The sequence below is a fragment of the Erinaceus europaeus genome, chromosome 7 (genome assembly GCF_950295315.1).
Source record: "Erinaceus europaeus chromosome 7, mEriEur2.1, whole genome shotgun sequence".
Classification (NCBI taxonomy): Eukaryota; Metazoa; Chordata; class Mammalia; order Eulipotyphla; family Erinaceidae; genus Erinaceus; species Erinaceus europaeus.
Window position 1 is genome coordinate 9933354 of NC_080168.1, and position 72089 is coordinate 10005442.

The 72089-nt window shown below is 42.3% G+C and overlaps 1 protein-coding gene across 1 annotated transcript; it reads right to left on the bottom strand.

Annotated features, from left to right (window-relative positions):
- Positions 1-14385: 14385 nt before the first annotated feature.
- Positions 14386-39241, bottom strand: SLC19A3 (solute carrier family 19 member 3). The gene is made up of 7 exons (XM_007519310.3): positions 39104-39241; positions 37376-37599; positions 24417-24568; positions 21825-22650; positions 19265-19457; positions 15448-15589; positions 14386-15094 (listed from the first exon to the last, which is right to left on the bottom strand). Exons 3-7 carry the CDS (start codon positions 24564-24566, stop codon positions 14921-14923), a joined length of 1485 nt encoding a protein of 494 aa, XP_007519372.1. The 5' UTR covers positions 24567-24568; positions 37376-37599; positions 39104-39241; the 3' UTR covers positions 14386-14920.
- Between the last annotated feature and the right edge of the window lie 32848 nt (positions 39242-72089).

Consider the following 72089-nt stretch of genomic DNA (forward strand, 5'->3'; position numbering starts at 1 on the left):
GTTATCTCTGAATTCTCCTTTGAATCAATTTTGCTATTCTGAGGGGTTTTCTCCAGGATGATTTATAGAAATTATTCTTATATGCCCAAGCTATATGTAAATGAGAATTTTATATTTTCTTTTTGAAAATTATACTTTAATGATAGAAATCATAGGGCTGTCATTCTGATAAACAGTTGATGTGTTAAAAGATAGAGTACTGTAAAAAGATCATTTTCATTATTTGTAAAATTGAATTTTCTTTTTTTAATATTATTTATTTATTATTGGATAGAGTCAGAGAGAAATTGAGAGGACAGTGGGAGTCACACACACACACACACAGAGAGAGAGAGAGAACTGCAGCCCTGGTTCACCACTCATGGAGCATCATCCCCCATGTAGGTGAGTACCAAGGGCTTGAACCTATGGCCTTGTATACTGTAATGTGTGCACCATGGCCTGGTCCCTACTGTATTTTTTTTTAAAGATTTTATTTATTTATGAGAAAGATAGGAGGAGAGAGAAAGAACCAGATATCACTCTGGCACATGTGCTGCCAGGGATTGAACTTGGGACCTAACGCTTGAGAGTCCATAGCTTTACCACTGTGCTACCTCCCAGACCACGTTTTTTAAAAATTTTTTTTAAAGGAACACTGAATTTAGAGCTGTTAAGAACATCACGGTTCTCTCTTCATTTTTTTGTTTTCATTTATGTGTATATTTCATAATAATATAATTACTTAAAGAAAGTAATTACAACATTTCCTAACTTTCCTCTTACATTTCAATATTACTTTTTATGTTTTAAAACTTAAAATTTTTTAACACTATTTATTTTCCCTTTTGTTGCCCTTGTTGTTCTTTATTGTTGTTGTAGTTATTGTTGTTGTTACTGATGTCGCTGTTGTGGGATAGGACAGAGAGAAATGGAGAGAGGAGGGGAAGACAGAAAGGGGGAGAGAAAGACAGACACCTGCAGACCTGCTTCACCGCCTGTGAACCCTTGTGCTTCGTGCCACGTGCGCTTAACCTGCTGCGCTACTGCCTGACTCTCCAAAACTTTTTTTAACCTGAGAACTACTCAGCTCATATACTGAATTTTAGAGGCTGAAGAAAGTTCTATGTGCTTTGTAATCATCATAACAGCTGCCTCATTCTGTCTTGCAGGGCTCTCAGAAGTTCTCTTTCAGCATTTTAACGTGGATGGTCGAGAGAGACACAAATGACCCTGGATAACATTCTAAGAGAATAGAAAAACTGATTTTTAACATTGATAAATGTACCACAAAACAATGCCACCTCAAAATTAGATGTTTTACACTATTTTTCTCATACACACAGGTTTTCAAGCAATCCTGGTGTTTATAATTATCAACAATCATAGTACTGATGTCATATATGTAATCATAAGTATTTTCATCCAATTTTTTTTTCATAAAAGGAAAATTAAAGGAAGGGAATTGCTTCCCCCAGAGTGTTAAGTCAGAAGAAATAATTTGATAATTGGAAATCACAGGAGTTTTTGAAAGCTATTCCTGAAACTATAGGAAACACAGTTTGATAAATCATACAATTATGATAATAAATTAAATGGTCAATTAGTGATCTTTCAGCATTTTCTAGTTAAACTTCCTGTCTCTCTATCTGAAAAAGTTGACCTGAACGAAGCCTCTGTGATGGAGAAAAACAAGATTCAAATTTCTGGGATTTTATCCAGTATCAGGGTATTACCAGAAAAAAGAAAAAAGAAAAGCCAAAACAAACCAAAACAAACAAACAAAACCAAAAAGAAAAAAAAAAACACCTTTCTATCTGAATAATGTATTTAAAAAACACATTTATTTTGACAGACATCAGAGATCTACTCTGATGCTGGGGATGAAACCTGGAGTCTCATACTTGTAAGTCTGTTGCTCTATTGGCTGAGCCTCCTTCCCAGTCACCCAATAATCCATTTAGGTGAAAGAACAAAGATCCACTTCTGGAGCCCCAGCCCCTTGGTACATGAATTAGTCTCTGAAGTCCCCCCTTCCTGTCCCAAGCATTTAGAACACTCATTCCTATGCTGATTCTTTGAATGAATAGATTCAATAAATAAATTTTCTCTCCTTCTCTTTAATAATGTCTAAATTTACATTTGATTGGAAGTATACTAAAAAGGGAAAACAGAATGGACACTGGGGAAAAAATGGAGTCTAGAAGCTGTTGATTGTCAGGCCCTAGGCAGAATCAGGCAAGTCCACCTTTGGGCAGGAACTTCCCAGTTATCACCAGGATTGAAACTCAGCTAACTATATCATCTGGCTAGTTTGTCACTCAGTCTGTACATCATTGTACAGATCAGTCCTCGACTCACTTTTAGTTTAATTTGCATAACAGATCTGAATGTGAGCTGTAAAAGATGGTTAGGTCTTCTCTTCAAAGGAATATGAACAGAACAATTGTTTAGTACAAAAATATTTTTAATATAAATTTTTATCAATAACCACATGTGCCCACTAATTCTGTATTTGTTAAGTTCAGATAATATTTACTAGCAGTGCTTGCTAATCCTCCAGTAGAGACCTGCAGTCTCTCTCCCTTTCCTTATTTAGACAGTGGGGAGACTGTGAGCTCTGAAGCCCAGCCCAAGGGTGGAGAAGACAGTTGAGGCAGCTTGGAATGTTCCTACTCATGACCACAGAACGCAAGCTCAGACTTACAGGGATGCAGACGTTACATAGGCTCCTGTGCTGAATATGGGCCCCAGATGAAATTGATGGGATTTAAAGTCAACAATATTTATTTATACAATTTCCCCATATTTGGGAGCTATTCTCTTCACTGATGCAGCTTTCTAGTCCTTTTTCCAGCCATGACATCATCTCCCCAGACAATAACTTGGGTCCACCTGCATATCATATGTCAGACTCTGGCAAAAACTAGTAAAGTCATGGGCCCCTTCGAATAGACCTATTAGCTATTTCCAAAACGGATACCCCAAATCTTCATCTGCACTATCCCAGCCTTTAGGTTCATGATTAGTCAACAATTTGTTTGGCTTTATATATTAACTCTTCCTTCAGCCACCAGATTTCAGATGATACCATGATACCAACCTGACCTCCCTGGGCAGATGACCTCACCAATATGTCCTGGAGCCCCACTTTTCCAGAGCCCTGCCCCACTAGGGAAAGAGAGAGGCAGGCTGGGAGTATGGATCGACCTGTCAATGCCCATGTTCAGTGGGGAAGCAATTACAGAAGCCAGACCTTCCACCTTCTGCATCCCATAATGACCTTGGGTCCATACTCCCAGAGGGATAAATAATAGGAAAACTATCAGGGGAGGGAATGAGTTCTGGTGGGAATTGTATAGAGTTGCACCCCTCTTATCCTATGGTCTTATCAATGTTTCCATTTTATAAATAAAAATTTAAAAAAATGGGAGAAGGGACAAGGGGCACACTGTTGCCTGACTACCACTGTTGGCTGCATACCTTTTGGCAAAAGAATAAACACCTTGCTTTATCTCCTTATCTTTTGCCTTGACAAGTCGTTTTAATTGGACGTTGTTTACAACAGAGCCATCCCAGCTTCTTTGTGTGTATTTATGTCCTCTCACCCCAAACTCAAAACAAAGGCTTCCTTTGTCAGTTTTTTGAGTTGCAGTCCTAAAGCCTCAACTAAACACTAAAATTTGCTTGAACTCAAGTAGGCTTTGATTATTGAATGTTGTAATTTAACTTTAAAAGGTGCTGGTGGGGGCTGCTGCAGTGTGTGAAAGGATTCACAGTGGGGAGCTGGGAACTGGTTTAAACAATACAAGGTTTATTAGGATGAAACAGGTTAAAGGCAAGATAAGCAATTATCATCAAGGGTTAAGAGTAAGCTAGGTCCATAAAGTCTGAGTATAGTTATCAGAAGTTTAGTCCCATAAGATAAACAATTACCAACTCTGGTAATGGTTGCTCATGGCTGTAGAGGGGTCTAAAAGTTTACCGGCTAGCAGAGTCACACATGTTCAGTTCCCAGGAGAAGAAGCCATGGCAGATACTCTGCCGAGATGCATCTGATCAGGAGAAGTAGCAGCAGCCAAAGAGAGCAATGTGCTCAAAGTCCCCTGCTTTTATACACTCCCTTCTATGAAGCACCTCCTCAGGGTGACGTCATTTGTATGCTAATAGTCCCAAACTACTGTTGGGGTCACAACAATTTAACAAACTGGCTAAATGAATAGCCCCCAAAGAACCTAGAAAGATGAGGGGTAGAGGGTGGTGAGGAGACTCTTGTTCTCCCACAACGCCTTTGTGTTATGCTAAGGGAATACTCAGAGGCTTGGAGCTAGAACTGTGCTCCTTTGATTTTTAGGTTTGTCTAGTCCTGGACCATGTGAATTCTGGCCAGTGGTAGAATATAATCTTTCTTTCCCAGTTTTGGTTGGGAATATTGTATAAGTCCTTATTAGAAAAACAAACAAACAAACAAAGAAACAAACAGCAACAATAATAACAACAAAACCTGCAACATCAATGATTACAAAATAACTTTTGAAAACCATAAGTGATAAACTAGAAAATCGTAAAATTGATAAAACAAAGAGGAATGCTAAAGGCAGAGAACAGTAATGTTATTTCCTTAGGTGCTACTTCTGCAATGACCCTAGACCTCATATTGGTCTCTTAAATGTGAAAATTTCTTCTAATCCAGTATGCAATAAACACACATTCATTAATGTGGGAAAAGAATGTGTGTGTGTCCCATCCAAAAAGATCTGTGTACACATAAGCTCTTGGCAGCACAGTTTGTAATAGCCAAAACCTGGAAGCAACCCAGGTGTCCAACAACAGATGAGTGGCTGAGCAAGTTGTGGTATATATACACAATGGAATACTACTCAGCTGTAAAAAATGGCGACTTCACTGTTTTCAGCCGATCTTGGATGGACCTTGAAAAATTCATGTTAAGTGAAATAAATCAGAAACAGAAGGATGAATATGGGATGATCTCACTCTCAGGCCGAAGTTGAAAAACAAGATCAGAAGAGAAAACACAAGTAGATTCTGAACTGGAATTGGCGTATTGCACCAAAGTAAAGACTCTGGGGTGGGTGGATGGGGAGAATACAGATGCAAGAAGGATGACAGAGGACCTAGTGGGGGTTGTATTGTTATATGGAAAACTGGGAAATGTTAAGCATGTACAAACTATTGTCTTTACTGTCAAATGTAAAACATTAATTCCCCAATAAAGAAATTAAAAAAAAGAATGTGTGTGTGTGTGTGTGTGTGTGTGTGTGTGTGTGTGTGTGTAATATCATAGCAATTCTATTTGTACTGCAACCTGGGACTTCATATTTTTGCCTCTTTCTTTTGAAAATCAATGAGTTACTACTTTTATTTTCACCTAGCACATATTTTTTCATAATATCTTATACCTACAAATAGGGAATGGATATTACAACAAAATGATATTTTAGGATGGTATAAATAGGCATCCTGGTACATTTCCAGAGTATAGCAGAAGTTAGAAATGAAATGAGAATATAGGCCTTAGTACAGTTGAGAGAGAATTTCAAGTTATAAAAGAATATTTTCTACCTAGATGTGAAAGTGATGGTAGACAGTCCTATTCTGCTTTCAATCTTAGTTTCTGTTTTCTCTCAAAGTGTTGTCTTTTGACACTAAAACAACTGGGAATGCTTTTCTCACTTCCTTTCTGTGCTGGGATGACTTAATTTTTCTTGTAAGCAACACTATCAAAAGCCTGAGACCAAGGGTGACTATATTCCAGGTGTAAAGTCAGCATATGCTGTAATTATTAACAGAACACTCAGGGAGTAGGGAAAGCACAAACAGAATCATTAATCTTGATAGAACAAGGAAGCACATGATACACTTCTGGAGTTTTTAAAGTCAACTTTTCCCCCCAAAACCTATGCTAGTTGGTTATTAAACCAAAAACTTGTCTCAGTGCAGTTTAACAGGTTTACTTACTTACAAGGTGGGTGTGAGTCTGCCTCCATTGTCAAAATTCCATATACTGTATAAATTACTCTCAATAAATTCCTACTGAAGCCTCCTGGCTATGTCTGTTTCTTACTTTGGTCTCAAATAACCTCCTCAGTCTGGAGAATATTTCCACATTCACACATCCAACTTCTTTCTTTTTTGCACTGCTTCACCACTCTTGAAGCTTCTTCCCCCCTGGAGGTGGGGATGGGGGCTTGAACCAGAGTCCTTGTGCATTATGACATGTGTTCAACCAGGTGCTTCACTACCTCGATCCCTTTCTTATCAATTTCTTAGCTCCAGTAAGATACTAAAAGGAAACAAAATATTCCAATTGTAATTGTTAAATAAATACTAATTCTTGTAAATATATAAGACTTAAATTCTGACAGGAAGTTAGAGTTAATTCTAGGTAAAATAAAATGTGATTTCACCCACTTGAATAATTTATAAGGTGCTTCTGTAAAGTGATCTGCGACCAAAGAAGAAACTGAGACAATAATGCAGGGATGAGAATGTTTATCTACCCAGGGTAGATTACATGGCCAATATCTCTGACGTGAAGTCCTCGAGTCTATTTGGACATTTAAAACCATTTCTAATACAGTAGAAATCTAATTTTATTGAGGTCATATGATGCATTGTCAATGTCGGAGAGACTTTAAAAATACATAATTCACAGCAATACTCAGATATTGAATCAAGTGAAATACAGGAGGCATATCTCATACTGGAGGTGAACCTTATGATAGGCAACAATTCAGTAAAGTGCAGGGTTTACAGATCATGATTATTTTTCTGTATTGAACCCTTGCATGCCAAATACTTAAATGAATGTTATTATACTCTCATAGTTTAAGGTAGAAGAAGTGCTTCTGTTGATTCAAATTATATGCATATGGTTGGAATACTTGATGAGGGCATAACCAGATAAGCAGTATTGAGCGACTACAATCATTAGAGAATTAGAAAGTGAAGAAGCAGAAGGATTTCTTTCTTAATTTTCTAAAGACATATGAAGATGAAGAGTTTTCCCCACCATGTACAACATTACACTCTGCTAAGATGCAAAGTAGATGTTGGAGCTCCAGTACCCTGTGCTAGGTACTCACAGTTGTCTTACTCGTATAATAAAGGCCCTAGGTTACTGCTGTGTGCTTGGCTCATGCTGGGTCACTGCGGTGTCAGATAAGGAATATGTTTTTCAGATTTGTTACTTTATCATTGCTCAGCTTGATTATTAATCTAAGCCTACATAGCCTGACAGCAATGGTTCAACAACACCCATTTGCTTTCTGTGTTCTCCAGATGACCACATCCCTCCCCTGGTCCCCCACATCACAACCCCAAGTTCATTTGTCTATCCCAGAATTGATTTTGTCTTTACTTCCTGGGTGCAACTGTTCTTTAGGATTTTGAACAACCCATGAGATTTAGCGTTTCTGAGATGGTACATCCAGTTAAGTGCACATAGTACTACATGCAGGGACCCACTCAAGGATCCAGGTTCGAGCCCCCACTCCCCATCTGCAGGGGAGATGATTCACAAGTGGTGAAGTAGGTCTGCAGGTGTCTATCTTTCTCTCTCCCTATCTCCCACACACCCTCTCTGCCCTATCAATAAAATAATTAAAAAAATAGTTGCCAGAAGCAGTGGATTTGAAGTGCTAACACTGAGCCCCAGTGACTGGAGGAAATATATATATATATATTTTTTGCTTTGTATGTTAACTCTCTTTTCAGCCACCAGGTTCCAGATGCTAACATGATGCCAACCAAACTTCCCTGGACAGACAATCCCACCAATGTGTCCTAGAGCTCTGATTCCTCAGAACCCCACCCCATTAGGGAAAGAGAGAGACAGGCTGGGAGTATGGATCCACCTGTCAACACCCATGTTCAGCGGGGAAGCAATTACAGAAGCCAGACCTCCTGCCTTCAGCACCCCATAATGACCCTGGGTTCATGCTCCCAGAGGGATAAAAAAATAGGAAAGCTATCAGGGGAGGGGATGGGATATGGAGTTCTGGTGGTGGGAACTGTGTGGAGTTGTACCCCTCTTATCCTATGGTTTTGTCAGTGTTTACTTTTTATAAATAAAAACAATCACTTTTCAGTGAGCATTTTAGATTTATTTTTCATATGAAAGTGCAGGATCAACTGAAGCATGTAAGTGAAACTGGGCGTGAAGACTAGCCCTGAGCATTACAACGCAGATTCACTTTCTCCAGTTACGTACAGTGCGAGACACAGCAAAGACCTACAGGAGAACAGAAAAATAGAAGAGCGTATCCTTGCTTATTATGTAATTATCAAAGGCTTCCTGAACTTTAGTAGTATTCCAACAACATAGAATCTAAGGCGAGACATTTTGTGTGCACTGGCACTATGTTAAGTATCTTGCAAAATGCTATTCTGAAAGAAAATTCTGAATATATTATTGTGTTCAGATTGTATTTGGAAGCTATAAGGATGATATTTATTTATTTATTTTTAAATTTTTATTTATAAAAGGAAACACTGACAAAAATCATAGGCTAGACATGGACCTTCCATATGATCCAGTAATTCCTCTCCTGGGGTTATACCCCAAGGACTCCATAACACCCAACCAAAAAGAGGTGTGTACTCCTATGTTCATAGCAGCACAATTCATAATAGCTAAAACCTGGAAGCAACCCAGGTGCCCAACACCAGATGAGTGGCTGAGAAAGCTGTGGTATATATACACAATGGAATACTATGCAGCTATCAAGAACAATGAACCCACCTTCTCTGACCCATCTAGGACAGAGCTAGAAGGAATTATGTTAAGTGAACTAAGTCAGAAAGATAAAGATGAGTATGGGATGATCACACTCATCAACAGAAGTTGACTAAGAAGATCTGAAAGGGAAACTAAAAGCAGGACCTGACCAAATTGCAAGTAGGGCACCAAAGTAAAAACCCTGTGGTGAGGGGTAGACATGCAGCTTCTTGGGCCAGTGGGGGGTAGGAGTGGGCAGGAGGGATGGGTCACAGTCCTTTGGTGGTGGGAATGGTGTTTATGTACACTCCTAGCAAAATGTAGACATATAAATCACTAGTTAATTAATATGAGAGGGGGAAAATCAATTGTATATCTCAAAGTTTTCAAAACACAAACTGAATCTTCTTAATATATAGGCTGTGTATTTGATATGCGGACTCTCTCAAAAGCCTAGACCAAGTAGATCAGAAGCATCCAATAGCACAGCTATATACAAGATACTGGGTACTGTACAGCAAACCCTAACAAAAGGACTTTTCAAAGTTAACCCAGTTACCAAATAATGTGATGATAACATTAACTATCGATTGTCTTTTTGAACCCTAAGACAGCAGGAACCTCACATCTCCACTATAGAGCCCCTACTTTCCCCAGTCCTGGAACCCTTGGATAGGGCCCACTTTCCCGTATGCCTCTCCCAACCCATATCAAATAATATTGCATCCGCCGATCAACCTAACCAACGCAACGATTGCCACCTCAACATGCTTCACTTCAGACTGTGTCCAGAGACTTCACGTGTGGAATGACAACCCTTCAGCTTCATTACTTGGGTGAGACCTTTCCTTTCATAGTATACTCTAATTCCATCTCAGGTGGTTCACTTTCTAACAAAGTCCCAAAACCTAGATATACACCAGTTTCTGTGAGAGAGAGCATATATTCACACGTATCTATAAACTACTGAAAAATATATACCTGAAAGCAGAAGTACACTAGAGTTTGCAGTGAGTACCCCCCTAACACTTCCTCTCCACTATTCCAAGCTTTGGGTCCATGATTGCTCAATAATTTGTTTGGCTTCGTATGTTAACTCTCTTTTCAGTCACCAGGTTCCAGATGCCATCAGGATTGAAGACCCCACCAATATGTCCTGGAGCTCAGCTTCCCCAGAGACCCACCCTACTAGGGAAAGAGAGAGGCAGACTGGGAGTATGGACCGACCAGTCAACGCCCATGTTCAGCGGGGAAGCAATTACAGAAGCCAGACCTTCTACCTTCTGCAACCCACAATGACCCTGGGGGATGGAGAATGGGAAAGCTATCAGGGGAGGGGGTGGGATATGGAGATTGGGTGGTGGGAATTGTGTGGAGTTGTACCCCTCCTACCCTATGGTTTTGTTAATCCTTTCTTAAATAAAAAATAATAAAAGAAAAAAGAACAAAAAAAAATCATAGGATAAGAGGGGTAACACTCCACACAATTCCCACCACCAGAACTCTGTATCCCATCCCCTCCCCGGATAGCTTTCCTGTTATTTATCCCTCTGGGAGTATGGACCCAGCGTCATTATGGGGTGCAGAAGGTGGGATCCATCGCATATCAGATATCAGGCTCAGGAAAAAAAAAGAAAAAAAACTAGTATAGTCATGGGCTCTTGGAATATAACTAAAATAGGACTACTAACTATCTACCAAATAGAGACCCCCCAACTCTTCATATGAACTATTCCAGTCTTTAGCTTCATGGTTAGTCAACAATTTATTTGGCTTTATGTGTTAACTCTTCTTTCAGCCACCAGGTTCCAGATGCTACCAGGATGACAACTGGACTTCCCTGGGCAGATGACCCCACCAATGTGTCTTGGAGCCCCGCCTCCCCAGAACTCTGCCCCACTGGGGAAAGAGAGAGACAGGCTGGGAGTATGGGTCGACCTGTCAAAGCCCATGTTCAGCAGGGAAGCAATTACAGAAGGAAGATATTTATAATGCACATATTTCTATAGGGGAGGGGAAAGTAAAGAGGGAGAAAGATAGGACACTTACAGTGACGTGTCCCCCCCACACACACAGGTGGGGAGCCAGGGGTTCAAACCAGGGTCCTTGCACACAGTACTATGTGCCACAGCCTGGTCCTGTCCTTACTCTTTTTTTTTTTTTTTTGCCTCCATAGTTATTGCTGGGGCTCTATGACTGCTCCTGTGGTCATTCTATCTATCTATCTATCTATCTATCTATCTATCTATCTATCTATCTATCTATTTATAGGACAGAGAGAAATTTAGAGGAGGGGTGATAGGGAGAGAGACAGAAAAACACCTACAGACCTGCTTCACCTCTTTGAAGTACTCCTCACCTGTCCTGCAGGTGGGGAGCCAGGGGCTTGAACTGAGATCCTTGACTAGATCCTTACATTTCATAGTATGTGCACTTAACCTGGTTCACCACAGTCCACCCTTTGTCCTTATTCTTTAAAGTCAACTTCCCAAAGAATGTCTTGGAGTGCTTAGTGCTCCCTTATAGGTAGTACATACTTTTCTTTTTATTTTACTTTTCAGTTATTTTAATGAGAGAGATACAGATGAGAGAGAGAGAGAGAAAAGCAAGGACAGAACACTGTCCAGCCCTGGTGTATGGTGTGCTGGGGTTTGAATCTGGGACCTCAGAGCCTCAGGCATGAAAGTCTTTTTGCTTAACCATTATACTGTCTGTCCAGCACAGTACATGCTTTTTCAAATAATATGTCATGTATTGCATCCCTATTTGTGACTGTTCACTTATATCTCATATTTTGATCATTGACACTGTGTCATATATAGCACCAGATACTTAGCATAGAAAGATAGTAGCTATCTTACAGTACATCACCCCAATCAGTGATTTGAATATTAAAATTAGATTATTACTATAAGAAATACACAGAATTAGGGTTGTAACCCAGGACTGGAAATCAATAGGTGGATAGATTGATCACTGGAATGCTCCTGCTTAAGAATGATGAAATCAGCTTCACCTCATCTTGGAAGGAAGAGAAAGATGTCTATTGAGATGATCTCACTCATGAGCAGAATGTAAGAAACAGGAACAGGCAGGGAAACACAAAGTGAAATGTGGACTGGTGATGTGTAGTCCCAAAGTGAACAGCGCTGGGGAAAGATGGCAGCAAAGGGTTGGGGGAGGGGGACTTTCCTGGGACAAGGTGATGGACCTAATATGGGAGGGAGAGTGTTTTGCAGCCATCCTGGTGAGATAAGAAATTGTTCCCATGTGCCAACAAATGTACCATAAACCATTAGTCTCCCAATTAAAAAAAAATAAAGGGGGGATAGGATAGGATAGGATAGGATAGGATAGAATAGAATAGAATAGAATAGAATAGAATAGAATAGAATAGAAATTAGAGTAGAACACTCCTATTTGGGATTGATTAGACATTTTTTTTTGCCTCCAGGGTTATCACTGGGTCTCGGTGCCTACACTATGAATCCACTGCTCCTGGAGGTCGCTTTTCCCATTTTGTTGTCCTTGTTACCCTTGTTGTTGTTGTTATTGCTATTGTTGTTGCCAGACAGGACAGAGAGAAATGGAGAGAGGAAGGGAAGACAGAGAAGGGGAGAGAAAGATAGACACCTGCAGACTTGCTTCACCGCCTGTGAAGCGACTCCCCTGAAGGTGGAGAGCTGGGGCTTGAACCGGGATCCTTATGCCCCTTGAGCTTTGCGTCAGGTGCGCTTAACCCGCTGTGCTACTGCCCAGCCCCCAGGATTGATTAGATTTTATAAAACTAGGATTGTATTCTCAAACTCTTGGCTATCATAATTACAGTTTTAGGGTAGTTCTGGATAGAGCTAATTTGATTGATAACTCTCCTTAAGCTAATTTAAAAAATAACGTAGAAATTATTTTGACATTTATTGTTCCTATTTTGAAATTATATTGTTCTTCAGGAAAGCACCACATATAGTCTCAAAGATTGTTACGGGGGAGTGTAAATTTGATGTTTTTTTTAAGTTAGTTCTAGTGCTACCGAAAACTTTAGCACGTATCTTTCTATCTGTTGATCTATTAGAATTATACACTACTGATACACTTCCATGCCTGGGAACTGACTTGTATAAAAAGGCTGTTTCTCCAGGTTGAAGTCCCTGGTCTCCAGCTGCAGGCAGAAAGTTTTACAAGTGGTGAAGCAGAGCTGCAGGTGTCTCTCTGTCTCTCTCTCTTTCTCTCTCTCTCCCTCCCCCCTCTCAATTTCTGTCTCTAATAATAAATAAATAAAAATATATATTAAATTTTTTTTAAAAAGGCTGTTTCTCAGAAGAGTATAGAAACTCATCTAAATTTTCTTAAGTCCCAGGGGCAAGGAAATGTGGTACAGTGTACTCAGATATTTGCTTGCAATAATGTGAACTAGTTAAAAATGAGGAAAAGCTTTATGTAATAATGAAGAGCTCAGAAATATTAAGTGAAAACAAGTTAAGAGATAAAAAATAATACTTCTGAGAGTCAGGCAGTAGTGCAGTGGGTTAAGAGCATGTGGCATGAAGTGCAAGGACCGGCATAAGGCAGTGGGTTAAGAGCATGTGGCATGAAATGCAAGGACCAGCATAAGGATCCCAGTTTGAGCCACCAGCTCTTTACCTGCAGGGGAGTCGCTTCACAAGTGGTGAAGCAGGTCTGCAGGTGTCTATCTTTCTCTCCCCCTCTCTGTCTTCCCCTCCTCTGTCCATTTCTCTCTGTCCTATCCAACAACAACAACATCAATAACAAGAATAATAACTACAACAATTAAACAACAAGGGCAACAAAAAGGAATAAATAAATAAATACATAAGTAAAAATAATACTTCTAGTACAACCAGTTCAAATAGAAGGGAAGTAGTAATGGACATCTTTTTGCTTTGGATGAAAATATGAATGTTTTATCCACTTAGCGTATTGATTTTGGGGTTGAATTTTATCTTCAATCTAGTGACTAAATTTTTGGATTTGGAGAAAAATCAATTTGAAACACGAATCTGAAATCAGCATTTTCTATTCCTACCCAATGACTACTCAACACACTTACTACGGAAGTTTCAACAGACAAACCAGTGGAGACAAGCACAATTCATGGAAAAAATCAGGCTTTTATTATTATTATTGTTGTAAACATTATTTTATTCAGCACAATTTCTACCATTTAAAAATTGGGTTCCCCACTAGCCACATCAAAGTTTTCTTATTTACAAATACTTCTAGAAACCCCTGGAGATTTCTACTTATATATTTTTGTTCAGGCAGCCATCATAATGACCCAGCAAGCACTAAAATGTATACCTAGGGCCTTAGAAGGAGAAAGCTGACAATCTCTCCTACACCCAGTCGGACTGACATAATGTCATTCTCTGGACTCACAGAGGTGCCTGGGGACATTCCTGAAGTAGAGTTATGACAACAAAGTTGAGTAGAACACACAATGAAAAATTACAGTGAAATATTAAAGGATAGCTTCAAATAGTGACTTGTGAATACTACATTGGAGTTCTTAGAAATGGGATTGAACTTTGCACTTCTCTCAGAAATATAAACCACATAAAAGTGTACTTAATGGAGGAAAAAGAAAAGTGACAGTAATGTCTGTCATGCTGCCTGCTTTTTAAATTTTATTTTCCTACTATTATTAATTCTTACCAGAGCACTGCGCAGCCCTGGTGTATGGTGGTGTGGGGGATTAAACCTGGGACTTCCGAGCCTTAAGCATGAAAGTCTTTTTGCACCACCATTATGCTATCTACCCCTGGCCCGGCCTGCTTTTTTTTTTTTTTTTTTTTTTTTTTAAGTAATATAGTAAATATCTCAACCAAACAATGGAGCCAGTGCATTTGTAATCTTGCTCACAAATGGGAAGCATCAGTGCTATGATAAATGGAAAATTTCTCCTGGTGTGTTTTAGTGCATGTGATCAAAACCAGAATTTCCCAGTCTCTGCTATCCAGTGTTGTTCAACTGAGGTGAAGACTGTGCGGATTACATCCTATTCAGTGAGACACAAAGACGTCTGACCTAAAGCTGTGATTCTGGGGAGATTTTGAAAAGGCTCACTGGAGTCCAGACTCATAACATGGGTCAATTTCTGCCACTCAAAAACATTTAGCTAAGAGTCCTTGCTCAGCTTGTCAGAAGAGTGTTCGTTCAGGTACTGGAGTGGTTCACACAACACTAGAACTTTGTTCCCACAACGGCATCCCTCGGTTCCTCTTGTGGTTCATACGGGTTCTGACTCTCAGCAGAGTTTTGCACTTTCTTCTGGCACGTGGCTAAGTAGATAATATACATGCTTCTCATTAGGAAGATTCCAGCAACGATGGCAAAATAACTCCCATAAACTAAAAACTGGAGCAAAAACATGGAATGAATTAGATGCTCATAAAATCTGACCAGTTTTGTCACTGACATCACATGGTAACACCACTGACTACTAGCTTGGAATACGGGGTAAATGTGACCCAGAATGTTATTCTGATTCAGGATCTATTGCTCATGATCTGTTGTGATGCTGTCTCACAGCTTACTTGAAGTGCTCTCATATGAGAAAGAATTGCTCATTTTCCAATTTGTATTGTCAAGGAATTCAAGACATTTAATTATTGGTAATGATAAGGCTGAAAGGACCCAGGAGTCCACTTTATGATTCTGCATTCTGCCCAAGGGCAAAGAAGAAAAGCAGAAGTACTGAGCTTGCTTACCTGAGTGCTGACCGGCAGGTTGAGGCCTTTCTTTTCCACCACGACCACAGTTAAAATGGTCTGAACCACCAAGGCAATAAAGGTGTTGATTCCAAACACCAGGGCATAGCGTTCCACACTCAGGTTAACTGCAATCTGAAATCTACCAGTAGACATTGAATTGATCTTCACATGCCATAAATCAGACAAGAGATTAATAACCAAAATATACAAAGAGCTCAGCAAACTTAGCAACAAAAATGCAAATTACCCCATCCAAAAATGGGCAGAGGATATGGACAGAACATTCACTACAGAAGAGACCCAAAAGGCTAACAAACACATGAAAAACTGCTCCATGTTGCTTACTGTCAGTGAAATGCAAATAAAGACAAAATTGAGATACCACCTCACCCCTGTGAGAATGACATACATCAAAAAGGACAGCAGCAACAAATGCTGGAGAGGATGTGGGGACAGAGGAACCCTTCTGCACTGCTGGTGGGAATGTAAACCGGTTCAGCCTCTCTGGAGAGCAGTCTGGAGAAACCTCACAAGGCTAGACATGGACCTTCCATATGACCCAGTAATTCCTCTCCTGGGGATATACCCCAAGGACTGCATAACACCCAACCAAAAAGAAATGTGTACACCTATGTTCACAGCAGCACAATTCATAATAGCTAAAACCTGGAAGCAATCCAGGTACCCAACAATAGATGAGTGGCTGAGAAACTTGTGGGATATATACACAATGGAATACTATGCAGCTATCAAAAACAATGAACCCACCTTCTCTGACCCATCTTGGACAGAGCTAGAAGGAATTATGTTAAGTGAGCTAAGTCAGAAAGATAAAGATGTGTATGGGATGATCACACTCATGAACAGAAGTTGAGAAAGAAGAACAGAAAGGGAAACTCAAAGCAGGATTTGACTGAATTTGGAGTAGGGCACCAAAGCAAAAACCCTAGGTTGAGGGTGAAGGTAGATGTTCAGCTTCACGGGGTGTGGGGGGTTGAGTGGTGGGGGGTCACAGTCTTTTGGTGGTGGGAATGGTGTTTATGTACACTCCTATCAATTTGTAGTCATATAAATCTTTATTTAATTAATATGAGAGGGGAAAAATTGATTGAATGTCTCAAACCTTTTATATCACAGACTGAGTCTTTTTAATACATAGGCTGAGTCTTTGATATGTTGACTCTCTTAAAAGCTTAGACCAGGGAGAACAGAAGCAACTGGTGGCACAGCTATATACAAATAATATCAAAGGACATAAATTATGGTGATGTTGTGTATGATACAGCAAATCCTAACAAAGGGATATTTCAAAGTTAGCCCAATTGCCAAATACTGTGATTACAGCAATAACTATCTATTGTCTTCTTAAACCCTAAGACAGTAGGAACCTCCCGCTTCCTCTATAGAGCCTATGTTTCCCCCAGTTCTGGAACCTCTAGGGTGGGGCTCACTTTCCTGCATGCTTCTCTCAATTCATACCGAACGATATTATATCCACTAATCTCAACCTAATCTACGCAAGGAACACCACTTTAGCATGCTTCACTTCAGACTGTGTCCAGAGACGTCAGGCATGGAACATCAACCCTTCACCCTCATTACTTGGGTGAGACCTTTCCTTTCATAGCATTCTCAAATTCCATTCCAGGAGGCTCACTACCTAATAAAAATCCCACTCATCGGAAGAACATAAGAAACAAGAATAGAAAGGAGAAACACAAAGTAGAACTTGGACTGGTAGTGTATTGCACCACAGTAAAGGACTCTGGGGAAGGAGGGCAGAAGAAGTCGGAGGGGGGGAAAGCTCCAGGTCCCAGTACATAATGAAGACCAGTGAGAATGTTTTGCAACACCTATCTTGGCGAGGTGAGAAACTGTACTTATGTGCCAACAACAGTACTGTAAACCATTAACCTCTCAAAAAAAGGAGGAAAAATATTCTCATTAAAAAATCATTCAAGGGGCAGAAAGATATCTGACTGAGTAGGGCGCTTGCCTTGCCCTGCACGTGGTCCAGGTCCAAGTCCTGGCACCAAACAGAAGATGTTACGAATTGGTAGAAGCTCTGGTGCCATGGTGTCACTCTATTTCTCTGTCTCTCTGTTTGAATAGCGAAGTGTTTCAGAGTAGTGACATCAAGCATGAGCAAGGTCTGGATTTTGTAAAATAAACCACCCAAGCAAGTAAACAAATAAGCAAAAACCCCACTCAGGATAATCTAACAGAAAAGCAAACAGACAAACAAAAACTCACTCGTGATAGGATACACACACTTGATTTGTTAAACTTCACTCATTTTATTGAAAAGGAAATGAATTTGTCAACAAGTTTTATCTCCTTTTGTTTCACACTCTTTTTTAGGGTGCCCATATCGCTGTTTTGTTAACTGAAGTACATCTTTCACAAACTGAAAAGAATGAAAACTTGTCTACTTCTTTCATGATTTGAAATTCAAACACTTCCTGTTTCTTTTGGTTACCAGCAAACATACCTCTTATAACAATTTTTCTTTGCACTTGTATACAAACATTAAAGTTTTCAATAATAATAATAAAAAAGATTTTTGGCATGCACAGCTCTTTATTTTTAATTTTTTACTTATCCATTTGAGAGAATTTAAGAAAGAAGGAGGGATGGAGAGGAAGTGAGAAAAAGAAATACCTGCAGCTCTGCCTCACTGCCCATGAAACTTTCCCCTTACAAGTGGGGACAGGGGGCTTGAACCCAAGTCCTTGTTCATTATTATATGTGTGTGCTCAATCCGGTGTGCCACTACTTGGCTCTTAAAAATTTGTATATGATCCTCTACAGGACCTTACCCTTGATGTAGAATAACAGTAGTAGAAATTGTCCTACTCTCTGAAGGGAGGCTGTGTCAACAGACTTTGCCACTTGAGGAAGACTGTCCTGAAGTGAGTGCAGCCTAGAATGTTCCTAGCTATGACCACAGAAAGTGAGCCCAGACCGACAATGATGTAGAGGTTACAAAGGCTCCTGTGCCTATGAATAGACATGGGCCCTGGGTTAGATTAATGGGGTTTATAGTTAATGGTATTTATACACTTTTCCCATAATTAGGAGCTACTCTCTGCCCTGATCCAGCATTCTGGTCCTATTCCTAACTCTAACACAATCTTCCCAGACACTATTTTTAGCCCAACTGCATGTTAGCTGTTGAGCTCAGGCCAAAATTAGTAAAGTCACAGGCCCCTTGGAATAGACCTAAAATAGACTTCCTGGCTTCTTCCAACATGAAGACCCTAGATCTCATCTGCTCTACTCTTACCTTTAGGTTCCTGTTTATTAAACAATTTGTGCTGCTTTATATCTTAACTCTTTTTCAGCCACCAAGTTGCAGTTGCTACTGTGACACCAACCTGACTTCCCTGGGCAGATGTCCTCACCAATGTACTATGGGACTCCAACTCTCCAGAGCCCTGCCCCACCAGGGAAAGAGAAACAGGTTGGGAGTATGGATCCACCTGCCAATGCCTATGTCTACTAGAGAAGCAATTACAGAAGTCAGACCTCCCATCTTCTGTACCCCATAAAGATCTCTGGTCCATACTCCCAGAGAGATAAAGAACAGGGAAGCCTCCAATGGAGGGGATGGGATACAGAAGTGGTGGGGATTGTATGGGATTGTACCACCTTTATCCTAATTGAAAAGAAGGCTTAATAGTCTCTAATTTGATATGAATTGTCAACATTAATTAGTGCAAGTGATTAAAATCCCTCCGATTCGAAAAGAAAATACAGAAAAACACAAGAGTACAATTTATAGGAGGGAAAAGACAAAATTGGTAACACTTACACTGCTATGGTGATAAGGAGCATGTAGCTGGATTTGAAGATGAGGTAACCAGCATAGCACGCCCAGATGTTGCTGATGTAATGCATGAGAAACAGAGAGCCGGCACTGACCACTGAGAAGAATGCCAGAGCCAACTCCCCCAGGAGGTCCCAGTTGACTTTCACATAACCCACCGCCAAGGAGGCCATGGCTCCTGAAAATAAGACACCAGGAGAATCAGACAAGAGGACTCAGCCCATGGGAAATGTCAGCATCATGATTTAATCAAAAAAAAAGCTCGGGCTAGAGAGATAGCATAATGGTTATGCTTAAAGACTTCCATGTCGGGGCGGCGGTGGTGCAACTGGTGGAGCGCATGTTACAGTGTTCAAGGACCCAGGTTCAAGCCCCCGGTCCCCACTTGCAGGGGGAAAGCTTTGCGAATGGTGAAGCAGAGCTGCAGGTGTCTCTCTGTCTCCTTCCCTTCCTATCACCCCCTCCCCTCTTGATTTATGGCTCTCTATCCAATAAATAAATAAAGATTTAAAAAGATAAATAAAAGGATTCATTAAAAAAATAATGATTTTCATGTCTGAAGCTCTGATATCCCAGGCCATCCCCACCATAAGTCAGAACTGCTCATTGCTCTGGTCTCTCTTTCTCTCTGTATCTCTCATTAAACATTAAGACAAATACAAAAAAACCATTTTCTTAAAGTGAAAATATTTGTATATTCTAAAGGAGACTAAATATTTGTATATTCTAAAGTTATAAAAACACTGCTCTCCACTAAATGTGGATATATCCTTTTCTCAAATGCATCGCCCTTTGGCTTCTCTCTTTATTTCCTATTCTTTCAGTATTTTAACCATCATAGTTTTAATGAATATTAACTACTAGTCACACCCAGCACTGTGCAGCGTGGAGAGAAAAAGTCTTAATCAAAGCAGATCAAGAAGAAATGATGCTTAAATCAGTCACCTAACACAACATGCTAAAGTAGGGAGGGAAACAAAAATGAAATCACTGCTTTGGGAGTATGTCCTGTCTGCATTTGCTTTTCTTTATTGCTTTTTGTTATAAATATCTTTTAATGTTGAAAAATAAATGTGTTTATCGAATAGTCTCAATCTTTATTAAATGAATAACTGACAACTAAGGCTAGTTTCTAGAGTTCTTTTTTAACATTAAATCTTTAAGATTTTCAACAAATGCAAGACATAATGCTTCACATTTATAACATTTGATTATTTAATCTTTCCCATATGTGACTTGGGAAGGAATCACTACTAGAAATAAAAATAAATATCTCTCCATCCAGAATATAGAATGTACAAAACCAATATGGCATAATTCTGAGTTAATTTGACCCTCCAAAGAGGAAGACAAAAAAAAGATACTATAATAACTTTCAGAAAAAAAAAAGATCAAGGATGTGGAAATCACCCACTTCCTACAAAATGTCTTCAAAGTCTAGATTTAGTGGAATTTAAATATTTATTTTAAAGTAAATTTGAGAGGCATATTTCCCTCTGATGTTAGAATGCTGACTCTTACATATGTTATACTCATTTAAATTTCATAAAAAGCTACTTTTAAAATCAGTCTTGAAGAGGCCAGAATTACTTAGTAGTGGGCACTAAGTTAACCAAATTCTTCATTAACAAAAGTTTTCCAGTGATCATTAGGAAGCTTGAATAACTGAATAGATGGGTATAAAGTAGTAAGTGTTCTGTACATGCATGATTAGATTTTCTTTTTGATTTTAGAAATAACTCTGAAAGAGGGCAGAGACAGAGCGTAACAATTATGCAAAAGACTTTCATGTCTGAGGTTCTGAGATCCCAGCTTCAAACCCTGGAACAACAATAAGCCAGAGCTGAGTATTTCTCTAATCTCTCTCTCTCTCTGTACTTCTCTTTCATTAAATAATAATAATAATAATAATAATAATAATAATAATAAATTGTCCAGGAAGAATAGAAGATATTATTAACACTTTTCCTGATGATGAAATGGAACCACTAAAATCTGGCTAAAATTTAACAGCTAAGTTTTTAATTCTCACCCCTTGAGTTATACACTCACCATTATTCCATAACACCTAGTAAGTCATATTTGTCTTTTTTCCCCAGTGCCTTCCATTCTTGCAAAAGATTAATACTGATTTTTTAAACACTCTCTAGGTGCTTCACAACTAGAGAATGAAGTTAAGGAAGTAGCTCACCAAAGGGAGAAAGCAATAATTTCTTTTTTTTTTAAACTTTTTTTTAAATTAAGATTTTATTTATTTATTTATTTATTTATTTTCCTTTTTGTTGCCCTTGTTGTTTAACATTGTTGTGGTTAATGTCATTGTTGTTGGATAGGACAGAGAGAAATGGAGAGAGGAGGGGAAGACAGAGAGGAGGAGAGAAAGACAGACACCTGCAGACCTGCTTCACCGCCTGTGAAGTGGCCCCCCTGCAGGTGGGGAGCCAGGGGCTCGAACTGGGATCCTTACGCAGGTCCTAGCGATTTGTACCACGTGCGCTTAACCCGCTGCGCCACCGCCCGACTCCCGAAAGCAATAATTTCTTACCTCCAAAGGTTGCGATTGCTTCTACAGCCCCGTTATACACGAAATGATTCTGAGATGGTGCTTTGTATTCCCACAGGACTTGAATATAGTTCACAACCTGGTTAAAACCTGCGGTAGAAAAAGCCCACCACAAGGACCAGTAAAAAAGATGCTTTGAGGAGTAACACTCCTTCAGGTCCTGGAACCACTGGACAAAGACCCTCAGAGCAGTGTGTCTGGGCTTCAGCTGGCTCATGTGGTCATCTTCCAGGTCCCCTAAAATGGGGGGAATTTCCAAAGGGGTTTTCTCTTTCCGCCTGACTGCTTCACGCTCATGAGTGTCACTCAACACCGTCCTCGTGCTGGGTGACTTCTGGACTTCTCTGCCGGGCTTTGCGTGAAAGAACATGCTCTTCTCAGGCATGGGCAGAAAGAACGAGAGGAGGAAGGCCACACAGAAAGAGGCCAGGGTGATGACATTGAGGTAGAAGTAGGGAACATTGGCCACAGACACCAAGAGCTGGGCCAGTGCAGAGGCCATGGTGTAGGACACCAGCGTGACGCTCCTGCAGTAGCTGCTCACTTTCTGGTAGTGCTCGAGGCTGACCACACTGTAGATGTAGGCATAGTAAGCCACCTCTGTGGCAGTGACTATCCCGAAGAAGAACTCAAGCACCTGCATGGCCACCACCCCTTGGCCAAACAAGAGCAGCAGCCAGCAGACGATGGAGCTCGCGCCCTGGAGGATGAGGACCGGCTTGTAGCGGACGTAATCCGTAAGGATGAACACGGGAAGCAGCAGCACCAGGTATGAGTATGTCCACACGGGGAAGATCTCATTTGTGATCTGGGAAGTAGAAAACGAATCATGTGGGAGCCTGGTGGTAGCTCAGCAGGTTAAGTGCACATGGTGCAAAGAGCAAGGACAGGTGTTAAGGATCCTGGTTCCAGTCCCTGGCTCCCCACCTGCAGGGGGAGTCACTTCACAATTGGTGAAGCAGGTCTGCAGGTGTCTACCTTTCTTTCCCCCTCTGTCTTCCCCTCCTCTCTCCATTTCTCTCTGTCCTATCCAACAACAATGACAGCAATAGCAACAACAATAATAACAATAACGATAAACGAGGGTAACAAAATGGAAAAAAATAGCCTCCAGGAGCAGTGGATTCATAGTGCAGGCACTGAGCCCCAACAATAACCCTGGAAAAGAAAGAGAAAATGAATCATGTGACCCTGAAGTCCCAGGGAGTAAACAGGGCCATCTCTCTCAGCTAGGTACTGTCCTCGGTACATGTGACTTGCCCAGCATCAAAATTCTGCACCAAGTCAGAGAGGCCCATCTTTCTTTCTTTTTTTTTTTTTCATTATCTTTATTTATTTATTGAACAGATACAGCCAGAAATTGAGAGAGAAGGGGGTGAGAGAGAGAGAGACAAAGAGAGAGACAGAGAGATGATTGCAACACTGCTTCACCACTTGTGAAGCTTTCCCCCTGCAAGTGGGGGCCGGGGGCTTGAACCCAAGTCCTTGCACATTGTAATATATGCTCTCAACCAGGTGCACAACCACCCGGCCTCGAGGCTCACCACACTAAATAACTGACCTTCCAGGAAATCATCAGTGTAAGAGACCTCCAGCTCCTGGGAAAATAATGTATGTATTTCCTCACAGTGAATATAATGCCCTGTGAACAGCTAAAAACGTCACTGAGTTGTATTAAGTTGAATTAATATTTGCTTTAGGGTACATTTGTTAGAAACTTTGTAGTACAATCCAGGTAATTTTCTAGCTGGGGAAGGTTCAGGAAAGTAGCTTGGTAGTAGAACACAGGACTTGCTGTGAGGCCCTGGTCTTATGGCACTATATAGACTAGTATGATGGTCCAGTTTGTCTGTCTAAATAAAGAAGGGGTTTTCTGAAAGTCAGAGGATTTGGTCCTCTAAGGAAGGAAAATATGGGAGAATAAGACAGTAGTATTACTTGCTGGTGAAACATTTTTCTAAACTGAGTGCTTACCCCTAAATGTTCTAACTCTTGATTCAGCTTACATTTCAGCAGTCTGTAAGTTTATGAAGATAAGCCTGAGGCTCCAAAGTTCAGGTTCAATCTCTTAACACTGCCATAAGCTAGAGCTGAGCAGTGCTCTGGTTTAAAAAAAAAAAGTCTGGGGGTTGATAGAATAATGGTTATGCAAAGAGACTCTCATGCCTGAGACTCAAAGATGAGCTCCTAGGGCTTGACTCTGTAAAAGTTAAAAATATCTATTGCACAGGCAATAGGTTCAGTTCCCATTTAGCACAAGTATGCAAAGGACAGTGTAGTCTAAGCAGTTCTAGTTCATGACAAATATCATCTATATGAGCTCACTGGGGTTAGAGTGTTGACCTGACTTCATGTGGAATGAAGTCTTGATTCCGTTCTTATTCAAGTCTGCAAGTTTAAAGCATATTAAGGTATGCATTCATAGTGGGGGTAGACAGCATAATGGTTATGCAAAGAGATTCTAATGCCTGAGGCTCTGAGGTCCCAGATTCAATTCCCTGCACCATCATAAACCAGAGCTGATTAGTGCTCTGTTAAAAACAAAAACCAAAGATAACATTCACATTAACTTACCTCTGTGTTGGTCAGGTTCTTATCAGGTCCAGTCAAATATGGGATAATAAAAGGCTCTGAGGGTCTCATCGTGGAGAAAAACCCAAATAAGCAGAGGATCACAGTGGGATAAATCCAAGAGTTACTCCAAGATGTTTGGAAACACCCCATGGCTGATTGAATGGAAACACAGTCAAAGTTAGTGGTGCTCATTCTTTGTTGGATGTCATTTATGAAAGGACATATATCTTTACACCTTTCGACTATGCACTGTAAGTGGAAAGGCAAGTGATGAGTGATGGTTCTCAAATTTCAGTCACAAAACACTACTGTTAGTCAATTTCATATTCATTGGCTAGGGAAGACTGCACACTAGCACTCTCCAACAGCCCAACCATTGTGACGAGGAAATTCTAAGAATGGTGATCAAAAGAGTGATGCCTGTTTGATGGTAAGACGTGGTTAATGAATCATCAGCATACACACGATAGGTAAAGTGCTCCAGGAGGCCAAAGGAGTGTGAGCACACCTCCAACACATCCACTCTATTTGTACTATTATTCTGAAAATTCAAGCTCAAGGAATGGCATGTGTTCATCATATACGTATGTCTCCATTCAACAGCCCCTTTCTTAGTATTGGCATCTAAAACACCTGAGATATTCTTGTTGGGTATCTCCAACTTCTAAGAATTTAGAGTTCTTCCATTGGAAATTAAACAGATTAAAATTCTGACTTATCATTTGATTTTAATTATTTAAATTTCTTTATTGGGGGATTAATGGGTTACAGTTGACAGCAAAACATAATAGTTTGTACGTGCATAACATTTCTCAGTTTTCCACATAATCATTCAACCCCCACTAGGCCCTTCTTTGCCAACATGTTCCAGGACCTGAACCTTCCCCCACACTGACTTATCATTTTAAATGACCTGAGCTATCTGGATTTCCTTCTTCTGTACTGGTACTAATGCTATGTTGAGAATGGAAAGCCTTATTTCTTCAGTCGTACTCAACCTCTCTTGATAACTTCAAGTCTGTGAGTTTCTAAAGTCTGCAGTGTCACATTCAAGTGTGACAGGTAGCTAATCATATCTTTTTTTCTTACCCCAGAAATAAAATTACATGGAACTCAAGTCCAACAGAGGATCTCACCTGACACAGAACAGGAAGCCAAAATAAGAAACTTATTTTATGGTGACAATATTTGAAATCACCTTAAAGTCTGATGTACAACAATGTGCACAGGAAAATCCACTTGCTCCTTTATACTCCGAGTCAAGCTGTGCTCTGTACAGGTGGCACATTCTTGCCATTCTTAGATGTGGCTAAGTTCTCTGAGATGATTTATAGGAAAGATACTATCTTGATATGTGATGTTGGCTGCAAGTAAACTCATTAAATCTCCACAGTAGTTGTAGACTGCATATTATCTTCCCACACAGGGGAGTATAGAAGAGATCCAAGATGCTCACAAATGGCTTCAACCCACATGGCTGAGAATTGACTCCAGATTTCCTAGATGCCACTGGGTCTTTCCACCCACTTCTTCTGCTCATTTGGTCAGTATTTCGCCTTGGCTGTTACTATTAACTTAATGATATCCTCTCCCCACAGAGGGAAAGAAAGTACTTATGATGATCACTCTTCCACTAAAGGTTATGGCTTTGTAGAAAGAGCTTCCAGGGGGCAATTAGAGCTGCAAAGTGGGTCAGAAGGAAGAACATAATGTTTCTCCAGTGTCACTAGTGACCGGGGAAGAATTCCACATGGGAGGAAAATGGGGAGCATTGCTCGTGGTAGTGATGTGGGAAAGCGTCCTGGATCATGCCAAGGTTTCCACCCTTAGGCCCTCACACAAGTTGGCAGCACAAATTTATCAAGTGAAACCAGCAAACACTGCATCTCCTCAGTCAACAAAGGCCTTGAGGCAGGGCAGAGATAGTCCAGCAATGTCAGACACTGGCAATGTGAAGATTTTGCCAAGAACATTTTGTTTTTGTCTTCCCATTTTCTCCCTCAGTGCCAGAGCTGCTCAGCAGTCTCTGGATTATCATCGGTTCCTTCCTTCCTCCCTTCCTCCCTTCCTCCCTTCCTCCCTTCCTCCCTTCCTTCCTTCCTTCCTTCCTTCCTCCCTTCCTCCCTTCCTCCCTTCCTCCCTTCCTCCCTTCCTCCCTTCCTCCCTCCCTCCCTCCCTCCCTCCCTTCCTTCCTTCCTTCCTTCCTTCCTTTCCTTTCCTTCTTTCTTTCTCTCTCTCTCTCTTTCTTTCTTTCTTTCTTTCTTTCTTTCTTTCTTTCTTTCTTTCATTCAAATTTATTTTAAAAAGGAGACAATAACAAAACCATAGGACAAGAGGGGTACAACTCCACACAATTCCTACCACCAGACCTCCGTATCCCAACCCCTCTCCTGATAGCTTTACTATTTTTTATCCCTCTGGAAGTATGGACCCAGGGTCATTGTGGGATGCAAACGGTAGAAGGTCTGGCTTCTGTAATTGCTTCTCCACTGAACATGGGTGTTGACTGGTTGATTCATACTCCCAGCCTGCCTCTCTCTTTCCCTAGTAGGATGGGGCTCTGGGGAAGCGGAGCTCCAGGACACATTGGTGGGGTCTTCAGTCCAGGGAAGTCTCGTCGGTATCATGCTGGCATCAGGAACCTGATGGCTGAAAAGAGTTAACATACAAAGCCAAACAAATTGTTGAACAATTATGAACTTAAAGGCTGGAATAGTGCAGATGAAGTGTTGGGGGGGGTACTCACTGCAGACTATTGTGTACTTTTGCTTTCAGGTATATATTTTTCCCTGGTTTATGGATACGTGTGAACATATGCTCTATCTCACGGGGCCTGGTCTATATCTAGGCTTTGGGACTTTGTTAGGAAGTGAACCGCCTGGAATGGAATTAGAGAATGCTATGAAAGGAAAGGTCTCACCCGAGTAATGAAGCTGAAGGGTTGTCATGACACACCTGAAGTCTCTGGACACAGTCTGAAGTGAAGCATGCTGAGGTGGTACTCACTGCATTGATTAGGCTGGGATAGGCGGATGCAATATTATTTGGTATGAATTAAGAGAAGCATGCAGGAAAGTGAGCCCCACCCTAAGGTTCCAGGACTGGGGGAAATATAGGCTCTATAGTGGAAATGTGAGATTCCTGCTGTCTCAGGGTTCAAGAAGACAATAGATAGTTATTGTTATAATCAAATTGTTTGATAATTGGGTTAACTTTGAAAAATCTCTTTGTTAGGATTTGCTGTATAATACCCAACATCACTATAATTTATGTTCTTTGATATTATTTGTACACAGCTGTGCCACCGGTTGCTTCTGTTCTACCTGGTCTAGGCTTTTAAGAGAGTCAACATATCAAAGACTCAGCCTTTTAAAGACTCAGTCTGTGCTTTAAAAAGTTAGAGACATACAATCAATTTTCCCCTCTCATATTAATTAGAGATTTATATGACTACAAATTGATAGGAGTGTACATAAACACCATTCCCACCACCAAAAGACTGTGACCTCCCCCCCACACACCCCATGAAGCTAAACATCCACCCTCACCCTCAACCTAGGGTTTTTACTTTGGTGCCCTACTCCAAATTCAGTCAAATCTTGCTTTGAGTTTCCCTTTCTGTTCTTCTTTCTCAACTTCTGTTGATGAGTGTAATCATCCCATACTCATCTTTATCTTTCTGACTTAGCTCACTTAACATAATTCCTTCTAGCTCTGTCCAAGATGGGTCAGACAAGGTGAGTTCATTGTTCTTAATAGCTGCATAGTATTCCATTGTGTATATATCCCACAAGTTTCTCAGCCACTCATCTATTGTTGGGTACCTGGATTGCTTCCAGGTTTTAGCTATTATGAATTGTGCTGCTGTGAACATAGGTGTACACATTTCTTTTTGGTTGGGTGTTATGCAGTCCTTGGGGTATATCCCCAGGAGAGGAATTACTGGGTCATATGGAAGGTCCATGTCTAGCCTTGCAAGAGTTCTCCAGACTGCTCTCCAGAGAGACTGAACCACTTTACATTCCCACCAGCAGTGCAGAAGGGTTCTTCTGTCCCCACATCCTCTCCAGCATTTGCTGCTGCTATCCTTTTTGATGTATGTCATTCTCACAGGTGGTATCTCAATGTTGTCTTTATTTGCATTTCACTGGCAGTCAGCAACCTGGAGCAATTTTTTATGTGTTTGTTAGCCTTTTGGGTCTCTTCTGTAGTGAATGTTCTGTTCATATCCTCTGCTCATTTTTGGATGGGGACATTTGTGTTTTTGTTGCTAAGTTTGCTGAGCTCTTTGTATATTTTGGTGATTAGTTTCTTGTCTGATGTATGGCATGTGAAGATCTTATCCCATTCTGTGAGGGGTCTCCTTGTTTGTGTGATAGTTTCTTTGGCTGTGCAGAAGCTTTTCAATCTGATGTAGTCCCATTGGTTTGTTTCTAATTTAGTCTTCCTTGCAATTGGGTTTGTTTCATCAAAGATGTCCTTGAGGTTTAGGTGGGAAAGTGTTTCACTAATGTTTTCCTCTAAGTATTTGATAGTTTATAGTCTAACATACAGGTCCTTGATCCATCTGGAGTTGATTTTTGTTTCAGATGAGACAAGGTGGTTCAGTTTCATTCTTCTGCATGTTTCAACCCAGTTTTCCCTGCACCATTTAAGAGAGCCTCTTTCCTCCATTTAATACTTTGGGCCCCCTTATCAAAGATTAGATGTCCATAGGTGTGGGGGTTTAGTTCTGGGCTTTCAATTCTGTTCCACTGGTCTGTGTGCTTATTTTTGTTCCAGTACCATGTTGTTTTGATGATGATGGCCTTATAATATAGTTTGAGATCTGGGAGTGTGATGCCTCCATTTCTGTTTCTTTTTCTCAAGATTGCTTTGGCAATTCTGGGTGTTTTCTGGTTCCAGATAAATGATTGTAGTTTATTTTCTATTCTCTTAAAGAAGCTTGGGGGAACTTTGATGGGTATTGCATTAAATTTGTATATGGCTCTGGGGAGAATACTCATTTTAATGATATTCTTCCAGTCTATGAGCATGGGATGTCTTTCCATTTCTTGGTATCATTTTCTATTTCCTTGAATAGTGACTTCTAGTTTTCAGTATACAAGTCTTTCACTTCTTTGGTCAGCATTATTCCTAGGTATTTTATTGATTTTGCTGTAATAATGAATGGGAGTGATTTCTGGATGTCTTCTTCAGATTTAGTGTTTGCATAAAGAAATGCCACTGATTTTTGTACATTGATTTTGTAGCCTGACATCTTGCTATATTGCCTGATAACTTCCAGTAGTTTTCTGCTGGAAAGCTATCAGGGGAGGGGATGGGATACGGAGATCTGGTGGTGGGAATTGTGTGGAGTTGTACCCCTTTTGTCCTATGGTTTTGTTAATGTCTCCTTTTTCATTATTCTAACTCTGCTGCCCATATAGAGTTAAGAAGGTGAAGCACACAGTATATGGTCACTGAATCTAAGAAGAACTGCTCACTCTCCCTCTGTCTGGTTCTCTGCTCTATCCCCAGTGTCTACAAGAAAGTAATGCTCAAAGAAAACACTGACTGAACAGAGTAAACAGTGTAAGACACACTGTGATGGATGAATATTGAGAAGGAACAGTAACAGGAACAAGTAAGAGTTTAGGGTTGGGGAGAGTATCTAGTAGCAGGAAGGAGATAAAAATCAAACCTCACTACCAAGACAAACCCACCTCTGGCTAGATTGCTCGAATTTTTTTCCCCCTCCTCCTCTTCCTCCTTCAACTCTCTCTCTCTCTCTTTTTCTCTCTCTCCTGGATCCTCCTCCTCAGGAGAACGCTAAGGGCTTGGAGGAGTGGCCCCAGGAAAAGAGTCTGCCACAGTGTCCACCCCTGTGCTAAATAGTCAAATTATGGTATTTTTCTTTCTTTTTCATTTTAATTTCTTTATTGGGGAATTAATGTTTTACAGTCGACAGTAAATACAATAGTTTGTACATGCATAACATTTCTCAGTTTTCCACATAACAATACAACCCCCACTAGGTCCTCTGTCATCCTGTTCCAGGACCTGTACCCACTCCACCACCCCCTCACCCTAGAGTCTTTTACTTTGGTGCAATACACCAAAGAGAAAAAGAGAAAACACAAGCAGAACCCGAACTGGAGTTGGTGTATTGCACCAGAGTGTGTTTCTGAGCTGCATCAGGTGAAGGTAAAGGGGCGTCCTTGACTCAGCACGAGTCTTGTAGTCCAGCTGACTGTAAAATGGGACAAGACCCACTGCATTTTTATATGGAGGACAGTTTGTGGGAACAGATGCCTTGATACCTGGGTGCCATGTTGGCATGGGACAGCTGCTCCAAGCAAAGTCTCTTCTCTTCCCTGAGCTTCCTTCAGATTGGATGGCTCAATTGCAACCAGGCTTCAGGAGGAATTAATAGAGGAAGACATCTGCCCTTAGCTGGTAACAGCTGAGAAGCACCTAGTTGGTCCTCCCTGCTCCCTAGGGTTTTGGCCTTCCTCCACTCACTTTTCTTTTCAGCCCTTTCTCTATGAAACAGAAACAGGCTCTAAAAGTCAGTTCAGCCAGAGGCAGAGAGAAAAACATCTGAGTAAAAATTAGCTGGAATTTGCTGCATTAGAAAGATAGGACAGAGCCTAGGACTTTTCTGAGAGCAGCAGGAGTTCCCAGGCTCATCCCGAGACCATGTCCCCCTGGTGGCTAGTGTTTGGTCTTCTAGGCCATAGTTACTGCCCTCTGTCCCTGGGAAATTTCTCAGACACTGAGACAATAGCGTCTGGGTATTGTATTACCTCCCCCGCCCCAGAAACTACTGGTCCAGCACCTGTCTCTTTCACAACTCTTTCCCACCCTGGTCAGTAAAAACAACAGTACAGTTCACAGATCAGATTCACCTGGGAACATGACAGACTCCTGGATTCCACCCTTACCATATGGTTCAATAGGCTGCAGGGACCTGGGGTCAAAATAGGGCCAACCCCTTGTTTAGAAGAGAAGTATCACTAGTGGTGTAGCAGTGCTGCAGGTGTCTCTTTCTTCTTCCCTATATTCCCTTCCTCAAGTTCTAGCTGCATATATCAACAAAAGAAAGAAGAAGAGAAACAAAAAGAAGGAGGAGGAGGAGGAGAAAACAAAAATACAAAGCCCCCCACCCTCAGGGGTGGTGGATTCATCATACAGGCACCGAGCTTCAGTGATAACACTGATGGCAATTAATTTTTTTAATTGATTAGGGTAGGGGAGATAGCATATTGGTTGGGTGAATTGGCTCTCATGCCTGAGGCTCCAAGGTCCCAGGTTCAATTCTCAGCACCACCACAAGCCAAGGCTGAGCAGTGCTCTGGTAGAAAAAAAAAAATTAATTATAAAATAGATTCACTAGGCACAGTAAGATTTACTTGTATTTATCTAACTCTATCTGCCACTCTCTATGCATTGTGTATGTGTGTATATACCGTAAATACAGAGCTAGTATTGCTATCTTTTTATCTTAACACGGTAGAGTGAATGCTATTTTCTGTTATCATGACCATGTCAATGATAATCAAACCATTTACACAATCTCTTCCCATGGCTTTCCAGTTTAAAAATTATTTAACTTTCTCTTTGATAGTTGGTGATATAGACAGCTGATATAAGGTATACCTTCATTTTTATAAGAACCTAAAAAAAAACAAAAAAAATCACCCCTTAAGGTATCATCTTATTACATAATCATTTTAGATGGGGGAAATTGAGGCCTAGAGGCTATAAGGTTTGTGCCAATCATCTTATATAACCAACATCAGAGGCTGGGCATGGTCTCAGTTTTCCTCTTTCCAAGTGCAAACCTATTTCTTCCAACATCATGTTGACAGTTCCTGGCTATTTCCTCAAACTTCTAACTCTTGCTTATTTCAGAATAGTGTTTTTCAGATTTTTAAACAAATAGGTATTGTGTCACAAGCAAGGTTTAGTAAAAATGGCTGTAAGAAAGTATATTTAGTATCAGCATGCCCTTGAGAGTTTTCCTTTTTCTAAAACTTTTGTTTAGGTTATCAACATGTAAAGCCAGTCTTTTCTAAATTTTTTTTTTTTTTTGCATGGCAAATGTTGTAGAGAAAAGAACAGAAGTAAATGTTTGCTCACTTTCCTGCAGGAATACCTGTTAACATTCTCCTAGAGCTGGTCTGTGTGCAAGGATCACAACTTCTCTGACAAGGAGAACTTCTGTCTATTAGGGACTGCTCTTTGCCCCCTGTGTAACAGAGGAGTTACCTTGAAAACATGCCACTCTGCCATGAGGCCCATAGGAAGATGAAGGCATTAGGACCCAGGGAGCATGTCTACACCCTCCCTAATAGCTCCAGGTAAAGTAGACAGAGAGATCCAGCAGCAGGAGAGCCTTCACTAGTGGCTACAAGGACTCGGAGCCAAATGTGGTCGACAGTGGGGAGGGTACAGTGAGAACTGTTTGTTCAGATCCATCTCTCTGTCCTTTATCCCTGTAGGGCATGACAAACATTTGCTTTTTTGTTGTTGTTGTTGTTCTTACTTTTAAAAAAAATTTTTTTAGTTTTTTTACTATCTAATTTGGTAGAAATTGAGAGGGAAGGGACGATAGAGAAGGAGAGAGACACCTGCAGACCTGCTTTCCCCCTGTAGGTGGGGACCAGGGGTTTAGGTCCTTGTGCATGGTAATCTGTGCACTTAATCAGGTGTGCCACTGCCCAGCCCCACAAACATCTGTTTATCAAACATTTCCTTTTCCCAGCTTCTTGGAAATTGTCGTATTCACCTTGGAAGTCCCATTCCCTGACTCCCGTGCCCCTGAACTCAGAATGACATATAATCTCCAAATGACTCACTGTCACCCTGTCCGAAGTCATTGTGGGTTTCCAGCATGTTATAAACTCAGTTAGATTTTCACCTGTTAATGTGTCTTATATTATTTTAGTTAACAAATGAGTCAAGACACACAGAGGTTCACTGGAAAAACTTTGCACTCCTACAATGTTTTTCCACTCATCAACTCATTTTGACCCTGTAATATCACCCTCTTCCTAAATCATGGACTCAATTTCTTGTTTCGCTGCTTTCAACTTGGAGACTGTTGAATAGATTTTTTCTGAGTGGACATTCGTCTAAGCAAGGAAATGTCTCTTTCTGTGCTATGCAAGTAAACTAATCCTTTACAAAGTGGTTCCTGTGGTTGCACTTCTCTAAAATCACTCACCTGTCTATCATTAAAAAAAAAAAGAAAAGAAAGCCAGGTGGTAGGGCAGCGGGTTAAGCACACATGGCACAAAGCACAAGGACCGGCGAAAGAATCCCGGTTCGAGCACCTGGCTGCCCACCTGCAGGGGAGTTGCTTCACAGGCAATGAAGCAGGTCTGCAGGTATCTGTCTTTCTCTCCCCTTCTCTGTCTCCCCCTCCTCTCTCCATTTCTCTCTGTCCTATCCAACAACAACATCAACAACAACAATAATAACTACAACAATAAAACAACAAAGGCAACAAAAGGAAATAAACAAATAAAAAAGTAAAAAGAAAGAAAGAAAGAAAAAAAGCACAAGAATAGCAGGCAGGTAGTAGGCCAAAACAAAGGAAAAGGCAATCTCCACACAAAAATCAGGTGATCATGACTGGACAACGATAGCCAAGATACCAGATACCGGACACAGGAGATTCCCAATGAATCAGCATCTCCTAGTCTTAGTCTAAACCCAACACCAACCCTACACTGAGATGATACTTAGGTATATATGTGTGGGGGTGAAGTCAGAGGTATGGGGTGGAGACTTTTGGATAACAGCCGCTGAGAGAGGTGAGCTGAGTGGTACACTTTAGTTTCTGCTTCAGTTGGAGCCTTGGCATGTCTCCCTGCTCCCCAACAAAGAGGTTCTAATCCCCCAGTCCCTCCTCCTAGTGGACCAGAGCACCTACTTGGGGCTGACTGGTACCACTGCGCACACCTGTGGCACATCACTGGGTCCTGCGAGTTAAAATACCATACCTGTAGCTGGCGGAGAGGTGGAGTATTCCAGCCAGTGTGAATGGACCCAGAATGAGTCCAAAGACGAATGGACAAATGGAGCCTTTGCACTGGAAGTGTAACAGCTCAACTTGGAAAAGAACTTCTGTTTATTTTCCTTAATAGAGTTATAGTGCATTTTTCTTTTTCTTTTTCTTTTGGGGGGGCTATTCTTACCCTTTCTTTGAGAAGTATGGATTCTATAGATTGCTTTAAGTGAACATTCGCTTTGCTAGAATCTAGCCTGATTTTATTAAAGGTACTCATCTGTTTCTTCATCTTCTAGCAAAAAATTTAAGATTTCCTTGTGTTTGCACTCCAATCAAAATGGGCTAGGGTGACTTCTCACTATTTTTATTTTTATCTGCCTTGGCAAAACTTTTTATGCTATTGCTTACATGTTTCTAATCTCTAGATATCAGAGTTCAACTTCTCCTGTTTTTTGTCTGCTCCAGTTATTACCATGTAAAGGATGCTTCCATTTTCATATTTTCTTTTTTCAAATTATTTTAATTTATATTTATTTATTATTGGATAGAGACAAGAGAGAAATTGAGAGGGGAGGGTAGATAGAGAGGGGGAGAGACAGAGAGACACTTGAAGCCCTTCCTCACCACTCGTAAAGCTTTCCACCTGCAAGTGGGGACCAGGGGTTTGAACCTGGGTCCTTGCATACTGTAATGTCTGCGCTTAAACAAGTGTGCCACCACCTGGCCCCACTTTCATATTTTCTTTAACCATATTCTCAAATCTTTCTCTGCCTCTGTCTCTAACTTTCAAAAAAAAATCCATCTTAAACAACAAAACAATAGATTAATAAGTCAGAACATTTATGACCTTCTAAAGCTTCTAAATTCCAAAGTCCTGAATAATCTGGGCAGGACAGATGGTGTTTGCAAATGATTCACTCCCACTGGTGCAAAGCCTTAAAAAGTAGAGTTTGGGCCAGTAACTGTTACTTTTTGTAAAGTGCCCATCTGAAGGGTTTTCTGCCCTGCCCAATAGACCTCCCTCACTAAGCAGTTGCCAACTGAAAATGTGACTGAAAGCTAAGACCTTTGCCTTTTCCTTCTGTCTGAAGATAACAATTTACTATGCTCTTTATCACTAATACAGAAGAAAATATCATATCCAAAGTGAAATATACAAACCAAGTGAAAATGCTACTGTTGGCTGAATTGGTATTGGAGGAAGGCAGGAGGTTAGATTTAGGGACTTTTTTTTTTCATCACTGCACCCCTGTTGCAAAGTCAGGACTGTGGGGAAGTTAACTCGTTTTCATGAGCTCTTGTCTTTCAGCTGTGACTTCATTTTATTGACCATGCACTTTACAAAGCTCTACCACACACTCCATACAGAAGAACTAAGCTGACGTGAGAAACTTGAGTACTGAAGAGTCTCATCTCAGAGAAGCCAGATCTTGCTCGGACAGTTGAGTATTTTATAGCAACAAACTGAACTAAAAAAAAAAAATTGACAATGGATTCTATTAAAAACAAAACAAACATATTTTGGAAAGAAAGTTAGAGAAATGAATTCCTAGGTTAAAAGTCTAGATTGCATGGTAACATGGGCACTCAACAAAGTGTGCCATCAGTTGGTCCCTCTTCAGAAAATTCTAGTACCTACAATAGTGAGAAACTGGGAAGCAATTAAAAATATTCACTAAAGGTCAATGAATAAACACTTCGTATACTTAAGCAACAAAATACTGATTCAATTTACAGTAAAAAGAGATGCACTACAGTAAAAAACTAGGCAAATATAAAAACCATTATGCTATGTCCAAGAATCTACATATAAAAGTATAGAATTAATAACTAATAAATACATACACATATCTACCTATTGGGCTGTTGGAAAATAATGTATTTTTGCATAGAAAATATGTCATGACTTTTCTAACAACCCAACAGATGCATATATACACATGTACCTAAAATAGATCTATATTACAAACTGGGTCATTGGGTTTCAAGGGTGAAAGACACAGGTGGAACTGAACAGCAAACCAGAAGAGATCTGGAGTGATAAAAGTATTCTGTATCTTGACTGGGGTCATGGCAATCAGCATGCATTTGTCAAAACTCACTCCTTGCGCATTTAGATTTTACAGTTAACCAGATTTAGTTCTGCCTCAATAGAGATGATATGGAAAACAAAGGAACAAACCATTGACACACAGAGCAGGATCAATACATCTCAAACATTATGCTACATAAGAAGAAACAGCGAGGAAACACTGTAAGACTCTACTGCTGATCAAAGTCAGAACAGGGCTCACCCCACAAGTGGGAGTGAGTGTTAACTGAAGTAAAAGGATGTGAGAGAACTTACTGGAATGATGAGCTATCCCATACCTTGGTGGGATAGAGTCACATGGACAATACAAAATGATAAACACTCAGACTTAGAAAAAGCTGGACTTAATACCATATTAAACTATAATTGAAAAATATATCCCATCCCAATTAAGAAACAAGGGTAGAAAAAGAAAACACAAAGCAAACACATGGACTAGATGAGGGTGTACTACACCAAAGCAGAAGATTCTGGGGAGGGAGGGTCTGGAAGGGGGTGAGGAAGGCTTTGAAGTCTTGATGCATGATAACAGAGAAGCACTTAATTTGGGTGAGGTGGGGACTGTTCTGCAGACACCCACCATGGAGAGATGAGAAACTCTGCCCTTGTGTCAACAACCATGCTATAAGCCACTACCCCTCCCCCCTAAATAAATATCCCCCTCTCTATCTTATTTTTAAACATTTCACTATGTGTGACTCCACTGCCCTTGATTGGTGAAACACAACACTGGGGCAAGGCCTCTGTTCACAATCTGGAAACACAATAGCATTCAGAATAGAATAAATCAAAACCAGGTCCACAAATTTTGTTAATTCTGGGCACAGAACTTTCTTCATAACAGTACAGATAGAATCAGGGTTTTACCTGTTCCTTTGTGATCTGAGTGTGTAGCAACAGCATCTATTCCTTCCTGCTGCTAGCAGCTGAGAGTCCCAGTCCCAATGTCCCTTGCTCTCATGGAGCCTGAAATCCTCCTCCTTCAGGACTGAGCTGTCAAGGGTGATGGCTTGGTGTACCAAAGCCCAGCTCCTTCGGGTGGCCTCATTCTCAGTCCACCCTCTCCTGGTGCTGCCCTCTTTGGAATCCCACTGAAAAAACAAACACCAGATAACTGGATTCAGATCTTTCTGATATAAAGAACAATGGAAGATAAATACAACAAAGACATTTATTTCCCTGAGTGTTACTACTAAAGTGATCTAATTTAGTTGCTCTAGAACTCTTTAGTGACTCAGACTCTCAGAAAACCCTAAAGCAGTTCTTTCACCTACTGCTACTCATAATTCTGTATCTGAGACTCCAAAATAAACATGCCAAAAGACACCCCAAGTGAAAACCAAAACCTGGAAGGATAGCTCTGTGGAAATGCAGCATTTCATGCAAGTTGAACTAGACGTAGGTCCAGATATTCAATGTGCAGACAACTGGAACATTTCTGCTTTTGGTCAACACCATTGAAAGTGCAGATTTTTATAGCTCTGATTTTTATCATTGGTGCCATCTTCCCTTTTCATGTGCATGGAACATCTGTGGGTGAATTAACACACTCCCTTCCCAGACTTTTTCTCCTCTGTATGCCCATCAGTCTAGTATCAGGTGCAGAAGAAAGAATGTGCTCACCAAAACTATAAAGCTGGCAGTCAGCTTAGAGAGAAAGTCAACAGACCACATTCTAGAATTTGGTAACAGGTCAGAAGCATGGGGCGGGGGTGGGGAAGGACAAATAAATGCCTCATGGGAAAACTAGGTTGCTCGAACCCATTTACAAGTCTGTAAACTGGAATCACAGATAGCAAGGTGAAATGACCCTTGTCTACAGACACACCCATGAGCCCTGTCCTGAAGCCACATGGGCTCCACCTTATCCCCAGGGGAGCAGCGCTGCATGTCTGCTGGTATTTCTCATTCTCTCTGTCTTTCCTTATCTGTCAAAAAAAGTTAGGGAAAAAGAATAACCATTGGGAACAGCGGAGTCATTATGTAGGTACTGAGTCCCAGCAATAGCTCTGGTGGCAAAACACACACACACACACACACACACACACACACACACACACACACACACTAACCATAATTTTATAGATTTGAAATGGTCCTACTAGCCTCCTCAGTAATGAGCTAAAAAAAAAAAAAACCTTTTAAACAAGTGTTCATTTTCTAGCTACATGGAAGTCATGACTTGAACCCCTTCTGAAAAATTAACACGGGTCGATTCCCTCCACTGAAATAACTGCCACTTCTTGCTCTGAATCATTCTGATCTGCTACTACCTGTTCAGTGAGTGACTCAGTTTGAACATTCTGACATATCACTGTGGACCAGGTCTTCCTAGGAGAACTCCTGGGGAGCCCCAGGGCCGGTAGCTGGGGTACCGGGATGGAGTATCCGTTTGGGGGGTGGGGGGCAGGCTCGGAAGGGGGCAGAGGCGGGCCAGCCTCGAGCTCCTCCAACTCGGCTTCTGCGGAACCAAACCCGCCGACCCGTGGCGCTGGAACCAGTCCAGCCCAGGTCACCAAACCCGATGCAGTGAGCCAGGCTGCTACAGGACTTTGGAGGTGCTTCCACGAGGGTGCCTCCCCGATCCCCGCTTACCTAGAGAAGAGGGTTTTCTGCTCCTCAAACTGCTGGATACTGGGGTTAACAGCACCCCCCTACCCCGGGGAGGGGGGCAGCAACCCGCGTGATCTGGGAAGCTGGGTGGACTCGTGAGAATGGGGGGGCGGAGCTTGCGTGGTAACCAGACCCCGCCCATCATTTGCATATGTAAATAAAAACTCCCAGAAGCTTTAAATAAGAGACGGGAGCCAGCGCGCTCTGAGGGGCAGGGGAACAATATCTAGTTGTAAAAGGACAGACTCAACATCCACGTAGCATTTGCTTGACTTATAAATATGTCCTTTCCAGAAAGTTCTCTTATTTCTCACTTTGGAGAGAGGCTACCTTGGTCCCCTTTACTGTAAATAAAGAAGCTGGAATACGAAGCAGTAAAGCCTAGGCTCTTTTTTTTTTTTTTTCCCCTAACTTGGCTGTGGAACTGGTTCACTATTAAATCACTCCCCTTATTTATTTATTTATTTTTTTTAAGATGGTGAGATGAGTGTTTTCTTAGTACCTTGAGAAGCTTTTAAAATGAAACTGTTCATACATTAAATACTTTTCTTAATTAAGTGGAACTTTTTCTAAAAAAAAAAGCACTAGAAAGCTCTCTTTTTTTTGTAAAATGGATTATTTTTCAAACTTTACCCTTTTTAAAACAAATCTATTTGTGGAGATGGAAAATAAGTATTGTTTTTGCTAAGGGTTACAAGGGAGAGGAAACTGAAAGTCTTGGATCACTGCCCTCTTGGTTTGGGGGTTTTGTTAGCTTACTCTCTTCTGATTTGAGGAAAAGTCAGTTTATAAATAACCAGGATACCCCATGTGTGGGTGTGTCCTTTGCCAGGTGCCCCAGAGTCCCTTTGTACATTCCTGGGTTCTCCCAGAGAACGGTGATGATAGGTGTAACCTAAGAAACAAGTACAGAGAGGGAAAACATGCAACAAAACTTGGACTGGGGATGGGCGTATGGCACCAACGCAAAGGACTCTGGGGAAGGAGGAGATGGGAAGGGCTTGGAGAGATCCTTGGAGTCCTGGTGCTTGATGATGAAAAAGGACCCAAGTTGAGGAGGAGAGTGTTCTACAAAGACCTTTCACAGGGAGATAGGAAATTGTACCCATGTGTCCACAACTATACTGTAAACCATTAATCCCCCAATAAAAACAATTAAGAAAAAATAAATTTAAAAAATAGCCAAACTATCCCTAAAACCTTGTTAGAACTATAGTGGCTGTAGCTGGGAGGGTGAGGACACAGAACTTTGGTGATGGGTGTGATGTGGAAATATACCCCTGTACACGTATAATCTTGGAAACATTATTAAATCAATAATAAAAATAAAAATATTTTTCCTATAAGCGTAACAAAGGATGGAAAGTGTGGTGATTTCTTCCACAGCTCTCTTTAAGTAGGTACTTCAGGGCCGGGTGGTGACACACCTGGTTGAGCGCACATGCTACAGTACACAGCGACCTGGGTTCAAGCCCCCCAGTCCCTACCTGCAGGGGGAAAACTTTGCATGTGGTGAATCAGGGCTGCAGATTTCTCTCTGTATCTCTCCCTCTCTATCTCCCCTTCCCTCTAGATTTCTGCCTGTCTTTATCCAATAAATAAATAAAGATAATTTTAAAAATTAAAAAAAGGAGGTACCTCAGACTGAACCTTGGGAAGTTTACTGCTGTGTTTCTTTTCTTTCTCTTTTATTATTACTATTATTATTATTGTTGTTGTTATTATTTAGTAACAGATTACCTGAAAATTCTTTATTTAATTTTTAATCAATTACTGAATTACTGCTAGGTTTCTCTGATCTCTCATAATGATAACCTGGGTAGGAGTGCATTTATTCATAGTCAATTAAAGATATTTGCTTTAGATACCTCAAGATCTGGATTCCATCCCCCCGCTCCATATTATGCAGTTGGCAGAATGGATGAATGGATGGAGTCAGCAGTAAAAGAACTTGACCACCTTGATCATTCTTGACCTGAAACTTGCTTGGTAGGAGTTTATTGTACTCATCCTCACTCTGTGAATGTTCGGTGTTTTCCCGTGAAATATCCTTGATTCATTAAGAAGCTGTTAATTGAATACGTACTATGTACTGATGCTATGTCCAGGTGCTTGAGATATGTCAATGAACAGAAGAGATAAGAAATGTAAATCCTAGTTGAGCATGGAGTGAATCAGAGGAGACACAGAAGAGCCAACATGATTAAAGGTATGTTAAATCTTGTGGTATGTTAGAGAGTGTTAAATGATGTGGGATGAAAGATAGGAGGAAAAGTCTAAGATCGGATGAGGATGGAGAAGAATGAGGAAGAGAAGCAGGCTTCCAGCACTGTGGCACTCATGTCCATTAAGAACCTCCAGAGGGGTCAGAAGAAGAGAACATAAGGGAGGGTATCACCAGGAGGAAGCGGTGAGCTGTGCTGGTGCTACCGAGACCTTGGGAATGTGGGTGCACTTGGCAGGCTCCCTCAGCCACGAACTGGGAGTACCTATACCAGCATTTAGTGACATGACCTCAATAAGGTATACATACGACTATCTGAACCAGATGCCATAGAGCAGCAACAAAAAAGTGATCAAGAGAAGAAAATCTAACGTAAGAAGCAGCCTTGTAATCGACTCTGCTTCCATTCTAAATGTCACTCCAGTGAAGGCCAAAAATTAAACTGGTTTCTTCTTGGGTCTCTTGTGCTTGATAGAGTACCTGGCCTAATATAACACTTATGTATTTCTTGAATGAATGAGTGAGCAAAAGTGGCATGGAATAGTGGGCTGAAGCTGTGACCAGCCAAATTTGCAATCAGGATATGGTGTCAGGCATAGCATCATGGAAGTATCTACAAGAGTGAACAGATATTTTCCTCAGTGACATTAATGAGCGAAAGTTGAGATTTTTTTTTTTATCCAAATTCATCTTTATGATGAAACCCAATAACCTATTCAAACCGTACTAAGGGGATGGGTGGTGGTGCACCTGGTTGAGCGCATATGTTACAATGGACAAGGACCCAGGTTCAAGTCCCCGGTCCCCACCTGCAGGGAGAAAGCTTCAGGAGTGGTGAAGCAGGGCTGCAGATGTCTCCCTGTCTCTCTTCCTCTCTATCCACCCTCTTGATTTCTGGCTGTCTCTATCCAATAAATAAATAAAGGTAAAACATAAATTAAAAAACCATACTAAATCTTTAAATAGCATCTTTTTTCTTTTACTCCATTGACTTCACTCAGAAGTGGATATGGGCTTATAGAAGAGAGAATCACATTTGATGAGTGAGATGGATTGCATTTAGGATGATAGAGCCATAGAAAAGAGAGACACGTTTGAAGAAGAAAATGGCTTTATTATTATTATTATTACTGAGCAATATTATTTTACAGAGGCATAAGTAAAATTAGCAGTATTCAATAAAAAGAACAATCTTTTTCGTAAATAATTATAAAAATGAAACATTAGTTGCCATGGTTTTTGTTCTACCAAGGTCATAATATAATCTCTCTCTTTTATTTTTTTAATAAGAGCAATTGTACATGCTGACTTTTTGTCCTATTTCCAAATGGAGACCAGATTATGAACATGCTAAAGTTGTGGCACCTATAGAAAGAAGTTGATGTCATCACTTACAACCCTGAAGAGAGAGAAAAACTACACTGACATGTTAGCATACAGGGATAGAAAGAGTGATCCCAAAAGATCAAGATACATACTGTAAGACGAAGCTGGCAGGAAAGATGGAGGACATTTGTACCCCAAACTGTAAGTGAAGCTCCAAGCATCTCTTACCCTATGGGCAGAGTCCACTCTGCCCACCTAGTGGCAGCACTGCTTCTTACAGCAGCACTTCTGCTGGCAGCACTTCTGCTGGCAGCAGCCCTTCCCGCAGCCACAGCTGCAGCAACAAGGCTTGTAGCAGCAGGTGCGGCGACAGCAGACCACGGGGGTACTGCAGCAGCAGCCACAGCAGCCACAGCAGCCACAGCAGCTGCCACAGCCACCACAGCCGCCACAGCCGCCACAGCCGCCACAGCCACCACAGCCACCACAGCCACCACAGCCACCACAACCGCCACAGCCGCCACAGCTGCCACAGCCACCACAGCCACCACAACCACAGCCACCACAGCCGCCACAGCCACCACAGCCACAACACCCCATGGTGTCAGTAGAGAGGACTCAGGAGAGGTGAGGAGGGAGACTCAGGAGGTGAGGACAGGTTGAGGCCCCTTCTGCTGGAGGAGGCCCTTATATACCTCCTCTGGGGCTGCACAGGGAAGGCACATGACCACTTCCTGTTGCTCCTGGGCTCAGCTGTTATAAGAGAATGTCAGAATATACTAATGACTTCCCTTACTGGAAATGTCACCTGGCATTTCTGGTTATTTATTTCCCTAATTCCAGTGCTCCATAAATTCCAGTAGTCATGAGGATATACGGAAAAGGGGGTACTATCAACAGTCACAGGAGTACAGGGTAGCCCGTGGATCTCAGAGCGTATGTCTGAACTGATGGTCTGACATCTGAACACTTAACAGGCCTTCTCAGGAGGTTATTAGCTGCACAGCCCCTGAGTCCTCTTACCAGTGATGAGGTCTCAGTTTCAAATTGCAAAGTGTAACATTAGTTTGATATTTCACCAGAGCTTGCATACTGGAAAATACCGAATCTTTCTACCTACTTCATAGTTGGAAAGCAGGTCACTGTGTTCCATTACTCAATGTATTGCACACAGCTTGCATACTCAAAATACCAAATCTTTCTACCTGCTTCATAGTTGGAAAACGGGCCACTGTGCTCCATTACTCAGTGTATTGCACACTGATTGCTCAGAATCCACCTTGAAATCTTTTCTGGTACAAGTCTGATTGTATTTAAAAAGAAGACATTTGCTAATGAGATTAGGACACAAATGCGGGTACTTGAGAAGTTTTTATCAATTGAAACTTAATAGGAAAATCTAAAGGGGAAATATGGCATGACATGAAGATAGATGAAGAGTAACTTTTTAACCATGATACGTACATACACACACACACACACACACACACACACACACACACACACACACACATATCATAATACATATATTAGGTTCCTGGGATCAAACCTAGGGCCTCACACAAACAGTGGACTTTACCTCTTATTGTTTTATTTATTTATTTATTTATGAGAAAGAGGAGGAGAGAGAGAAAGAACCAGACATCATTCTGGTACATGTGCTGCCATGGTACATGGGATTGAACTCAGGACCTCACTCCTGAGAGTCCAGTGCTTTATCCACTGCGCCACCTCCTGGACCACAAAAGCCTGTGTAATCTGAGTCCCTCCTGCCCAGAGAAGACATCACTCTGGTACATGTGCTGCCAGGGATTGAACTCAGGACTTTATGCTTGAGAGTCTGATGCTTTATCCACTGCGCCACCTCCTGGACCACCTTCTTATTGTTTAATTGACGTTCAAGGCATATGACTGACATGATATACAAGGTCTGAAACAGGTAATCCTACCATACAATCTTAGCCCTCACTTCAGTTAGAACAAAGTAACGTCACAGCATGTTCCATTACTGAGCCCACCAGCACAGAAGTTTGTACATGTAGGGGGTTCAGTATCTTTAGTAAACCAATGAGGTATACTTTTTGTATCACATATTGTGATAGAATAATTGTAGGAAAATATTTTGGCAGTCTGGCTACCACTTGGCAGTATGAGTCAAGGGTTCCTGGTGATGGGGCATGTTCTGTCCACTGTAGGATGTTGGGCAGCATTTCTGGTCTCTAACCAGTGCTTATGACAACCTGTCTCCCAGTTATGATGCCCAAACACCTTTTTAGACTGACAAATGATCCCCCTTCAACCCCTGGGGATCAAGAATAGCTCTTTGAAGATTGTGAAACCAAATATGTATGAGATATTTTTTTCTTTTTCTTTCTTTCTTTTCTTTCTTCCTTTCTTTCTTTTTCTTTTGTGAAACATTTGCAGAGAAACTCTGGACCATAAGGTTTTGAAAGGAGGGGGCCAGGTGGTGGCGCACCTGGTTGAGTGCACACATTACAGATTCGAGCTCTCAGCCCCCAGCTGCAGGGGGAAAGCTTTGTGAGTGATGAAGCAGGGCTGCGGCTATCTCTCTCCCTCTCTATCACCCCCTTCTCTTTTAATTTCTCTGTGTCTCTATTCAATAACAAGCAAATAAAAATATATAAAAATAAAAAGTAAATCTTTAAAAAAAGATTTGAAAGGACTTTGTGTTGGGTAACTGGTGAAAGAGGATGGGGTGGGAGTGTGGACTCTCCCACATTTTTTTTTGTTCCCACATCCACACAAGCAACAAATGCTTAAAAAATTGTTGTAATAAATTGATTTGTGCTATCACATAATTTATTTTGTGTCAGAAACTATAGGAAGGTTGACAGTCAATCAGAGGAATACCATAAGAAACGCTAGTGATGACAGCCAAACAAGATCTCCCCCCACCCCCTTTTTTTCTCTTTCTTTCTTTCTTTCTTTCTTTCTTTCTTTCTTTCTTTCTTTCATTCATTCTTTCTTTTTAGAAAGAAAGTGGAGTCAAGGGGCCAGGAGTTAAGTTAGGTGCTCCTGTGTGGTGCTGGGTATTGGACTGAGGTCCTCATAGTAAGGTGTGTGATGTACCCAGTGAGTTATCTCCTAGCCCTTTAATAGACTTATTTTCTGTCTTTCCCTTCCAATTGTTATTACTGCTTTCTGCAAACTATCTATGTTCCCTAGAATGACCACACCACAAATTCTTTTAGTCTAAGTACTGGGTGTAAATGATGTTTGAGGAGGAGGATAGTATTCAAGAATAAAAATAAAATCATCGGTAAAACAGTAGTACATTGGAGAGGAATTTAAAAAATCATCAGTGATTTAATAGTAATTTACAAAATTATAAGATAATAGGGGTGTAATTCCATACTATTTCCACCACCAGAGTTCTGTGTCTCTTTACCCTTCAGCAGAAACTGCAATGGTCATAGATATGGCTTGACTACATATATATATATCTATCTATCTTTTTTCCCATTTTTTTTCTACAATCGCCTTCACTTCCTTTCTAAGTCACACCTATACCTATTATTACTTTGGAGTAACTTCCCTTTATCCTCTTCTCTTTCAGATTAGTGAGATAGTGCCTGGCTTCCTTCAGTGTTTTCCAGACTCTTTTCCCTTTCACCGATGGTATAAAGACAAAGATTACTGGTGACAAATGTTTTGGGTCCCAGTTGAGTTGGGGCCCAGAGCCCTCTGGCCATTGTCCCTATCTGGGAAGTATGGACCAAACTCCTTTTTGGGGGTACAGAAAGAAGGAGTTCTGGATTCTGTAGTTGCTTCTCCACTGGACAAATTGGCAGGTGGATCCATACCCCCAGTCTGTTTCTATCTTTCTCTAGTGGTATAGGGCTTTGGAGAGGTGAGGTTCTGGGACATGCTGGTGAAGTCATCTGCTCAGAGATGTCAGTACGGAATCATCTGCAACTTGATGGCTAAAAGGAAGTAAGATATTAAGCAGGACAAAATGTTTAATAAACAGGAACCAAAGCATAGGAATAGAGCAAATGAGAACAGGGATCCAAGGATAAAAACAAGCTAGAATGTCTATTTTAGGTATGTTCCTAGGGGCCCATGACTTTAGTAATTTTTGCTTAAGCCATATAGATATATCTTTTTTTTTTATGAATAATATTTTTTATTTTTATTTTTATTTTTTTTGATATATATATATATTTTATTTTTTTTTTTTATTAAAGAAAGGATTAATTAACAAAACCATAGGGTAGGAGGGGTACAACTCCACACAATTCCCACCGCCCAATCTCCATATCCCACCCCCTCCCCCGATAGCTTTCCCATTCTCTATATAGCCATATAGATATATCTTTTAAGCCATTCTACCTGCTTGTACTCATGGGCATATCCTGTCTGTGTCTACTCAGCCTTCCCAACTAAATCCAGCAGAGCGGCAGTATTAGATCAGTAAAGAGCTGAGGTGGTGATTCACCACAGGACTCTAAGCAGCTCAGGGCCTATGAGTAGAGTCCTAGGTCTTCAAGGAAAATGAAGAAACGATGAATTACTGAAGAACCCAGGGTTAGCACAGATAAACAGGATGTTCTATATACAGTACTAAGAATGTCACCCTATTGAGACCACCTGTTGAAAGATGGCCTAGCCAGAATATGCTTTTTTTTTTCCCCCTTTCTATCTGTCTTTGCCAGAGATTCACAACTCCAGGTTGACTTTTTTTTTAACAGATGGAAACAAGAGAAAGAAAGACAGAAGGAGGGAGGGAAAGATCCTCTAGTACTGAAACTTCTCCTTCTCCCAGGGTAGTGGGGGTTAGGGCTCAAACCTGGGCAAGTGCAAGGTCATGCCATTATGTTTCCAGGTGTGCTCTCTTGCTGGCCTCAGAACAGACTTTAAGCAAATACTACAGGGAGTCGGGCGGTGGCACAGCGGGTTAAGTGCAGGTGGCACAAAGCGCAAAGGCTGAGGGAAGGATCCCGGTTTGGGCCCCTGGCTCCCCACCTGGAGGGAAATCTCTTCGCAGGTGGTGAAGCAGGTCTGCAGGTATCTTTCTCTCCCCCTCTCTGTCTTCCTTCTTCTCTCCATTTCTCACTGTCCTATCCAACAATGACGACATCAACAACAACATCAATAATAACTACAACAACAATGAAAAACAAGAAGGGCAACAGAAAGGGAAAATAAATAAATAATTATAAAAAATAATACAAAATACTACAAAGAAAGAAGGGTCACCAGGAGGAGCAAAAGAAAAAGATGTAAGTTCCGTGGTGGCTTCAGAAAGCTGTGGAGTCACTTTTAAACTATGTGGTTTGAAGCAGTTTCCGTACATCTGAATCTCCCTTGTACTCCCTTGGATATTTAGGAAAATAACACATAAGTTACAGTTATTGTGAGCTAACACACACAAAGTTGTCGTATTTACATCATGATAGTTTCTTTCTTATGAGTCAGCTCAGAAAATCTACCCCACCAATGAACACGAAGAATCTGTATACTTTCAAGTACAGCTTGGATGTGAGGGTGACCTGACTGCGACATCTGTCACCCTATTGATGGCCAGGGTTGATTGGGCTGATCTGGCTGGCTAGGTGGGTGTCCCTTCTCCCTCACCGCTCTATGTGCGTCCCTCCCGAAGCTGTGTGCTTGGTGGAAGAGGACGGTCTTCCCCGAAGACAGACCGGTCTTTGGTCGAGGGTAGCTGTGCTCCCCTGCTAGAACCTCCAAACAAGCTCTCAAGTACAGCTTGATCCAAAATACAAATGAATGTATGATTCTTTTCCCTGTGAACATTGTAAGCTTGACGAAAACTCAAGTGTATTCAAATACTAATACTATCAAACTAGTTTTTGTTCTATTATGATGACAAATGAAATCCTCCATTAGGATTTTTTTTTTATATTTTGCCTGAACATTGGATTTTGACCAATTTTATATCTGGGTTATGAGAAAAAAATCAATTATTAATTTGCAACTGCTTCATGGAATGTGAAACTTCAGACTTATAGCGGAAAAGGGACTATCATAAAGAAAAGCTGCATATAGGTTAAGAAGATGGGCAGGGGTAGATAGTATAATAGTTATGCAAAGAGATTGTCATACCTGAGGCTCCAAAGTCCCATGCTCAGTGCCCTATACCGCCATAAACTAGAACTGAGCAGAGACTCTGGTTAGAAAAAGAAAGAAAAAAAAAAAAAAAAAAGAAAAAATATATACATATGGGATACCTTCTAATTACAACTTAGAGTTAGCTCCACATTAAAAGAGGGGGGGGAGACAGAAAATTCAGAATTTTAAGAAGGTGTGTGTGTATAGGAAAAGGTACTTGTAAACTAATAATAAATCAACAGAAATGGTTATAATAAATACCTAATTAAAAGTGCTAAGTCAGGTCTTTATCAACTTAGTTGTTTTCATTGAAGAATGGTAAAGCCTCAGAAGACCGGAGATAGTAACTTGTAAAATAAGAAAATAGCAAGTTCAGCTTGATGTCAACCACATTTACTTGACAACAGAAGACGGTCGCAATTCAGTGTTCAGGTTAATTACCCAAACATGTTGCTCAGGTCAGGGAATTCTGACAGAGAAAAAAAAAAAAGAGTGGGAGATAACACAGGGTACAGTAAAGGATGAGATTAATCAGTTGAAATAGCCATAAGGTAAAATGAGCCAAAATAAAAGTAGGCCAAAGGACTCTGTGCCATTCTTTTCATACAGGACAGCTTCTGTCTTGTTAGACTCTCAGCATGTTGGTGGCTTGGCCAACTTCAAAGGCAAACTTCACTATAGAGATGACAGCATAGCGACATCGTTCCACATTTCTTCCTCCAACCTTCTTTTAATAAAGCTCAGATTTGGCCTAGAGAAAAACCATCACAGATATTTGGCTCTGATACAGGCAAGGGTTTGTCTAATAGAGAAAGGTCTAAGTGTCATTAAAACATGCCATTTAATAAGTTAATGTCTTTAAAGTCTAGTATAGAAAGAGTGGGCACACAGCACACTTAACCACTCAGTCTCTGTTCTCTTGGATTTGAACTCTGAGTATGTTATATGCTGCAAGCACACAAGGAATTCACTAGCAAATGCATTACTTTTTTTTAAAATTTATTTATAAAATGGAAACACTGACAAGACCATAGATAAGAGGGGTACAATTCCCACCACCAAAACTCTGTATCCTATCCCCTCCCCTCCCCTGATAGCTTTCCTATTCTTTAACCCCATGGGAGTGTGGACCCAGGGTCACTAAGGGGTGCAGAAAGTGGAAGGTCTGGCTTCTGTAATTGCTTCCCCACTGAACATGGGCGCTGACAGGTCGATCCATACTCCCAGCCTGCCTCTCTCTTTCCCTGATTTCCCTGATATTGTTTGAGGCCAACAGAATTATACAAGTGGGAGACCCATGAAAAAGGCCTTCTGGTGCTTTATAAAAAATGAGAAATACTGAATAATGGAACACAGTCATCTGAGGCATAAGATCTTTTGATCCCTACTAAGCAAACTGTCTTGAGAGCTACAGGGCTAATTCTACACTTGGCAATGAAGTTCGAGCCAGAGACCTCATCACTAAGAAAACTCTGTGGATATGAAGGTAATAACCTTCTGAGAAGGCCTGTTTGATTCCCAGAACATCAGTTCAGACATGCACACAGGACTCCATGGTCCTCCTTATGCTCACAGGACTGTAGACAGAATCCCATTTTGTCACATGTCCTAAGGTGTCCGCTGGAATTTATAGAGCAGGGATCTTAGGGAAATACAGATGTGATGCAGTAAAGCCAGCTGACATTCTCAGAGAGCAAAGTCATCAGTGTATTCCGAGATTTTCCTGTGACAGCTGAGTCTAGGAGCAACAGGAAGTGGTCATGTGCCTTCCCTGTGCAGCCCCAGAGGAGGTTTATAAGGACTGTCCTCAGCAGAAGGGGCATCAACCTGTCCTCACCTCTTGAATCTCCCTCCTCACCTCTCCTGAATCCTCTCTACTGACACCATGGGGTGCTGTGGCTGTGGTGGCTGTGGTGGCTGTGGTGGCTGTGGTGGCTGTGGCAGCTGTGGCGGCTGTGGCAGCTGTGGTGGCTGTGGTGGTGGCTGTGGTGGCAGTTGTGGTGGCTGTGGGAGCTGCAGCAGCTGCACCAGCTGCAGGTGCTACCGGGTGGGCTGCTGCTCTGGCTGCTGCCCCTGCTGCCGAGGTTGCTGTGGGGGCTGCTGCAGTACCCCCATGGTCTGCTGCTGCCGCCGCACCTGCTGCCGCAGACCCTCTTGCTGCAGCTGTGGCTGTGGCTGCGGGAAGGGCTGCTGCCAGCAGAAGTGCAGCTGTCAGAAGCAGTGCTGCTGCTAGCTGGGCACCAGGCTTCTGGGAAGTAGCTGCTGGTGACTGTCCTGTTGGTAAGATTTTCCCTCCCTCTGTTTGTCCCCCCTGATGTGACTGTCACCAGGGGTCAGGAAGCTGCTCTCAGGCTGAGAGTGGAATCCACAAGCCCTGCTCCCTGAGATGCTGCCTCCAGTGAGAAACACCCCCCACACCCCCCAAAATAACCTCCATCCAAAGAGCCCAGTGAGGATACTTGTAATATTGTTTCTCTTGAGTGATGTTGATAAAAGGTTTGCTTGCTTGCTTTCTATAGCTCCTAGATCTTTTATCTCTATTGCTACTCTCTGCTGTAAACCCAAGACAAGTCATTTTCAATAAACCACATAAAACTAAATCATCACCTTGTCCTCTCTTTTTTTGTACCTTAAACATGTCTGTCCTGATGATGTACATAAACCCCTGAACATGAGGAAGTCACCAGGCCTTGGCTCTAGGCCAGGTGAGAATTATAAATGCATACTTATTCTTTACGAGACTTCCACACAGTGGTAAAAATTGGGCTGCATCTATGATGATATCTCTTGAATTAATCAGGCAAAGTGTCTGGGGACAGTCACCACGGAGTTCATTTCCTTACATTCTCTCTAAGCTCTAAAGTCAACTTTTCCAACAACATTTTGATGCCCAAAATGCCCCTGCTAGAAGCCGTTTGATTGCTAGGTGGACACCAGGCCTCTGGGAAGCTGTTGCAGGTAACTATCCTGTTGGTACAGTTTTCACTCTGTCTCCCCTGATGTGACTGTTACCAGGGGTCATGAATCCACATGCTCTGCTCCCTGAGATCATACCTTCAATGAGAAACACCCCCTCCACCGCAAGAACATCTTTATCTTCCACCAATGTGGGAGCCCAAGGCTAAAATGTCTGTTTCTCCTCTTTGTATAGTTTCTGAATTCTTTTCTTTCTTTCTTTCTTTCTTTCTTTCTTTCTTTCTTTCTTTCTTTCTTTCTTTCTTTCTTTCTTTTTTTTTGTATTATCTTTATTTATTTAGTGGGTAGAGACAGCCAGAAATCAAGAGGGGAGGGGATGGCAGAGAGGGGGAGAGACAGAGAGACACCTGCAACACTGCTTCACCACTCACAAAGCTTTTCCCCTGCAGGTGCAGACTGGGGGCTAGAACCTGGGTCCTTCAGCATTGTAATATATGCGCTTAACTGGGTGCGCCATCACCTGGCCCTCAGTTTCTGAATTCTTTATCTCTCCTGTTATCCTGCTTCTGTAAACCTAAGACAATTAAATTTAAAAAAAACCACATTCAACTGAATCATAACCCTCTCTTTAATTTTTTTTAAATTTAATGTGTCCAACTGAAAGATATAATTAGAAGAGAGCAAGTCAACTGGTGTCTGTTATAGACCAGATGAGAGTTATAAAAGCATGGCTATTCTGTAACAACTTACACATAGTGAAGATTGTGTTACTTCTGATGCATCTTAGTGGAATTAGAGAAGAGAGTCTGGGGACATGCACCAGTGAATTCATTTCTTCATTTTCTCTCTAGCACTAAATGAAGTGTTTCAACAGATTTTGATCTCAGTGTCTTTATCTGGAATAAATGCAGCACTGAAAGCCCTGTGTATCTGTCTGTCTCTTGGTTTTGTTAGTTTGTTTCTGCTAGCATTAAAAAACGCAGCTATGCTTTATGATAAATTTTACTCCATCAACAGGACTAGTTAACTGTCTCTTTGGCAGACTATGCTCACAAATACTGGTGTGGCACAAATAATACATTGATCAACAGCTATGAGTATAGCACATCTGGAAAAATCTCTGAGTTTCTAGAACTCATTTTCCCACTTTGCTTGTCTGCCATCATTAAGTGAGAGTTTACAACTCAGGTATCAAAAGTCTTAATGGTTCTTTGCAACCATGTGTGAGGTCCCTTGCATATGAAACCATGTGCCGTGTACAACATTGGAAACATGTACAACACATGCTGTGTATAGCATTGTCTTTCATTTTACAGCCTCTCTAGTGAGCCATTCTATAGAATTTTCTACCTCAGTTACCTTCTTGTGGGAAAGAGAGCCAGAAAGAGAAGCACAAGACCCATCAGTAGGTCCAGGGTTACTCTGAGGGCTCTTCTGTCAGCGATTCTCTGTCTCCATGTTCACTGTAAGGAGTGCTGATGAAAAGAACTATATGATAGTCTCAAACAGGATTCAGGGACAAGCCTCCATCCAAAACCCATTAGGATTGCTTTCAGCACGACAGAAGAGTTCCCATGAGTGACTGCAGGAAAGGACACTTCCTAACAGGACAAGACAGGTACCTGCTAGATACCAGCCCATATTCCTTGCAGAAGGGTTATTACATGCCACTCCCTGCCTGTGTTCGTCTTAACAGGAGCATCAAAGGAACCAGATGGCATAAAGAGAAGACTTGGCTTCAGTTCCCTGAGGACACCAACTCTGTTCATGTCTGTGGGGGCTGAGGGTTCACACACAGTCAGGTATGCAGGTGGTGGTGCCTGCAGTGAGGGAGGGAGGGGTCAGGGTTGAGGGGCAGGTCTTGTGGGAAGAACAGAGAAAGCCTACTGGGAAGATGAGGACAGGAACTGTAGTGTATTCTCAGAAGGAACGCTTATAGCTGTGACAAATCTACTTTCACAGTATAGTGAAGGAATGATGAGCACAGGAAGGAAGGTGAGGAATATATCTCATCAGGCCTGAGAACCTGGGTTCAAGTCCCAGGTATCCTCCGCTGTTGGGGTGGGGAAACTTCATGAGCAGTGAAGAAGTACTGCAGCTCTCTTTCTCTCTTCCTCTCTTTTTCTCCTCCACTCTAAATTTCTCTTCATTTTTCTAAAAATAAAAATAAAAGTCACCAGCAGTGATGGATTTGTTGTGCAGGCACCAAACCCTAATAATAACCCTGGTGGCATAAAATTTAATAAAATAGAATAAAACTGCCTGATTTGGGGGAACAGGAGGATGGGAGGGGTTTGGAGAAACCTTACAGACTGTGTTATCAAATCCTAGCCTATTTTATTAACAAGATAACTAGTTCCTAAATGAAAGTTCTGCTTAGTTTTTATGTGAAGCAGAAAGATTGAGGTTCATAGCCTCCTTTGCCTCTGTAGCCTATAAGAAAAAAAAAAGTAGGGGGCTGGGTGGTAATGTACTGGCTTAAGTGCACATAGTAAGAAGTGTAAGGATCCTGGTTTGTGCCCCCCCCCCCAGGCTCCCCACCTGCAAGGGGAAGTGTCACTACACAGGCGGTAAAGCAGGTCTGCAGGTGTCTATCTTTCTCTCCCCCTCTCTGTCTTCCCATCCCAACCCAATTTCTCTTTGTCCTATCTTATAAAAAAAAAATGGAAAAAATGGCCTCCAGAAGCAGTGGATTTGTAGTGTTGGCACTGAGCCCCAGTGATAACCCTGGAGACACACACACATTAGAAAAAGAGAGGGGGGGGGAGAAAACCCCGTAGACTTATTAAAAAGTGATTAGAGCAGAGCATGTGATGGAAAGTAGGAGGGCCAGGTAGGGTTTCAAATGAATTGTGAAATAGGATTCCAGGAGAAGCTGGCTTCTCAATAGAGACTAGAGTGTGGACAGGGAGGAACTATCCAGTTTCTAGCACAGACTGTCTGATAGGGAGAAGGAAACCAACAGAGGCTTCCCCAGAATGTGCAGTGAAAGGCTCCCAAATGAGGAGCTTGCTTGGAGGAGGGGATCAGCCAGGTGATGAGGGATTCCATTTCGATGCTGCTATTTGAAGTCTCTGAGAAGTCGGCTTTGGTTGAGTGTGCTAAGGAGACAATTTGGGCAGGGTTAGAGGTGGCAGTGAGATCACCTGCCTCCTGTCTCAGTATGCTTGCCCTGGGCAGCAGCTTGAGACATGACAGTGGGAGTAGCTGTTATGAAGGCTGATTGGCAGGGGACTGAGGTTGTGCCCTGAGGGGAGCAGGTCAGATGAGTAGGCTTCATCCAGGTCACTGCAGTCTGGCTTGCTATGAACCTAGGGAAGCATATGAGAGAGGAAAGCAGGTGCCAGCTTGATGGCAATGCCTCTCTGGCCAGTGCATGTGAACGAGTGATACACTGTGAGCTGTGATGAACAGGGAAGGAGGGGCTCACCTGTGGAGGAAGCATTAGGGGAACAAACGGGAGGAAGGGAGGGTTGAGAGATGGTGGTTGTGCAGAGATCAAGAGTTCAGTTTGGAACATATAAGACTCAAGCTGCCAAGGCTTCCATCTCACAGCTGTACCCTGTAAACCTTGATAGGAGCAGGAGTTTCTCATATAAATGTTTTAATAGTGCCTGTTTTGCATGTGGGACTAATTTCACTCCCCAGTCTCTGCTCTGTTGACTTGGGATCACAAGGGAGGAAAACTTTGCCTAGTTCCTGCAGAGGCAGACAGGGAAATTCCACCAGCGATCAGGAAATAGGCAAATGTCTCAGCTTTACAGGGCAGGCACTATTTGGGGGGAAATGCAACTTTTTTCACTGTATGGATTCAAGCTCCTTTTCGCTACTGGTTGAGGATTGTATGTGCACTCTTATTCAAGCTGATGCTCACACACAATTTCTAACCAATTTATTCATCAACTTATCTTCTGCACATGTGTGACACTTTCATTATGAATTACACAGACTATTTAGATAGTAGATAGATCTGGAACTGCCTATAAGCATGAGAGAATTGATGTCTTTGTGATTAATATAGATATTTAACTCTGGGACTATCCATCTGCTGAAGAGACCCTGCTAAATACAATTTTGATATGAAATCATAAAACCCATTTTTTCCATGAAACAATCATGTGTAAGAAGGCATATGCCTAGCAACACCAGAGATAAATGTCCAGGACAGAATTTTGCTAAGATTTGTGTACATGCTTGATGATGATTATTGTCAATTTTCTTTAAGAACATCTTAAAAGGTAAAAATATTTCAAGTCAAAATGCAGAGTAGGCACAGATTAAACACTGAAACTGCAGTGTTAATGGGTGTGGATTTTCCATTGTTGAAGTGAATGATGCTCACAGTCAAGTTCACCCATCCAGGGATGTCCGCTTCCTTGCTCAGAAAAGCCTGTCCCCTCCATCTGCTGGGGTCCTATTCGGGGAGTCCAGAGATTCCCAAACAGACAGGATGGGCCTAGACCTTGAATAAATCCTTTTCTCCATTTCTCCATTGTTACAGGGCATTATTATCAGGAACAACACAATAGACCCCTTTGTGGACCCCTGTAGGACCTTGCTCTCAACTTGAATCAACAATGGTAGAGAATGTTCCATCCTCTGAAGGAAGGCTGGAAAATATACTCTATGCTACACCTGAGGAAGATGGGTTCTGATATTGGGGCAGCTTGGAACATTCCTACTCATGACCACAGAATGTGAGCTCAGATCTACATGGATGGAGAGGTCACATAGGCTTCAAAGCTGAATATGGGCCCCAGATCACATCAAATCGATGGGGTTTACAGTCAACAAATCTATACACCTTTCCCATATTTGGGAGCTATCTCTTCCCTGATCCAGCTTTCTGGTCCTTCTGTCAGCCATGACATCACCTCACCAGACAATAATTAGGATTCACCTGCATATCACATTTCAGGCTCAGGCAAACAAACAAACAAACAAAAAAACCACTAGTATAGCCACAGGCCCTTTGGAATATAACTAAAATATGCCTACTAGCTATCTACAAAATGGAGGGCCCCCCCAACTCTTCATCTGCACTATTCCAGCCTTTAGGTCCATGATTGGTCAACAATTTGTTTGGCTTTGTATGTTAACTCTATTTTCAATCAGCAGGTTCCAGATGCTAGCATGATGCCAACCAGACTTCCCTGGATAGACAACCCCACCAATGTGTCCTGGAGCGCTGCTTCTCACTTCCCCACTAAGGAAAGAGAAAGACAGGCTGGGAGTATGGATCGACCTGTCAACACCCATGTTCAGTGGGGAAGCAATTTCAGAAGCCAGACTTTCCACTTTCTGCACCCCACAATGACCTTGAGTACATACTCCCAGAGGGTTAAAGAATAGAAAAGCTATAAGGAGAGGGGATGGGATACAGAGTTCTGGTAGTGGGAATTGTGTGAAGTTATACCTCTCTTATCCTATGGTTTAGTCAGTGTTTCCTTTTTATAAATAAAAAATTAAATAAAAATTCAATAAGTAGTTTGCAATAAAAAGAAAAGCCTGTCCCTCTTCCCTCAGAAAAAACCACACCAAATAAGACACTTCTGTGAGTCAATATTTATTTATTTATTCACCAGGGTTAACACCAGGGCTCAGTGTCTATATGATGACTATTGCTCCCAGCAGTCATTTTCCCCTTCATTTTATTTGATAGACTGAAAGGCAGAGAGAAACGGAGAGAGGAGGAGGGGGAAGAAAGAGAAAAGGCAAGGAGAGAAACCCGCGACACTGCTCCACCACATGAGGAGACCCCCCTACCTCCCAGGCAGGGACCAGGGGCTTGAACCTGCGTTTTGCACAATGTAACATGTGCACTCTACTGGGAGCAATATCACCCAGCCCTAAGTCAATAACTCTAAAGCATGGGATAGTTTGTTATACATTTAAGAGGAACTAGAAATAAAACCAGCAATGGAGCCGTCAGGAATCTGCTGGACAGAGACTGGAAAGGCAGGCATCAGTAGACAGAGGCAGGGAACACGTGCTGCAGAATAAAATATCCAGGGTCTCAAGCAGCTGGTCAGAGACCACAGCTGTGGGCTCCTGTTCAGGTGCTGGGAGGTGCTCACACCTTTGCTCTAAGTATTTCTGTTGCTTTGGACACTCTCCGGGGTCTCATCAAAGCCAGCAGAAACGAGCATAAAAACAATGTCGACACAGAGATCAAGAGACAAATGTCACACAGCAGGGCAGCAGGGCAGGGAACTGAAGGCAGGGACAGACTGAGGGAGCTGGCCCCTCACATTGCACCCAGGCAGGGAGGCCAACTTCCGCCAGGGTATGAACTGTCACCATCTGCCAGGTGCTAAAGCCACCAAAGCCACCAAGCCAGAGATGAATGAGGAAGATGGTCTCCCCATTCTGCACTGCACTGGGGACCTTGTGTAGGATGCTCCTGCCATCACTCTCAAGATGGGTACAGGCTCCCAGACTCAACCAGAGAGACTATTTCCAGGAAATTCAGGTGAGAGAGTAGAAGAGAGGGGAGCAGACAGATGGTTGGAGGAACCTGAACTATGAAAGCCAGCAGCACCTAGAGCCCAACACCTAGCGCCAGGCACCTAGCAGCAGCATTGCTTCTGGCAGCTGCACTTCTGCTGGCAGCAGCCCTTCCCGCAGCCACAGCCACAGCTGCAGCAAGAGGGTCTGCAGCAGCAGGTGCGGCGGCGGCAGCAGACCATGGGGGTACTGCAGCAGCCCCCACAGCAGCCTCGGCAGCAGGGGCAGCAGCCAGAGCAGCAGCCCACCCGGTAGCACCTGCAGCTGGTGCAGCTGCTGCAGCCACCACAGCCGCCACAGCTGCCACCACAGCCGCCACCACAGCCACCACCACAGCCACCACAGCTACCACAGCCACCACAGCCACCACCACAGCCGCCACAGCTGCCACAGCCACCACAGCCACCACAGCCAGCACAGCCAGCACAGCCACCACAGCCACAGCACCCCATGGTGTCAGTAGAGAGGATTCAGGAGAGGTAAGGAGGGAGACTCAGGAGGTGAGGACAGGTTAATACCCTTCTGCTGGGGGAGGCCCTTATATACCATCTCCATGAGGTGAACCCAGGCACAGAGTCAGTTCCTTGTTTTTGTTTATCCCACTTCCCATATATGACATCACGGGACCTCTTATGGCCTTCCATGTGCCAATTACTTGTCCAGTTAATATTGTTAATTTTAACCTCTGTTTTCCTCTCTAATTGTACACATCTTTTAATGGTTTCTGTTCTTGGGAATATATATATATATATATATATATATATATATATATATATATATATTATATCCCCTGGACTACAGATGCTACTCATCTATTATAAGTATTCAGCTGATATTTGTTGAATTGAATACATGTTTGAAATATTTGAGGATAACCATCACTTTTTTTAAACCAGGAAAGTTTGAAGTCATCCTAAAATTATAAGTAGAAAATTTATGTATATATTTTGTTTGACATCATAAATAAGAAAATACATTTTTCCCTCAACTGGCATTAATATATACCCCTAAATTATATAAAACAATCCTTAAAAGTGAAAAACCGAATTTACTAAGGAAAGTGAGGCATCTCTGTGTTATGCTGCATATCTGATCTTACAGCATAGAAATGGTCTAGCTGACTTCTTAGAATTTTTTTTTGTTTATAAGAAAAAAGAGAAATGATTGCTTGAACACTAAAAATCATTTTTAAAAATGTTGTGAGCCATCGATTTATGAGTAAAACATCTGTGTTCTTCTCCTATGTGATCTTTCAAGAGCAAGAGTTTTGCTTGCTTAGAAAATAAAAGGTTGAAATGTTTCACCTGGCGATTGTCTTTCTCTTGTGCTTCATTTAGTGTTAGGAACCAGGGATCAGACTCTACATCTCAGCCGAGAGGAGTTTTTACTGGAAAGCATAAACCTCTGTCCAGCCAATTCTCCCATCATCACCTGCCTGGTAATCTGGGTTTTCAGTGGCGCGAGGAATCACATCATTGCAAGACTGGCCAGCTCCTCATGGGGCGTGAGCGCTTCCACACTACGATCATCATCTCTGGCATTATGCTATTCCACTGCAGAATACTGTGCCCCAGTATGGTTCCGTAGCCCCCATGTCCACTTGGCCGATTCCAAATTATATTCCTCCATGAGGATCATTTCTGGAACCATCCGTTCCACCCCGGTTCCATGGCTGCCAGTTCTTAGCAACATCACCCCGCCAGATATTCGTCGGGATGCGGCATCATCTAAGTTCATTTCCCACGTCTACGCTCGACCGGACCTGCCAATATACGCGGATATCTTCGCCCACCCTGTCCAACGCTTGACGTCTCGTCACCCAATCTGGTCCCCTACACCTACACTGAACTTCTCTGTTCCAGTCTCTTGGAAACAGAGTTGGCAGTCAGCTGAGGTAAAGAACAAACACCTCATCACAGACCCCTGCAAGCGTCAACCCGGCTTTGACCTAGCACGTTATGATTGGGCCCTCCTCAATCGCTATCGAACAGGCCATGGCGGGTGCACCGCTATGTTCCATTGCTGGGGAGCCAGAGACGACCCGAACTGCCCCTGCGGCTCCAGACAGACTATGACCCACATAGTCAACGACTGCCACCTCTCCAGATTCAAAGGAGGTCTCGAAACTTTACATCAGGCTCAACCTGACGCTGTTGACTGGCTACGGAAGAAGGGCAAACGCTAGAAGAAGTGGCCATAAAGGAAGTCCACTGTCTACATGGGGCACTCATCCCATCTTTCCAACTGCCCACGTCTGGGATATAGGTTTCATTTTGAGGTCCTTGGGGCTGCCTTTACCCTAGGCTTGGCCAGTCATTTCTTTACCTCTGGACTAAAGGATACACTCATAAGGCATCTTAAGGAACAAATTCAAGGCATCTTAAGGAACACACTCTGCTCAAAATGGCAGTGTTATTATAGCCAGGGTATTTCAGAAGGAAGTCATTAAAGGTCTTGTGAGATTCTTCAGGGTAAATTGAGCTAAAAATAAGTGGGGGAGGGCCCATATTTAAGGGCCTCTTCCAGCAGAAGGGGCATCACACCTTACTCTCCTCTCCTGAATCTCCCTCCTCACCTCTTCTGAATCCTCTCTACTGACACCATGGGGTGCTGTGGCTGTGGTGGCTGTGGTGGCTGTGGCGGCTGTGGTGGCTGTGGCAGCTGTGGTGGCTGTGGTGGCGGCTGTGGTGGCGGCTGTGGTGGCGGCTGTGGTGGTGGCTGTGGCAGCTGTGGTGGCTGCAGCAGCTGCACCAGCTGCAGGTGCTACCGGGTAGGCTGCTGCTCTGGCTGCTGCCCCTGCTGCCGAGGCTGCTGTGGGGGCTGCTGCAGTACCCCCATGGTCTGCTGCCGCCGCCGCACCTGCTGCTGCAGACCCTCTTGCTGCAGCTGTGGCTGTGGCTGCGGGAAGGGCTGCTGCCAGCAGAAGTGCAGCTGCCAGAAGCAATGCTGCTGCTAGGCGTTGGTTTCTAGGTGCTTCTGGGGGCATCTTCCAACTTCTGTTTCTTCTGCTCATCTGTCTGCTCCTCATTCTGTCAGCATTACCTGGACTATGTGGCATGTTCTCTCCTTGTGCACTATAGATTAATTCCTTTATTCCATCTCTCAGGTTGCTGTGTGACCTTATAACAATATGCATCCAGAGGGAGAGAACATCTTGATATTTGAACCTGTGTCAGTGAATGAATGACTTGTGCTCTGTTCAATCCTTTATATTTATTTCCATAAGTGCCATTATAATTATCCATATCATAAATATTCTGGGGTTTTTTTTGTGCTTCACCTAGAGGTTTTCTCTGTTTGCTAGTCCAACATCTCAATAAAGTGCAAAAAAAGTGAAAATGAAAATGTCTCTCTTGTCTCATCCTTTGGATCATTTTCATGAAAATAGCATTGATACTGGCTTCCCCTCAGTTTGGAATTACAAGGATCCACAGATAGCTACACTTCATATGATTTGTCATTCTGTCTTGTGCAAATAGCTACAAACAGAAGTGGAATAACAAACACAGCAGAAGGTCACAGTAAGGACCTTCATGGCAGCATTAGCACTGTCCACCTGGGCTGGAGTGGCTTCCAGAAAGAGAGGACTTCTTGGGGAAGGGGCATTTTGAATACTTGATGCACTTCTCACAAGTGGAAATGATTTGAGAAAGGCAAAAAGCTAGCAATCAGTCTACAAGCTCTGTCTGGCTGCTAACCCACATGAGTAAAGGAGATCCCAATTAACCATGGAACATCACAACTGAACCAACTAGAAAAAGAGCACCAAAGACACCTAGAAGTCAGAAGGAAGGGGTAAGTAGTCAAAATCAGAACAGGAATCAATGAAATAGGAACACACACACACACACACACACACACACACACACACACACACACACACACACTCAATGAAAGCAAGACCTGGTTCTTTGAAAGGATAAATAGAATAGATAAACCCCTGGCTAGACTCACCAAAAAAAAAAAAAAAAAAAAAAAAAGACAGAAAGTCATGATGGAATCAATCAGATATGAAAAAGGTGAAATTACCATTGATGATGCTGTAATAGCAAGAATGGATGGGAGCTAAAAAACTATGAGTTTGAGCCAAGTATAGAGTGCATCAACCTAATCAAATATAAGCTGTCAAAGGATATGAACCCTATCATTTGGTGGAAAGCTGAACGTTTCATAATAACAGTAGCAGCAGCAGTGACAACAACTAGACTTATGTTGACCTTGAAAATCAGGCATCCTAAGAATTTACATGTTTTGACAGAAGCTCTATTTTTATGCCCACTGCACACACAGGACACAGGAGCAGAGAGTGACTTACTCAGGGCATACAACCGGCGGAGCTCTGACACACAGCACTATTCTGGGCAGTGAAGGCTTTAGAGAGGCAACCTTTAACTGCGTAGCAATTCCCAGAGTCCACTGGCTCCTGAGGTAAGTGATGGAAGCTGTGTTAGTAACCCTAGGAGAACCAACAAGAATGTAAAATAAAAGCAAAGTGGAAATGGCAAGAGAGTCTGTGGGCAATGAAGCAGGGTACCAAGCTGGTATATAGGAGCCAAATCCACAAATATAAAGTAGACAAAGCCACAGCAGTGATCACTGTGGGCTCAGTACTGGCACCCAGATTATTAGGTGTGATGCTACATGGGGTGGGGCCTTTGAATGGTCAGTGGATTTAGATGAAGTCCTGAGGGTGTGGGTTTTTTTTTAATTTTTAAAAAATATTTATGTATTTATTCCCTTTTGTTGCCCTTGTTGTAGCTATTATTGCTGTTGTTGTGGGGTTTATGATAGCTTAGTATCCTTGCAAGAAGAGGGAAAAGAACCAGAGTGTTCTTCCTCTCCCTCCCTCTCCCTCCCTCTCCCTCCCTCTCCCTCTCTCTCCCTCTCTATCTCTCAGGAGAGCACACAGAAAAGGTGACCTTGTGTTAAAGAGTTCACTCAGCACAACTCAATGTACTGCCATTCTATTTCTTAAACATCCAGCTTCCAGAACTGTGATCAAAGAAATAGTTTTTTTTAAGCCGTACCTTTTGTGACATTTTACTACGACATAATAATAACTGATTGATTCAGTAACGTAACAGTATGGGGACACTTCTTTTGGAGAGGTTTTGTATCCTGTATAATGTAGTCCATTTTAAATTTTAATTTTCAACTGTATGAAGTATGACTGACAACTGATAATTTTGCTTAAGTTGGTTTACTTTACTCTGGAAGATGTAGTGAAGGAGTTGAGAAATTTTTTTAAAAAATGTAGTCCAGGGGCTAGGTGATGACGCCCCTGGTTGAACACACGTTACAATGCACAAGGACCCGGGTTCAAGCCCCAGCCCCCATCTACTGAGGAAAATCTTTGCAAGTGGTAAAAAATGGAAGGTCTGGCTTCTGTAATTGCTTCCCTGTTGAACATGGGCATTGACAGGTCAATCCATACTCCCAGCCTGTCTCTCTCTTTCCCTAGTGGGACGGGATTCTGGGGAAGTGGGGCTCCAGGACACATTGGTGAGGTAGTCTGCCCAGGGAAGTCTAGTTGGCATCATGGTAGCATCTGGAATCTGGTGACTGAAAGAAGAGTTAACCTATAAAGCCAAACAAATTGTTTAACTAATCATGAACCTAAAGGCTGGAATAGTTCAGATAAAGAGTTGGGAGGTCTCCATTTTGTAGATAGTTAGTAGTCCTATTTTAGATGTATTCCAAAGTGCCCATGACTATACCAGTTTTTATTTGTTCATTTCTGTTGTTTATTTTTTGTTTGTTTTTCTTCTGAGCCTGAAATCTGATATGCAGGTGTACCCAAGCTATTGTCTGGGGAGATGATGTCATGGCTGAAAAAAGGGCTAGAAAGCTGGATCAGGGAAGAGAGTAGCTCCCAAATATGGGAAAGGTGTATAAATATTGTTGACTGTAGGAAAAACAATTCTTAAACTCTCCCATCCTTCTGTCTCCCCAGTGCCCTCTCCCTCAGAGAACAGGACTTCCTTACTCTCCACACTCTTTCAAAACCTTCCCCTAGTTCTCAAAGAACTCAGTCTGCCTTTCTTTCCTCAGAGTCCCAAGTATGATCTCATTTAACCCTCCTTTGTCCCCCTCCTAATAGACATTGACTTTGTATCTCTGGATTCCTTTCAGTTCTCCATCTGAACAGCTAGATGGCAGTGTTCAAAAACACTTGCATAAGGGCGAAGAATACTTCTCCTTTTGTTAATTACTATCTTCTTCTTTCTTTATTTATTTTAGATGGAGACAGAGAGGGCAGCAAAGCGAGAGCAAGTGAAAGACCACCACACCAAGGCTTCCTTCAATAACACGGAGGCTGGGCTAGAACTGGGTCCTGTCCATGGCTAAACAGCTTACTATCCATCCAAGTGAGCTAGTTCATCAGCCTCATACATAGACTGGATCTGCGTGAATGTGTGTCGTGCAGGCTACATTATGCATAAAATTATGCACACACGAACATGCGCACTGTGATGATGCCACGTGGTACTTTTCCATAGCTGCAAATGGGAAGCGATAGGGTAATGTGAGAAAAGATAACGGGGGGGGTTTCTGCACTGGGTGTTAACAGCTTACTCTACATGCACATTAAGCAGACACACCTGCTCAGCAAAACGCCTTGTGCTCTTTGGAAGGTAAAGAGAACAGTTATCGACAGTGTTAATTATTTCAGAAGTTATTGCCTCCTGAGTAAAATCAGAACCTGGGGAAACAAATGGTTCTAGAAATGTATTATAAGCAAAGATTGGACTTTGCTCTTTCTTGGATCTGATGCACTTTATTCTCTTGTGCTGTGGGCCACAGGTTCAGGACAGAAGTGCTGGGTGATTAGCCAGTGGGTCATTAACCCTTAGTTGCATGATTATTACTCCATGGACTGGTGACTTGTGTCATACAGGCAGGCATTTGATAACTGACTTCTGCTCTATCAAGGAGTTCCTGGGAATAGGAGTTTTTTCAAGATTAAAATATTTTTGGGGCCCCAGGTTTAATCCGAAACACCACCACAAGCCAGAACTGAGCAGTGCTCTGGTAAAAAAAAAAAAAAAAAGAAAAAAAGGTGTAGACACATCAAGAAAAACTTCTTAAGTAAGCCAATAGACTAGCACACAAACTTTGCTCAAAATATCTATGCCTTCGAACTATGACACCATCACCCCCAGACAATACCTTGGGTCCACTTGCATGTTATCTGTCAGACTCAGGCAAAAACTAGTAAAGTCATGGGCCCCTTGGAATATACCTTAAATAGACCTAGATTTTAGGTTAAAAAAAAAAAGCTGTGGTCCGGGAAGTGTCGCAGTGATAAAGCTTTGGACTCTCAAGCGTGAGGTCCTGAGTTTGATCCCTGGCAGCACATGTTCCAGAGTGATGTCTGGTTCTTTCTCTCTCCTCCTATCTTTCTCATTAATACATAAATAAATTTTTTTTTTAAAAAAGCTAGCTTTTTTTTTTTTTTTAAAAAAAGCTAGCTTATGTGCACACGTATCCATAAACTACTGCAAAATATATACCTGAAAGCAGAAGTACACTGAGTTTGCAGTGAGTACCTCCCTAACACTTCCTCTCCACTATTCCAAGCTTGGGATCCATGATTGCTCAACAAATTGTTTGGCTTCATATGTTAACTCTCTTTTCAATCACCAGGTTCCAGATGCCACCAGGATGCTGGCCAGGCTTCCCTGGATTGAAGACCCCACCAATGTGTCCTGGAGCTCAGCTTCCCAGAGACACACCTTACTAGGGAAAGAGAGAGGCAGACTGGGAGTATGGACTGACCAGTCAACGCCCATGTTCAGCGGGGAAGCAATTACAGAAGCCAGACCTTCTACCTTCTGCAACCCTCAACGACCCTGGGTCCATGCTCCCAGAGGGCTAGAGAGTGGGAAAGCTATCATGGGAGGGGGTGGGTTATGGGGATTGGGTGGTGGGAATTGTGTGGAGTTGTACCCCTCCTACCTTATGTTTTTGTTCATTAATCCTTTCTTAAATAAAAAATTTTAAAAAAAAGAAAATATGAAAAAACAAACAAACAAACAAACAAAAAAAGCTAGCTTTTTCCAAAATGGAGACCCCTAATCTTTATTTGCAATATTCCTGCTTAGGTTCATGGTTAGTCAACAATTTATTTGGCTTTATATGTTAGCTCTTCTTTCAGCCACCAGGTTTCAGATGCTACCATGATGCCAGCCTGACTTCCTTGGGTAGACGACCCCACCAATGTGTCCTGGAGCCCCACCTCCCCAGACCCCAGCCCACTAGGGAAAGAGAGAGACAGGCTGGGAGTATGGATCGACCTGTCAATGCCCATGTTCAGCAAGGAAGCAATTACAGAAGCCAGACCTTCCACCTTCTGCACTTCATAATGACCCTGGGTCCATACTCCCAGAGGGATAAAGAATAGGAAAGCTATCAGGGGAGGGGATGGGATAAGGAGTTCTGGTGGTGGGAATTGTGTGGAGTTGTGCCCCTCTTATCCTATGGTTTTTGCCAGTGTTTCCTTTTTATAAATAAAAATTAAAAAAAAAAGAATTGCTTTTCCTGTGGTGTCTATAAATTTGTTCCTTACTTGCTAACAGGGAAGATTCTTGCCATTATTATCATTTTTATATGATTAACTTTATTATCAAATTCTAATTTAATAATTAAATTTTAAATTAATTTATACTAATAGAATATTGATTTAGTATTAGTACTAAATCTCACCACATACAATAGTAAATTCCAAATGGGTCAAAGATTTAGATGTTAAACCAGAAACCATCAATTATTTAGAGAAAAACACTGGTTAGCTGTATCTTGCTTCCCCTTGGCTACCTGTTTTTCTATATCTCTATAGAAAATAGACATGGTGGCCTTGAAGTCAAAAGCCACTAGGGAAAGATAGAAATGGGGTGGGGGTATGGATTGAACTGCCAATGTCCATGTTCAGCAGAGAGGCAATTACAGAAGCCAGACCTCCCACTTTCTGAACCTCATAAAGAATTTTGTTCCATACTCCCAGAGGGGTAAAGAGTAGGGAAGCTTCCAGTGGAGGGGATGGGATATGGAATTCTGGTGGTGGGAACTTTATGTAATTGCAATTTCTTATTTATTTATTTATTTTCCCTTTTGTTGCCCTTTTTTTTATTGTTGTTGTTGTTATTATTATTGTTGTTTTTGATGTCATCCTTGTTAGATAGGACAGAAAGAAATGGAGAGAGAAGGGGAGACAAAGAAGAGGAGAGAAAGACAGACACCTGCAGACCCACTTCACCGCCTGTGAATCGACCCCCTGCAGGTGGGGAGCTGGGGGCTCGAACCGGGATCCTTATGCCGGTCCTTGTGCTTTGCGCCACTTGTGCTTAACCCGCTGCGCTACTGCCCGACTCCCTGCAATTGCAACTTACAATCTGGTTAATCATTATTAATAATTAATCACTATTACTCATTAATCAGTATTAAAATCAGTATTAATTAGTATTAATCACTAAAAGAAAAAATAAAACTAAAAGTCTGTGTTCAATCGAGTTTGATTAATGCACATTTAATCGCTGTGATTGGCTTTCCTGCCCCTGAGCTCAGGGAAGGGTGATGAATTCACCTCTTCTTGCCAGGGGCATGTCAGTCTGATGTGGAAGCCTCATGTGTAAGGTCTGCTGCCATGACTTCTTCCCTTTGAAATATAACTAAAATGTGCCTACTAGCTATCTACAAAATGGAGGACCCCCCCAACACTTCATCTGTACTATTCCAGCCTTTACGTTCATGATTGTTCAACTATTTGTTTGGCTTTGTATGTTAACTCTCTTTGCAGCCACCAGGTTCCAGATGCTAGCATGATGCTGACCAGACTTCCCTGGACAGACGACTACACCAATGTGTCCTGGAGCTCCTCTTCCCCTGAGCCCCGCCCCACTAGGGAAATAGAGAGGCAGGCTGGGAGTATGGATCGACCTGCCAACACCCATGTTCAGCAGGGAAGCAATTGCAGAAGCCAGACCTTCCACCCTCTGCACCCCACAATGACCTTGCGTCCATACTCCCAGAGGGATAAAAAATAGGAAAGCTATCAGGGGAGGGGATGGGATGGGATATGGAGTTCAGGTGATGGGAACTGTGTGGAGTTGTACCCCTCTTATTCTATGGTTTTGTTAATATCTCCTTTTTTAAATAAATAAAAAAGGACAACTACTGATGCTTTCATTCATATGTTGAATCTAGTGAACTGAGGTACATGATCCTGGGGGGAGGGAAATACCCGCAGAAACAAATAAACAAACTCTAAAACTGTGAGAACTACTGTGATTGGTTGCCGTTGGCAGGGTCGGGGCACGGAATCCTCAGATGGAGTGCTGTGGAACTATACTCTGTAACCCTATACTCTTGTACCCTATGATCAATCAGTCAATAATAAATAAATAAATGGGAAATGAAATAAACTCGTGACCATTTTAAATCCACTGCACTGGGCTATGTGCTTTAATTTATTTGTTTGTAATGAGAGAGAATCAGCCCCACTCTGGCATCTGCAGAGTCAGGGAATCAGACTCAGGGCTTCACACTTGCAGGCTCTATGCTCTCCTGTGCAACTTCCCAGGCAGCTGACCCATCTTGATTCTCCCCTTGTGGTCCAGCAGTTTCCTGGGGTTCCAGTCTCTCTTTATTCCTGGTTCCCAAACATCTTTACTGTAATAGGAAAGAGAAGATGGGCTCACATCATACCAAAAGCTGTCTCTGTTGGGAGGAAGACATAAACTTGAAAATCTCTTCCTTTTTTAAAAAAAAATTGCTTAATTTTTTTATTATATTAATTTATTTATTGGACAGAGGCAGCCAGAAATTGAGAGGGAAGGGGGTAACAGAGAGGGAGAGAGACAACTGCAACACTGCTTCACCACTTGCAAAGCTTTACCCCTGCAGGGCCCTTGTACATTGTAACATGTGCACTCAACCAGGTGTGCCACCACCACCTGTTCCCTGAAAATTTCTTAAAGTTAGTGATTATGAGACGGTGTCATGCTTCCTATAGAGGCATATAGATAGCCCGCCACACAGAGGAGATATTTTGAGGGAGGAGAGGGGTAGGGAGAGGTGGCGGGGTGAGGAAATTCCAGGAAAAGAAGTCCATTCAGGCACTGCCAGCCCCCCCCCCCCCTCCAGCCTTGACCCTGGTCCCTTGGGTGTGACAGGGAGAAATCTAGAGTTCATCCCAAAGCCTCATGGACTTTCCTACACCAGGATCTGTCACGGAGACTTTATCCTCCCAGGAGAGACTTTGAACTTGGGAGCAGCATGATCAGAAGGGAGTTTAAATCACACTCATCTGAAGAGATGAACTAAGCAGAACTCTTGGGCATGTCAGTGGTCAGCTCTTGCCCTGCTACCTTCTGGCACTTTGCATGTATTCACACCATGATTTACACAGCAGATTCCATTTTACTCCCGCCTTACAGATACAGAGATTGAAGCACAGATGTTCTTACGTGACTCATGACCCAGGGTCATTGAAAGAGTCCCTGGCAGAACTGGTGGTACAATCTGCGCCATGGGGATGCTTAGCATGAGCTCTTACACAGCCCTGTGCTGCCACCCGGTGGTTATTTGTGGGAAGTGCATCGATGGGGGAGTTGTTTAGATGGGAGTTTGAAACAGGAGGAATGAGGAAAGTGGGGTAGGAAGGCACCACAGGTTGAGGGAGCAGCAGGCTTCACAGCCCAGAGTCTCCTGTGAACTTGGTGAGACAGGGGCAAAGTGTTAGGTGATGAAGTAGAAAGGGACCAGGTTTTGGGGGTGGAGGGCTTTTCACCCTGGAAGCGTGCATGCATGCCTGTTATCCCAGAGTGGATAGGGAGCCCTGGGATGGTGGTGGAGAGATTTGCATTTGATCTAAATGCACCATCTGGGTGGAACATGAACAGGGTGTACCAGGCCTGGGCAGGGAGACCAGGGCATGCCTGGGCCACTAAGGTATAAATGAATAAATAAATACAATTTTACAAAGAATAGAAAGCTTTCTGTGGCCCAGGAGGTGGCGCAGTGGTAAAGCTTTGGACTCTCAAGCTTGGCGTCCCGAGTTCGATCCCTGGCAGCACATGTGCCAGAGTGATATCTGGTTCTTTCTCTCTCCTCCTATCTTTCTCATAAATAAATAAAAATAATTAAAAAAATGAAAAAGAAAAGCTCTGGGATGGACAGTGGCACACTTGGTAGAACACACATGTTACCAGGTGCAAAGATCTGGGTTCAAGCTCCCCCAGTTGCAGAAGAGAAGCTTCGCAAACAGTGAAGCGGTCTTGCAGGTGTCTTCCTCCCCTCTCTTTATCTTTAGCTCTATTTGCTTCTCCCCTCTTAAATTCTCCCTGTTCTAGAAAATAATGAAGAAAAAAAAAAAAGAAAAGGGAAAGACAATGTGAGTACTCTGCTTTCCTGACTGGAGGACTCCCAGACCTTCCTCCCTGCCTCCTTCCCTCCTGCCTTCTGCTTTGCATCTGTGGGCAAGCAGTTGGGAAAGGCCCTCTTGTGTGGGTGCAGTGAGAGAGAACCCAGGAGCTGGGTGACCCAGTGGAGTCTTGGTTGACAGAAGAGAGGAGGGTTGAAGGCTGGGACACCCCCTGAGTTAGCAGGTGAAGCCAGCAACCTCCTACAGACAGACAGATGGAATGTGGGGTGCCACCTAGTGGAGGCACACCTGCCCTTCTCCACCGCACACCCCGAATCCGTTCTATCAGAAGACCTTGCTTCCCCAGACGGAAAATTCTTCCTTATCCTCAGATCTCGTTGGTATTGGACAAATTCTTTTTATCGGGAATGAGAGATGGGAAGACATAAAGAGAGACAGAGAGAAGCAGAGGCACCTGCAGCACTGCTCCACTGTTCACGAAGCTTATTCCCTGCATTGAGTGACTGGGGGCTTGAACCCAGGTCCTATCACACAACAGCATGTGCTTTCTGCTGGGTGAGCCACCCACCATCCAGCCCCACTAACAGATGCTTTGGAGAGGTATAAAATTATGGGGGGTCGGACGGTAGTGCAGTGGGTTAAACACACATGGTACAAAGCATAAGGACTGGTGTAAGGATCCTGGTTCGATTCCCCAGCTCCCCACCTGCAGGGGAGTCACTTCACAAGTGGTGAAGCAGGTCTGCAGGTGTCTATCTTTCTCTCCCCCTCTCTGTCTTCTCCTCCTCTCTCCATTTCTCTCTGTCCTATCCAACATCGAACGACATCATCAACAATAATAGCCACAACAAGGCTACAACAACAAGGGCAACAAAAGGAGGAAAATTATACTTATGAGGCAACCTCAGACTTATACACCAGCATTTTCCTCAATAAATAAACAAGCAAATAAAAAGGAAGTGCATTTACATGGGACTTCTTGGAAACTGTCCCAGTGGGGTCTGTTCATTGTCTACAGTGGCTGGTCTAGATTCACTCGTCCTTCAGGAGGTGATCCAAGTCCTGTAAGCATTTGCCAAGCACCAGAAAAGCAGTATGAGAACATGTTTGAACACTTCTCAGCAGTGGTCTGCTCCTCTGCTGTCTGCAGTGTCGGAGCAAGACTTGAGGGGACCAGAAGGCTACTAACAAAGTGACCCCAGTTTATCCCCTTCTTTATCTTTGCACGGATGGCTTTCAATGGAATGTTTCTGTGTGACAGTCATTCTGCTGAGCACCTGCATTCCTTTCCTATGGGAAGAGCAAAAAAAAAAAAAAAAAAAAAAATGACGACAAAGCCCGTGACTCCAAACAGTAATGTTCATCTCTGTCAATTCTGGAGACCCGGAGTGCAGAATTAAGTCTCACAGGACGTGTCGTTGACAGGGCTGCTTCCTCCCGGGAGACCTGAAGGGAAACTATTTCCTTGTCTTTTTCTAGTTTCTGGTAGCCATGTACATACTTAACTCTATCTCCTTTCC

Coding starts and splice junctions, on each gene's coding strand:
- SLC19A3 (XM_007519310.3), bottom strand. CDS start 24,566: ATGGGGTGTTTCCAAACATCTTGGAGTAACTCTTGGATTTATCCCACT. Junction 22,651..24,416: donor AGAACCTGACCAACACAGAG/GTAAGTTAATGT, acceptor TCTACTTCCCAG/ATCACAAATGAGATCTTCCC. Junction 15,095..15,447: donor ACCTGCCGGTCAGCACTCAG/GTAAGCAAGCTC, acceptor TTTTTGCTCCAG/TTTTTAGTTTATGGGAGTTA.